The sequence below is a fragment of the Heterodontus francisci genome, chromosome 2, assembly GCF_036365525.1.
Source record: "Heterodontus francisci isolate sHetFra1 chromosome 2, sHetFra1.hap1, whole genome shotgun sequence".
In the NCBI taxonomy this organism is placed as follows: domain Eukaryota; kingdom Metazoa; phylum Chordata; class Chondrichthyes; order Heterodontiformes; family Heterodontidae; genus Heterodontus; species Heterodontus francisci.
The window spans coordinates 226,832,771-226,893,718 of record NC_090372.1 but is presented as its reverse complement, the minus strand read 5'-3'; the positions used below and the strand labels follow the sequence as shown (position 1 = coordinate 226,893,718).

The 60,948-nt window shown below is 50.3% G+C and overlaps 1 protein-coding gene across 1 annotated transcript; it reads right to left on the bottom strand.

Annotated features, from left to right (window-relative positions):
* Positions 1-18,557: 18,557 nt before the first annotated feature.
* On the bottom strand, positions 18,558-19,370 carry LOC137380488 (small ribosomal subunit protein uS3-like). The gene has a single exon (XM_068052387.1). It carries the CDS (start codon positions 19,341-19,343, stop codon positions 18,606-18,608), a length of 738 nt encoding a protein of 245 aa, XP_067908488.1. The 5' UTR covers positions 19,344-19,370; the 3' UTR covers positions 18,558-18,605.
* Between the last annotated feature and the right edge of the window lie 41,578 nt (positions 19,371-60,948).

Genomic DNA, 60,948 nt, shown 5'->3' with positions numbered 1-60,948 from the left:
TTCCCCAAACCTGTCCCTAACCCCTTCCCCAAACCTGTTCCTAACCCCTTCCTCAAACCTGTCCCTAACCCCTTCCCCAAATCTGTCCCTAACCCCTCCCCAAACCTGTCCCTAATCCCTTCCCCACACCTGTCCCTAACCCCTTCCCCAAATCTGTCCCTCACCCCTTCCCCAAACCTGTTCCTAACCCCTTCCTCAAACCTGTCCCTAACCCCTTCCCCAAATCTGTCCCTAACCCCTCCCCAAACCTGTCCCTAACCCCTTCCCCAAATCTGTTCCTAACCCCTCCCCACACCTGTCCCTCACCCCTTCCCCAAACCTGTCCCTCACCCCTTCCCCAAACCTGTCCCTAATCCCTTCCCCAAACCTGTCCCTAACCCCTTCCCCAAAACTGTTCCTAACCCCTTCCCCAAAACTGTCCCTAACCCCTTCCCCAAACCTGTCCCTAACCCCTTCCCCAAACCTGTCCCTAACCCCTCCCCCAAACCTGTCCGTAACCCCTCCCCAGACCTGTCCCTAACCCCTCCCCAGACCTGTCCCTAACCCCTTCCCCAAACCTGTCCCTAACCCCTTCCCCAAAACTGTTCCTAACCCCTTCCCCAAAACTGTCCCTAACCCCTTCCCCAAACCTGTCCCTAACCCCTTCCCCAAAACTGTTCCTAACCCCTTCACCAAAACTGTTCCTAACCCCTTCCCCAAACCTGTCCCTAACCCCTTCCCCAAAACTGTTCCTAACCCCTTCCCCAAAACTGTCCCTAACCCCTTCCCCAAAACTGTTCCTAACCCCTTCCCCAAACCAGTCCCTAACCCCTCCCCAGACCTGTCCCTAACGCTTTCCCCAAACCTGTCCCTAACCCCCTCCCCAAACCTGTCCCTAATCCCTTCCCCAAACCTGTCCCTAACCCTTTCCCCAAAACTGTTCCTAACCCCTTCCCCAAAACTGTCCCTAACCCCTCACCCAAACCTGTCCCTAACCCCTCCCCAGACCTGTCCCTAACCCCTTCCCCAAACCTGTCCCTAACCCCTTCCCCAAACCAGTCCCTAACCCCTCCCCCAAACCTGTCCGTAACCCCTCCCCAGACCTGTCCCCAACCCCTCCCCAAACCTGTCCCTAACCTCTCCCCAAACCTGTCCCTAACCCCTCCCCAAATCTGTCCCTAACCCCTTCCCCAAAACTGTCCCTAACCCCTTCCCCAAACCTGTCCCTAACCCCTTCCCCAAAATTGTTCCTAACCCCTTCCCCAAAACTGTCCCTAACCCCATCCCCAAACCTGTCCCTAACCCCTCCCCAAACCTTTCCCTAACCCCTTCCCCAAATCTGTCCCTAACCCCTTCCCCAAAACTGTCCCTAACCCCTTCCCCAAACCTGTCCCTAACCCCTTCCCCAAAACTGTCCCTAACCCCTTCCCCAAACCTGTCCCTAACCCCTTCCCCAAAACTGTTCCTAACCCCTTCCCCAAAACTGTCCCTAACCCCTTCCCCAAAACTGTTCCTAACCCCTTCCCCAAAACTGTCCCTAACCCCATCCCCAAACCTGTCCCTAACCCCTCCCCAAACCTTTCCCTAACCCCTTCCCCAAATCTGTCCCTAACCCCTTCCCCAAAACTGTCCCTAACCCCTTCCCCAAAACTGTTCCTAACCCCTTCCCCAAAACTGTCCCTAACCCCTTCCCCAAAACTGTTCCTAACCCCTTCCCCAAAACTGTCCCTAACCCCATCCCCAAACCTGTCCCTAACCCCTCCCCAAACCTTTCCCTAACCCCTTCCCCAAATCTGTCCCTAACCCCTTCCCCAAGTCTGTCCCTAAACCCTCCCCAATCCCTAAAGGTAACCCATCCACAAATCTATAGCAGATTTAATAATAACTTTCAAAAGGCTCATTGGATAAATACTCAAAAATGAAAAACTTAAAGGACTCTGGGACAAGAGGGGGGAGAATGGGACTAATTGATGTCTTCCAAAGAGCCAGCATAGACACGATGGGCCAAATGGCCTCCTACTGCGGTGTCTGATTCTATGATCCTACCTTGAAATGGATAGCATTCTTAAAGAGCAGGAAGAATGGGAACCCATGAAATAGAGTGAAGGGCGTCTGCTTTGACAGTTGATATGGGCAGGATAATTAACCTGACAGCATCTTCCATTGTGAGGATGTCGGCATCGCTGACAGGAACAGCAATTATTGCCTGAGGGCACAAACACTCCACAATGTAACCTGAGCCTAGAGTCACATGTAACCCAGACAGGAAAGGGCGGCAGCTCCCGTCCCTGAACCAGTTGGGCTTTTACAACCTTGCAGTTTTTATGGTATTCTGAAAGCTGGTTTCAGCCACACATGACCAGATTTACTGAATTAATTTCCCAAACTTACTCTGGTGGAACTTAAACTCAAATTACTAGTCAGGGTCCAGACCAGAAGATTCCTGCACCTATCAGAATGAAGGATGCTAAGTTTTTAACTTGTGACCTGATCGCAGATTTCATACCGCAGGCGATTCTGTATTCGAGCCCCACTCGCAGACTAGAACATATGATTTTAGCTGAAAATTCAATGCAGTACTGAGGGAGTGCTGCACTGTCAGAGGGTCAGTACTGAGGGAGTGCTGCACTGTCAGAGGGTCAGTACTGAGGGAGTGCTGCACTGTCAGAGGGTCAGTACTGAGGGAGTGCTGCACTGTCAGAGGGTCAGCACTGAGGGAGAGCTGCACCGTCGGAGGTTCAGTACTGAGGGAATGCTGCACAGTCGGAGCGTCAGTACTGAGGGAGTGCTGCACTGTCAGAGGGTCAGTACTGAGGGAGTGCTGCACTGTCGGAGGGTCAGTGCTGAGGGAGTGCTGCACTGTCGGATGGTCAGTACTGAGGAAGTGCTGCACAGTCGGAGGGTCAGTACTGAGGGAGAGCTGCACCGTCGGAGGTTCAGTACTGAGGGAGTGCTGCACAGTCGGAGCGTCAGTACTGAGGGAGAGCTGCACCGTCGGAGGTTCAGTACTGAGGGAATGCTGCACAGTCGTAGCGTCAGTACTGAGGGAGTGCTGCACTGTCAGAGGGTCAGTACTGAGGGAGTGCTGCACTGTCGGAGGGTCAGTGCCTAGGGAGTGCTGCACTGTCGGATGGTCAGTACTGAGGAAATGCTGCACAGTCGGAGGGTCAGTACTGAGGGAGTGCTGCACTGTCGGAGGGTCAATACTGAGGGAGAGCTGCACCGTCGGAATGTCAGTACTGAGGGAGTGAACAAAGAACAAAGAACAGTACAGTGCTGTATTTAACCCAGTCCAGACCCAGTATATAATCACTCTGTACAGTGCTGTATTTAACCCAGTCTAGACCCGGTATATAATCACTCTGTACAGTGCTGTATTTAACCCAGTCTAGACCCGGTATATAATCACTCTGTACAGTGCTGTATTTAACCCAGTCTAGACCCGGTATATAATCACTCTGTACAGTGCTGTATTTAACCCAGTCTGGACCCGGTATATAATCACTCTGTACAGTGCTGTATTTAACCCAGTCTGGACCCGGTATATAATCACTCTGTACAGTGCTGTATTTAACCCAGTCTAGACCCGGTATATAATCACTCTGTACAGTGCTGTGTTTAACCCAGTCTAGACCCGGTATATAATCACTCTGTACAGTGCTGTATTTAACCCAGTCTAGACCCGGTATATAATCACTCTGTACAGTGCTGTATTTAACCCAGTCTAGACCCGGTATATAATCACTCTGTACAGTGCTGTATTTAACCCAGTCTGGACCCGGTATATAATCACTCTGTACAGTGCTGTATTTAACCCAGTCTGGACCCGGTATATAATCACTCTGTACAGTGCTGTATTTAACCCAGTCTGGACCCGGTATATAATCACTCTGTACAGTGCTGTATTTAACCCAGTCTAGACCCGGTATATAATCACTCTGTACAGTGCTGTGTTTAACCCAGTCTAGACCCGGTATATAATCACTCTGTACAGTGCTGTATTTAACCCAGTCTAGACCCGGTATATAATCACTCTGTACAGTGCTGTGTTTAACCCAGTCTAGACCCGGTATATAATCACTCTGTACAGTGCTGTATTTAACCCAGTCTAGACCCGGTATATAATCACTCTGTACAGTGCTGTATTTAACCCAGTCTAGACCCGGTATATAATCACTCTGTACAGTGCTGTATTTAACCCAGTCTGGACCCGGTATATAATCACTCTGGATTCTCCTGTTTCTCATTAGAAAAGAACTCCCACTCCCATTTTGGGTGATGGGCAATCTCAGTCACATGCAAGTTATTGTTGACTGGTATCACCAGCAATTTGGATTCAAGCAAATAGAAAGTGGGCCAAAGTGAGGGTAACAGCAATAGTCATGACGGTTTATCGCATTCTTTTTAAGATGCTGGTAGGACAGAGTAAACAAATGGAAGGCTGCTTCACTTAGAAAAGGATTTATAGCAAGCCTACCACTGTAAACAAGAACATATAAACTTTACAATAACTTACAAATTCCAAAATCCTAAAAACGAAAGGATTTTTGTTACCCTATGAAATTCAGCAGCATCCTTTGCTAGCCAGGCACCAATGAAATGTATGACCAATAATTCTATTATGGAGGCCTTTATTGAGGACACTGAAAGAATGGCATGCTTCTTCAGGCTTGCATATATAGGTCTTTAACATCCACCAAGAAGAGCCAGAAGAGGAAATACCCCAGTACTACAGTGCAGTGTCAGCCTAGATTATGCACTCAAGTGCTGATATAGGACCGTAAATCATAAGATTACGATACTGAAACAGCAATACATACCAGAATTAAATTTAAAATATGTGAATCAATGTGATCAGTAGGATAAATACATTCATCAGTTCCCAATGTATGACATGACAGTGTACTCCAAAACTCAAAAGATAGTTCAGTACTTGAAGTGTTAAAATAACATAATGCACAAATGTTTTCCTTTAAGAGCTACTGCATCATTTAAATCTGGCATTTTTAAAAATTGTGTCAATATAAATGAATGCTAATCATTAATTCATGAAATTAAGATCCCTTCCACTTTCAACATGTATAGTGCCTGAAACCAAGTAAGATAACCTTTGCTATCAGGTCCCCAGGACCTGATATTCGAAATCGGAGAGTATTGAAAGAGGTAGCTTTGGAGATAGTGGATTCTGTCATTAACCGGGACCTACCTTCTTTGATCTTCCAAACAGGTTTCACATTTGCACATATGAAAGAAGTTAATAACCTCTTAAACTTCCAACATTTTGATCTTTTTATAGTGTTGATTGGTGCCAATCACTCTGAAAAACTTTGTAACCTGACAAATGTAACTGTTAATTTTACAATTAGATTAGGAGTTATATATAAATGGAAACTGATTTGGAAAAGTGCTTGAAACGCCCTTCTGCCGAGAACTGAGGGAGCGCTGCACTGTCGGAGGGTCAGTACTGAGGGAGTGCAGCACTGTCGGAGGGTCAGTACTGAGGGAGTGCTGCACTGTCGGAGGGTCAGTACTGAGGGAGTGCTGCACTGTCGGAGGGTCAGTACTGAGGGAGTGCTGCACTGTCGGAGGGTCAGTACTGAGGGAGTGCAGCACTGTCGGAGGGTCAGTACTGAGGGAGTGCTGCACTGTCGGAGGGTCAGTACTGAGGGAGTGCTGCACTGTCGGAGGGTCAGTACTGAGGGAGTGCTGCACTGTCGGAGGGTCAGTACTGAGGGAGTGCTGCACTGTCGGAGAGTCAGTACTGAGGGAGTGCTGCACTGTCGGAGAGTCAGTACTGAGGGAGTGCTGCACTGTCGGAGAGTCAGTACTGAGGGAGCGCTGCACTGTCGGAGGGTCAGTACTGAGGGAGTGCTGCACTGTCGGAGAGTCAGTAGTGAGGGAGTGCTGCACTGTCGGAGGGTCAGTACTGAGGGAGTGCTGCACTGTCGGAGGGTCAGTACTGAGGGAGTGCTGCACTGTCGGAGAGTCAGTACTGAGGGAGCGCTGCACTGTCGGAGGGTCAGTACTGAGGGAGTGCTGCACTGTCGGAGGGTCAGTACTGAGGGAGTGCTGCACTGTCGGAGTGTCAGTACTGAGGGAGTGCTGCACTGTCGGAGGGTCAGTACTGAGGGAGTGCTGCACTGTCGGAGAGTCAGTACTGAGGGAGTGCTGCACTGTCGGAGGGTCAGTACTGAGGGAGTGCTGCACTGTCGAGAGTCAGTACTGAGGGAGTGCTGCACTGTCGGAGAGTCAGTACTGAGGGCGTGCTGCACTGTCGGAGGGTCAGTACTGAGGGAGTGCTGCACTGTCGGAGAGTCAGTACTGAGGGAGTGCTGCACTGTCGGAGAGTCAGTACTGAGGGAGTGCTGCACTGTCGGAGAGTCAGTACTGAGGGCGTGCTGCACTGTCGGAGAGTCAGTACTGAGGGAGTGCTGCACTGTCAGAGGGTCAGTACTGAGGGAGTGCTGCACTGTCGGAGAGTCAGTACTGAGGGAGTGCTGCACTGTCGGAGGGTCAGTACTGAGGGAGTGCTGCACTGTCGGAGAGTCAGTACTGAGGGAGTGCTGCACTGTCGGAGAGTCAGTACTGAGGGAGTGCTGCACTGTCGGAGAGTCAGTACTGAGGGAGTGCTGCACTGTCGGAGGGTCAGTACTGAGGTAGTGCTGCACTGTCGGAGGGTCAGTACTGAGGGAGTGCTGCACTGTCGGAGAGTCAGTACTGAGGGAGTGCTGCACTGTCGGAGGGTCAGTACTGAGGGAGTGCTGCACTGTCGGAGGGTCAGTACAGAGGGAGCGCTGCACTGTCGGAGGGTCAGTACTGAGGGAGTGCTGCACTGTCGGAGAGTCAGTACTGAGAGAGCGCTGCACTGTCGGAGGGTCAGTACTGAGGGAGCGCTGCACTGTCGGAGAGTCAGTAGTGAGGGAGTGCTGCACTGTCGGAGGGTCAGTACTGAGGGAGTGCTGCACTGTCGGAGGGTCAGTACTGAGGGAGTGCTGCACTGTCGGAGAGTCAGTACTGAGGGAGCGCTGCACTGTCGGAGGGTCAGTACTGAGGGAGTGCTGCACTGTCGGAGGGTCAGTACTGAGGGAGTGCTGCACTGTCGGAGTGTCAGTACTGAGGGAGTGCTGCACTGTCGGAGGGTCAGTACTGAGGGAGTGCTGCACTGTCGGAGAGTCAGTACTGAGGGAGTGCTGCACTGTCGGAGGGTCAGTACTGAGGGAGTGCTGCACTGTCGGAGAGTCAGTACTGAGGGAGTGCTGCACTGTCGGAGAGTCAGTACTGAGGGCGTGCTGCGCTGTCGGAGGGTCAGTACTGAGGGAGTGCTGCACTGTCAGAGAGTCAGTACTGAGGGAGTGCTGCACTGTCGGAGAGTCAGTACTGAGGGAGTGCTGCACTGTCGGAGAGTCAGTACTGAGGGCGTGCTGCACTGTCGGAGAGTCAGTACTGAGGGAGTGCTGCACTGTCAGAGGGTCAGTACTGAGGGAGTGCTGCACTGTCGGAGAGTCAGTACTGAGGGAGTGCTGCACTGTCGGAGGGTCAGTACTGAGGGAGTGCTGCACTGTCGGAGAGTCAGTACTGAGGGAGTGCTGCACTGTCGGAGGGTCAGTACTGAGGGAGCGCTGCACTGTCGGAGAGTCAGTAGTGAGGGAGTGCTGCACTGTCGGAGGGTCAGTACTGAGGGAGTGCTGCACTGTCGGAGGGTCAGTACTGAGGGAGTGCTGCACTGTCGGAGAGTCAGTACTGAGGGAGCGCTGCACTGTCGGAGGGTCAGTACTGAGGGAGTGCTGCACTGTCGGAGGGTCAGTACTGAGGGAGTGCTGCACTGTCGGAGTGTCAGTACTGAGGGAGTGCTGCACTGTCGGAGGGTCAGTACTGAGGGAGTGCTGCACTGTCGGAGAGTCAGTACTGAGGGAGTGCTGCACTGTCGGAGGGTCAGTACTGAGGGAGTGCTGCACTGTCGAGAGTCAGTACTGAGGGAGTGCTGCACTGTCGGAGAGTCAGTACTGAGGGCGTGCTGCACTGTCGGAGGGTCAGTACTGAGGGAGTGCTGCACTGTCGGAGAGTCAGTACTGAGGGAGTGCTGCACTGTCGGAGAGTCAGTACTGAGGGAGTGCTGCACTGTCGGAGAGTCAGTACTGAGGGCGTGCTGCACTGTCGGAGAGTCAGTACTGAGGGAGTGCTGCACTGTCAGAGGGTCAGTACTGAGGGAGTGCTGCACTGTCGGAGAGTCAGTACTGAGGGAGTGCTGCACTGTCGGAGGGTCAGTACTGAGGGAGTGCTGCACTGTCGGAGAGTCAGTACTGAGGGAGTGCTGCACTGTCGGAGAGTCAGTACTGAGGGAGTGCTGCACTGTCGGAGAGTCAGTACTGAGGGAGTGCTGCACTGTCGGAGGGTCAGTACTGAGGTAGTGCTGCACTGTCGGAGGGTCAGTACTGAGGGAGTGCTGCACTGTCGGAGAGTCAGTACTGAGGGAGTGCTGCACTGTCGGAGGGTCAGTACTGAGGGAGTGCTGCACTGTCGGAGGGTCAGTACAGAGGGAGCGCTGCACTGTCGGAGGGTCAGTACTGAGGGAGTGCTGCACTGTCGGAGAGTCAGTACTGAGAGAGCGCTGCACTGTCGGAGGGTCAGTACTGAGGGAGCGCTGCACTGTCGGAGAGTCAGTAGTGAGGGAGTGCTGCACTGTCGGAGGGTCAGTACTGAGGGAGTGCTGCACTGTCGGAGGGTCAGTACTGAGGGAGTGCTGCACTGTCGGAGAGTCAGTACTGAGGGAGCGCTGCACTGTCGGAGGGTCAGTACTGAGGGAGTGCTGCACTGTCGGAGGGTCAGTACTGAGGGAGTGCTGCACTGTCGGAGTGTCAGTACTGAGGGAGTGCTGCACTGTCGGAGGGTCAGTACTGAGGGAGTGCTGCACTGTCGGAGAGTCAGTACTGAGGGAGTGCTGCACTGTCGGAGGGTCAGTACTGAGGGAGTGCTGCACTGTCGGAGAGTCAGTACTGAGGGAGTGCTGCACTGTCGGAGAGTCAGTACTGAGGGCGTGCTGCGCTGTCGGAGGGTCAGTACTGAGGGAGTGCTGCACTGTCAGAGAGTCAGTACTGAGGGAGTGCTGCACTGTCGGAGAGTCAGTACTGAGGGAGTGCTGCACTGTCGGAGAGTCAGTACTGAGGGCGTGCTGCACTGTCGGAGAGTCAGTACTGAGGGAGTGCTGCACTGTCAGAGGGTCAGTACTGAGGGAGTGCTGCACTGTCGGAGAGTCAGTACTGAGGGAGTGCTGCACTGTCGGAGGGTCAGTACTGAGGGAGTGCTGCACTGTCGGAGAGTCAGTACTGAGGGAGTGCTGCACTGTCGGAGGGTCAGTACTGAGGGAGCGCTGCACTGTCGGAGAGTCAGTAGTGAGGGAGTGCTGCACTGTCGGAGGGTCAGTACTGAGGGAGTGCTGCACTGTCGGAGGGTCAGTACTGAGGGAGTGCTGCACTGTCGGAGAGTCAGTACTGAGGGAGCGCTGCACTGTCGGAGGGTCAGTACTGAGGGAGTGCTGCACTGTCGGAGGGTCAGTACTGAGGGAGTGCTGCACTGTCGGAGTGTCAGTACTGAGGGAGTGCTGCACTGTCGGAGGGTCAGTACTGAGGGAGTGCTGCACTGTCGGAGAGTCAGTACTGAGGGAGTGCTGCACTGTCGGAGGGTCAGTACTGAGGGAGTGCTGCACTGTCGGAGAGTCAGTACTGAGGGAGTGCTGCACTGTCGGAGAGTCAGTACTGAGGGCGTGCTGCGCTGTCGGAGGGTCAGTACTGAGGGAGTGCTGCACTGTCAGAGAGTCAGTACTGAGGGAGTGCTGCACTGTCGGAGAGTCAGTACTGAGGGAGTGCTGCACTGTCGGAGAGTCAGTACTGAGGGCGTGCTGCACTGTCGGAGAGTCAGTACTGAGGGAGTGCTGCACTGTCAGAGGGTCAGTACTGAGGGAGTGCTGCACTGTCGGAGAGTCAGTACTGAGGGAGTGCTGCACTGTCGGAGGGTCAGTACTGAGGGAGTGCTGCACTGTCGGAGGGTCAGTACTGAGGGAGTGCTGCACTGTCGGAGAGTCAGTACTGAGGGAGTGCTGCACTGTCGGAGAGTCAGTACTGAGGGAGTGCTGCACTGTCGGAGGGTCAGTACTGAGGGCGTGCTGCACTGTCGGAGAGTCAGTACTGAGGGAGTGCTGCACTGTCGGAGAGTCAGTACTGAGGGAGTGCTACACTGTCGGAGGTATCATTACACTGTACCAATGAGCATATCAAAGTTCTCTTTGGTGTCCAGGTCAATATTCATCATTCATCCAATATCACAAAAACATTAATTTTCCAGTCATTATCACATTGCTGTTTGTTGAATTCTGCTCTGCACAAACTGGCCACTGTTTATCTGACATTACAATCAATGACTCCTTTTCAACATTTGCTCTTTTGCACTTTGGAACAGCCTGAAGTTATTTTCTTTCTCTCAGTAACGTTACCACCTACACCACCTGATCCAGGTTATCAAAGCAAAGAAATCCATTTCCTGACAAGAACTCGTTCCAGGAGATGTTTACTCCATCACTTCACTGATCATTTAATTGTGATCGCTGAGCAGGCTTCTCCAGTCCCTGGGACAGGACCAAGACAATTGTCTCGAGAAACAATGCAGCAACAAAATTGCCTGCTGCTATTTTTAACCCAGTCCAGACCCAGTATATAATCACTCTGTTGAGTTCTGTATCAAACCCAGTCCAGACTTGGTGTTTTTTTTATTCGTTCATGGGATGTGGGCGTCGCTGGCCAGGCCAGCATTTATTGCCCATCCTTAATTGCCCTTGAGAAGGTGGTGGTGAGCTGCCTTCTTGAACTGCTGCAGTCCATGTGGCGTAGGTAGTTCCAGGATTTTGACCCAGCGAAAGTGAAGGAACGGCGATATAGTTCCGAGTCAGGATGGTGTGTGACTTGAACGGGAACTTGCAGGTGGTGATGTTCCCATGTATTTGCTGCCCTTGTCCTTCTAGTTGGTAGAGGCCGCGGGTTTGGAAGGTGCTGTCGAAGGAGCCTTGGTGCATTGCTGCAGTGCATCTTGTAGATGGTACACACTGCTGCCACTGTGCGTCGGTGGTGGAGGGTGTGAATGTTTGTAGATGGGGTGCCAATCAAGCGGGCTGCTTTGTCCTGGATGGTGTCGAGCTTTTTGAGTGTTGTTGGAGCTGCACCCATTCAGGCAAGTGGAGAGTATTCCATCACACCCCTGACTTGTGCCTTGTAGATGGTGGACAGGCTTTGGGGAGTCAGGAGGTGAGTTACTCGCTGCAGGATTCCTAGCCTCTGACCTGCTCTTGTCGCCATGGTATTTATATGGCTACTCCAGTTCAGTTTCTGGTCAATGGTAACCCTAGGATGTTGATAGTGGGGGATTTAGCGATGGTAATGCCGTTGAATGTCAAGGGGAGATGGTTAGATTCTCTCTTGTTGGAGATGGTCATTGCCTGGCACTTTTTTTTTAGAATTAGAATATTACAGCGCAGTACAGGCCCTTCGGCCCTCGATGTTGCGCCGATCATCTGACCTACACTATTCCATTTACATCCATATGTCTATCCAATGACCACTTAAATGCCCTTAAAGTTGGCGAGTCTACTACTGTTGCAGGCAGGGCGTTCCACGCCCCTACTACTCTCTGCGTCAAGAAACTACCTCTGACATCTGTCCTATATCTTTCACCCCTCAACTTAAAGCTATGTCCCCTCGTGTTTGCCATCCTCATCCGAGGAAAAAGACTCTCACTATCCACCCTATCTAACCCTCTGATTATCTTGTATGTCTCTATTAAGTCACCTCTCCTCCTCCTTCTCTCCAACGAAAACAACCCCAAGTCCCTCAGCCTTTCCTCGTAAGACCTTCCTTCCATACCAGGCAACATCCTAGTAAATCTCCTCTGCACCCTTTCCAAAGCTTCCACATCCTTCCTATAATGCGGTGACCAGAACTGCACGCAATACTCAAGGTGCGGCCTCACCAGAGTTCTGTACAGCTGCATCATGACCTCGTGGCTCCGAAACTCGATCCCCCTACTAATAAAAGCTAACACACCATATGCCTTCTTAACAGCCCTATTAACCTGGGTAGCAACTTTCAGGGATTTATGTACCTGGATACCAAGATCTCTCTGCTCATCTACACTACCAAGAATCTTCCCATTAGCCCAGTACTCTGCATTGCTGTTACTCCTTCCAAAGTGAATCACCTCACACTTCTCCGCATTAAACTCCATTTGCCATCTCTCAGCCCAGCTCTGCAGCCTATCTATGTCCCTCTGTACCCTACAACACCCTTCGACACTATCCACAACTCCACCGACCTTCGTGTCATCCGCAAATTTACTAACCCACCCTTCTACACCCTCATCCAGGTCGTTTATAAAAATGACAAACAGCAGTGGCCCCAAAACAGAACCTTGCGGTACACCACTAGTAACTAAACTCCAGGATGAACATTTGCCATCAACCACCACCCTCTGTCTTCTTTCAGCTAGCCAATTTCTGATCCAAAGCTCTAAATCACCTTCAACCCCATACTTGCGTATTTTCTGCAATAGCCTACCGTGGGGAACCTTATCAAACGCCTTACTGAAATCCATATACACCACATCCACGGCTTTACCCTCATCCACCTGTTTGGTCACCTTCTCGAAAAACTCAATAAGGTTTGTGAGGCACGACCTACCTTTCACAAAACCGTGCTGACTATCGCAAATGAACTTATTCTTTTCAAGATGATTATAAATCCTGTCTCTTATAACCTTTTCCAACATTTTACCCACAACCGAAGTAAGGCTCACAGGTCTATAATTACCAGGGCTGTCTCTACTCCCCTTCTTGAACAAGGGGACAACATTTGCTATCCTCCAGTCCTCCGGCACTACTCCTGTCGACAATGACGACATAAAGATCAACAACAACGGCTCTGCAATCTCCTCCCTGGCTTCCCAGAGAATCCTAGGATAAATACCATCTGGCCCAGGGGACTTATCTATTTTCACTCTTTCCAAAATTGCTAACACCTCCTCCTTGTGAATCTCAATCCCATCTAGCCTAGTAGGCTGTATCTCAGTAATCTCCTCGGCAACATTTTCTTTTTCTACTGTAAATACTGACGAAAAATATTCATTTAACGCTTCCCCTATCTCCTCTGATTCCGCACACAACTTCCCACTACTATCCTTGATTGGCCCTGTTCTAACTCTTATCATTCGTTTATTCCTGATATACCTATAGAAAGCCTTAGGGTTTTCTTTGATCCTATCCGCCAATGACTTCTCGTGTCCTCTCCTTGCTCTTCTTAGCCCTCCCTTTAGATCCTTCCTGGCTAGCTTGTAACTCTCAAGCGCCCTAACTGAGCCTTCACGTCTCATCCTAACATAAGCCGCCCTCTTCCTCTTGACAAGCGCTTCAACTTCTTGAGTAAACCACGGCTCCCTCGCTCGACAACTTCCTCCCTGCCTGACAGGTACATACTTATCAAGGACACGCATTAGCTGCTCCTTGAATAAGCTCCACATTTCGTTTGTGCCCATCCCCTGCAGTTTCCTTCCCCATCCTACACATCCTAAATCTTGCCTAATCGCGTCATAATTTCCTTTCCCCCAGCTATAATTCTTGCCCTGCGGTATATACCTGTCCCTGCCCATCGCTAAGGTAAACCTAACCGAATTGTGATCACTATCGCCAAAGTGCTCACCTACATCTAAATCGAACACCTGGCCGGGTTCATTACCCAGTACCAAATCCAATGTGGCATCGCCCCTGGTTGGCCTGTCCACATACTGTGTCAGAAAACCCTCCTGCACACACTGGACAAAAACAGACCCATCTAAAGTACTCGAACTATAGTATTTCCAGTCAATATTTGGAAAGTTAAAGTCCCCCATAACCACTACCCTGTTACTCTCGCTCCTGTCGAGAATCATCTTCGCTATCCTTTCCTCTACATCTCTGGAACTATTCGGAGGTCTATAGAAAACTCCCAACAGGGTGACCTCTCCTCTCCTGTTTCTAACCTCGGCCCATACTACCTCAGTCGACGAGTCCTCAAACGTCCTTTCTGCCGCTGTAATACTTTCCTTGATTCACAATGCCACACCCCCCCCCTCTTTTACCCTCTTCTCTGTTCTTACTGAAACATCTAAATCCCGGAACCTGCAACATCCATTCCTGCCCCTGCTCTACCCATGTCTCCGAAATGGCCACAACATCAGGATCCCAGGTACCAACCCATGCTGCAAGCTCACCCACCTTATTCCGGATGCTCCTGGCGCAAATGTTACTTGCCACTTATCAGCCCAAACCTGGATATTGTCCAGGTCTTGCTGCATTTCTACACATTAATCCAACACTACTGTGATGTTCACTCTGGTGTTGGACACCCTCGAGATGCTCCCTCCTTTTGGTAGTTGTAAGTACTGTCCTGGATGCAGGCAAGTCCTTGTGTGGATATTTACAGTGGGCGCCTCCAATGTTGCCACGGTTACCAGGAGGACGGTCACCATTACTGCAACCCACCATGCTCTAGTGGTTAATCTGAAACGAAACAATTAAACAAACTGCTGCTCGCCCTCCTGTCGGCAGAGACATGATATGAGTCATGTAGTTTGACTTGAGATCATTGGGAATGGTGTTACCTGTGCGGCATTCCTGAAAAATAAAATACCAATCCCATCACTTTAAGATTTTTCCTTTTCCAATCTATCTGTTCAGGATATACCTATACCAAACCTCTGAGCTGACACATTTAGTCCAACATTTACTGTTGTCCAAACAGAAACCACTGAGAGAGTGTGTGTGATTTTATTGTCTCCTAGAATCTCTTTAAATTTCAGGTTAGAATACCAACTCAAATTAATTTAATTTAATTCATCATCTTCAGTTCATTGTTGATATCTGATCAATTTCCTGAAGCTAACAGCAATCTTGTTGCAATAAATTTTGAAAGTTATATGGTTAGTTTAAACTGCTAGAGGAAAGAGTTAACTTTCTGCTGCTCTGAAAGGGGGTGGGGCGAAAACATTCTCAGATGAATTAGTGATGATGTCACCACCCTTTTACCTACAAAGACAGAACAAGCCACGAGCTATGGAATAGTCTAAACATGTACTTTTCAAACAAACAAGAAATTTTCCAATTAGCAGTATCCAACATTAAAAATTATCCTGTTCTCACATGCATGAATTTATATCTGGATTAAAATCCCCGAGTTTATTAAAATAGAGTCAGGTTGTGATTATTCGCCAGAAATCTCAACTCGAACCTTATAACTTAAACAATTAGTTTGTTTACACCTTCCTTTTGATCCAACTCATATTCCTCTCTGTGAATTTTTTTTTAAATGTGCTGACTCCCCTTTTGCGCAACCACTCTTGAAGGAAGCAAGCAAGCACGTTAAAACTTACACACATACATTATCCACACAATTTCTGCAACACTCATTCAATTTAACAACTTAAGATGAAGGAAAGAAAACAAAGGAAATAAAATGCATCAGTGGTCTTGGTCTTTCATTTAAAGCTGCCAAACTTCAAACAGTGGCCTCTCACAGGCATGGGGGAAGGAAAGGGTGCTCTTTCAGTTTTTCACCCATAGGAACAATCAAATTGACAGTGCTGAGTATCATTGCCCATCGTTCCCCTGAAAGGAATCCTTCTCTCTCTTGCCAAAACAAAGTGTGTACTTTAACAGTTTCTCATCCATTTTATACAGCTTTCAAAACTTTAGAACGGCATTCAGGACCAGGCCATTGAAGGTTAATAAGCCATTAGTTTGGTGCCACAGACACAGCTAACACAGACAGACAAGGAAATCACATGACACTAATATAATACACAAACAGCAACTTATGCACACACAAGTTTTCTGCCTTTTTTATCTTTTCCAACAGCATTTTAATTTACTGTGGTGCTTCCAACTTAATTCCTACTAACACTTCTCTGACTCCTGTCGATGTCTGCTCAGGACGGTTCCCTAAAATGTTAAAACAACCCCAAATTATTTACTGCCGATCTTCTTTCTACATGACTGCTGCACACCATGCATCCATTCTCTTGGCCTTATCTGCCCATGACACAGAGCTACAATTCCCTTTTCCTTTTTATCCTTCATCTATTTGTTTGATCTTTATGTGAGATGACATTTTAGTTTCTTAAAAGTAACTTGCTAAATTACACTGGACTTTTTTCATCTCAAAGTTATCCCAAATTCAAATCACAGTGTTGCTCAGGTGACAGATTTTGTTCATGTTCCGTTGATTTCTTCCCAAAAGAAACATTTCTCTATATTTATAGAAACCACCTAGAATGCTTGTTTTTTCAGTTTGTCTAAATTTGACTTTTCCCTTAAACTTCAAAACATTTCTATCAGGGAAGTCAGCATTTTACATTAAACTCCAATTGTTTCCAAACTTTTAACATTTTGTAAGAGGTTCCTAACTTAAGGATTTGTTTAAATACACCACCACCTTCTCAAGGGAAATTAGGGATGGGCAATAAATGCTGGCCTAGCCAGTGACGCCCACATCCCATGAATGAATAAAAAAAAATCTATACAGGTCATTAATATAGGAGTCCACAGATGCACCAATCATCTGTGCCCACGTATTAAATTTGGCTCTTTCCAAGATTTTATTGCTACAGAGATTAAATTATTTATCAAAGGCTTTAAGTGCCTCTTCGAATTTATCGGCAACCTCACTGATCCCTTGTTGGACAATCGTGTTGTTTGCTATCACTCCTACTGGGTGCTTCAACTTTGAGAGTGCACCTCCTGTGCTATGTGGGAGCTCCAGGATGCTTCCTGTATCCTGCAGAACCATTCGTGCAGGAAGTGTCGTCAATTGCAGCAGCTTGAGCTCCGGGTTTTGGAACTTGAGCGGCAGCTGGCGACACTGCGGTGCATTCATGAGGATGAGAGCTACAGTGGATTGCATTTATAGATGTGATCATTCCACAGATTAAGAGTATGCAGGGAGAGAGGGAATGGGTGACCACCAGGCAGTCAAAAAGAAACAGGCAAATAGTGCAGGAGACCCCTGAGAACATCTCACTCTCCAACAGGTATTCAGTTCTGAATACTGAGGTAAGTGATGCTTCACCTGGGGAGTGCAGACAGAGCCAAGTCCATGGCACCATGGGTGGCACAGCTGCACAGGGGAGTACAGGGAAGACTGGAAGAGCCATAGTGATAGGTGATTCAATAGTCAGGGGAACAGGCAGGTGTTTCCGTGGCCACAGACGTGAATCCTGGATGGTGTGTTGCCTCCCTGGTGCCAGGGTCAAGGATGTCACTGCGCAGCTGCAGAGCATCCTGAAGGGGGAGGGTGAACAGCCAGCAGTCGTGGTCCACATCGGAACCAATGATATAGGGAGAAAGAGGGGTGTGGTCCTGTAGACAGAATTCAGCAAGCAGGACCTCAAAAGTAGTAATCTCCGGATTACTGCCAGTCCCATGTGCAAGTGAGTATAGAGTCATAGACTCATAGAGTGATACAGCACTGAAACAGGCCCTTCGGCCCACCGAATAGAAATAGAAGGATAAAACAGATGAATGCATGGCTGGAAGGATGGTGCAGGAGGGAGGGCTTTAGATTCCTGGGACATTGGGACCGGCTCTGGGGGAGATGGGATCTGTACAGGCCGGACGGGTTGCACCTGAACAGAGCCGGGACTGAGTTCCTTGCAGGACGTTTTGCTAGTGCTGTTGGGGAGGGTTTAAACTAGTTTGGCAGGGGGATGGGGACCTGAGGGTAGACTCAGCTGGGACAAAATCAGAAATGAAAATGGAAGGCAGAAAATTAATGGATGAGTCTGGAAGACAGAGGAAACAAAGGTCAGAAAAAAAAAAAGTTTGGCAGTGCTCAAGGGTATCTATTTCAATGTAAGGAGTATAGCAAATAAAGCAGATGAGCTGAGGGCACAGATAGACACGTGGCAGTATGATATCATAGCTATTACAGAAACATGGCTTAAGGAGGGACAGGAATGGCAGCTCAACATTCCTGGTTACAGGGTTTTCAGACATGATAGGGAGGAGGAATAAGAAAGGAGGGGGAGTGGCAATTTTGGTCAAAGAAACTATTACAGCTGTGAGGAGGGATGATATGTTGGAAGGTTCATCAAATGAGGCCATATGGATTGAGCTAAGGAACAAAAAAGGGGCAATCACACTGCGAGGAGTGTACTATAGACCCCAAAACAGTCAGAGGGATATAGAGAGCAGATATGTCGGTAAATCTTTGAGAAGGGCAAGAATAATAGGGCAGTATTAGAATTAGAATTAGAATATTACAGCGCAGTACAGGCCCTTCGGCCCTCGATGTTGTGCTGACCTGTGAAACCATCTGACCTACACTATTCCATTTTCATCCATATGTCTATCCAAAGACCACTTAAATGCCCTTAAAGTTGGCGAGTCTACTACTGTTGCAGGCAGGGTGTTCCACGCCCCTACTGCTCTCTGAGTAAAGAAACTACCTCTGACATCTGTCCTATATCTATCACCCCTCAACTTAAAGCTATGTCCCCTCGTGTTTGCCATAAAACTAATACAGAAAATTAGTAATTTCTGTCAGATGTTGACATACCAATTATGCAGTTGGAACTGGTCCAGGCTGCTGGATAACAGGCTGCTCTGGTTTGCCTCCCTTCTGTTCTGAAATGGGTGTAGTTGGCAAGATCTCATCCTTAGGCTCAACAATGCTGACGTGATCAGGCAGAGGTTTTTTGGGACCAATTTTACCACTTGGATCCCACGGCAGCATGATCTTAACCTTAATTCCCAGTACACCTTGTCTTAGCAGTACATGACGCACAGCAGTATCAACGTAGTAGTTGACTGGATCACCACTGTGGATTATCAGACCGTCAACAAACTTCATGGACTTGGCTCTCTGGCCTCGGAGTTTTCCGGAAACTACCACCTCACAGCCCTTGGCTCCACTTTCCATAATGAAGCGGAGAACACCATAGCAGGCTCTACGCACAGCCAGGCCTCCCAGCAATTTGTAGCGCAGGGACTCTGCCTGAGCAATGGTACAGAGCCCTCGAGTGGCAACCTTTTCAGCATAAAGCTCAACACTTCCCTCTGGGAAACCAAATTGCTTCTGAACAACAGCAGTCAGCTCACGGATTTGGCGACCTTTCTCACCCAGCACGTTCTGCGTCCTGGTCGCCAAAATGATGATCTCGGTCCTGGTCGGTGTGACTCGCACCTCCACACCGCTGTACCCGTCCTCGGCCAACTCGCGGGTCAGGAATTCGTTGAGTTCGGCCTTGAAGATCCCGTCCGCCACGAACTTTCGCTTCTTGGAGATCTGCGCCGCCATTTTCCTCGGCGGAGCTGCGGCGAAAAAGTAGGGGATTTTAATTATCCCAGTATTAACTGGGATAGTTTTCGTGTGAAAGGAATTGAGGGAGCAGAATTCCTGAGGTGCATTCAGGAGAACTTTCTTGCCCAGTATGTAGCAAGTCCAACAAGAGAGGGAGCAATTTTAGACTTAGTTTTAGGAAATTAAGATGGGCAGGTGGAAGGAGTAGCAGTGGGAGAGCATTTTGGTGATAGTGATCATAATTCAGTCAGTTTTAACATAATTATGGAAAAGGACAGAGATAGAACAGGAGTTAGAGTTCTCAATTGGGGCAAGGCCAATTTTACTGAACTGAGGAGTTATTTCGTGAAAGTGGACTGGAAACAGCTACTTGAAGGTAAATCAGTGTCAGAGCAGTGGGAAGCATTCAAAGGGGAGATTCAAGGGGTTCAGGATAAACATGGTCCCACAAAGAAAAAGGGTGAGACGGCCAAATCTAGAGCCCCATGGATGTCAAGGAGTCTACAGGGTAAGATAAGGCAGAAAAGGAAAGCTTATGTATGACACCGAGAACTCAATACTACAGAAAACCGAGAGGAGTATAGAAACTGGAGGGGTGAAATCAAAAAGGAAATTAGGAAAACAAAGAGAGGGCAGGAAAGAATATTGGCAAGCAAAATCAAGGTGAACCCAAAGATGTTTTATCGATACATGAAGAGTAAGAGGATAACTAAGGAGAGAGTAGGGCTCATAAAAGACCAAAAAGGGAACCTATGTGTAGGGGCAGAAGATTGTTCTTAATGAATACTTTGCGTCTGTCTTCACAAAAGAGGGGGACAATGCAGATAATGTAGTTAAAGAGGAGGAGTGTGAAATATTGGATGTGATAAACATAGGGAGAGAGGAAGTATTAATGGGATTAGTATCCTTGAATGCTGATAAACCACCAGGGCCAGATGAAATGTACCATAGGCTGTTAAAGGAAGCAAGAGAGGAAATAGCAGAGGGTCTGACCATCATTTTACAGTCCTCACTGGATACAGGTGTGGTGCCGGAGGATTGGAGAACTGCTAATGTTGTACCTCTGTTTAAAAAGGGAGCGAGGGATAGACCAAATAATTACAGACCAGTCAGTCTAACCTCAGTAGCAGGCAAATTATTGGAATCTATTCTGAGAGACAGGATAAACTGTCACTTAGAAAGGCACAGGTTAATCAAGGATAGTCAGCATGGATTTGTTAAGGGAAGATCTTGTTTGACCAACTTGATCGAATTTTTTGAAGAAGTAGCAAGGAAGATAGATGAGGGTAGTGCAGTTGATGTGGTCTACATGGATTTTAGCAAGGTTTTTGAAAAGGTCCCACATGGCAGACTGGTTAAAAAAATAAAATCCCGTGGGATCCAGGGAAATGCAGCAAGGTGGATACAAAATTGGCTCAGTGGCAGGAAACAAAGGGTAATTGTTGACAGGTGTTTTAGCGACTGGAGGGCTGTTTCCAGTGGAGTTCCGCAGGGCTCAGTACTGGGTCCCCTGCTTTTTGTGGTATATATTAACGATTTGGACATAAATGTAGGGGGCATGATCAAGAAGTTTGCAGATGGCACACAGATTGCCCGTGTGGTAGATAGCGAGGAGGATAGCTGTAGGCTGCAGGAAAATATTGATGGTCTGGTCAGATGGGCAGAAAAGTGACAAATGGAATTCAACCTGGAGAAGTGTGAGGCCACAACTTGATGTAATTGCACGTGAGAGGGTACAGAGGAGATTTACGAGGATGTTGGCAGGACTGGAAAAATGCAGCTATGAGGAAAGATTGGATAGGCTGGGGTTGTTCTCCTTGGAACAGAGAAGGCTGAGGGGAGATCTGATTGAAATGTACAAAATTTTGAGGGGCCTGGATAGAGTGAAGGTGAAGGGTCTATTCACCTTAGCAGAGAGGTCAGTGACGAGGGGGCATAGATTTAAAGTGATTGGGAGAAAAATTAGAGGGGAGATGAGAAAAAACTTTTTCACCCAGAGGGTGGTGGGGGTCTGGAACTCACTGCCTGAAAGGGTAGTTGAGGCAGAAACCCTCCACTCATTCAATAGGAGTCTGGATATGCACCTCAAGTGCTGTAATTTGCAGGGCTACGGACCAAATGCTGGAAGGTGGGATTCAAGTGGGTGGATCGTTTTACGGCTGGTACCGAAACGATGGGCCAGGTGGCCTCTTTCTGTGCCTTAAACTTTCTATGATTTTATTGTATTAATACAGGAGGGTGCTCACTCACTCCATGTTATATTTGGTATGGAGTTGAGAAACAATTCTGAACCTTAAGAAACCTTTTCTCCATACTAGCCAATTTTGGACCTGATTGGGGCCTTCTGGATTCCGGAAATTCTCAGGCGTTCCCAATTTTGGATCCGTATTGCTTCCTTTTGTTTGCTCGGCTTTGCTAGGGTATTTCCCTTTAATTTTACATTTTTCAGACTTGGCTTGAGGTGTTTGTGTTCTGTTCAGGGCTTTCCTGCTCTCCCCAACCTTTCCCATGCTTTCCGATGATTACTGCACTTTTTCTCCTTGGTGAGGCTGAGTAATGACTGCTGACTGTGCTCGCCTCTCCAGTCACTGTGTTGACTGAGATAGCATTCTGCAGCTGATTTTTTTTTTTCTCAGTGAAACGTTTAAATAAATGGTCAGTTTCACTGTCTCACCAACCCTGGATCGTCGCTCACATGAAGACTCGGACCCGACCGCTGGATGTGCTGGACGTACCAATGCAGAGCCCCACGCTGCTGTAGTGTGGTCTGAGAGGCTGCAGAGCTCTTAACAGCCTCTTCCACTAAGTAGTTTTCTTACTGTACTGGGCCATTATTTATCTTTAAATTTCTCTGTTGTTCCTTAGTGTTTCTTCCAAACATAAGGAGATCTCCTGGTCACTTTCACCATTGTCACCACGTTGCATTGTTGGGTTTGTATTAGTAATGTTATAGGGTGTTCTGGAGAAAGACTTAGACTCTGGTAAAGGTTAACAATAACTCTTTGTTGAAAATAGAGACATTTTGTTGAAGCTTTGCATCTTGCAATCATCAGGACAATTCGCAAGAATACCAATGTAAGGGAAGCAACAAATTTATACTGTATAAGAAGAGTGCTGATTGGTTGGCAAATGGTCTCTGGTAGAGGCGTTGCCATGGAGAATGCACCAGTTTACGGTGACTGACAGTTCACTGCCAAACTTTGTATGAAATTTAAACCAGGCAGCTTGACTCTGATTGGTCAAGGCATTGCCCTGAGGAATGAACCAGCGAATGGCTGTCACTTATTTTGTTTTGCTGAAACAGGTGCAATGTGTGTACATGTTCTTTCTGTCTGCAAAGAACAAAGCCCTGTGTATTAATATATGTAACTTCCAGTACGTGCAAATGTGCCACACTACGAGCCCGACTGACAATCTTAAATTGGTTGTCAGTGTAATTCTTATGGGGATTATTGAGCAAATGTTGTCCAATGGCGGAACCGCATGTAATGTTGAACACTGTGTTTTGAGTTTTGCAAGCACGGGCTGGTTGAGTACGGCCTGTACCTTGCTCGTTGTGAACAGCAGAAGGGACAAGTTGTTTGATACAATTCGCCACTCCTTGGGACTCACGGCCTGTATAACTCGCATCACACTGGCATTGAAATTCATATATCACATTATTCATTTGTGTGATAGGCAAGATGTCTTTTTGGCTTGACGGCAACATCCTGTTAGTGGTGAACATCAACGCTACACTGGCCCAGGAATAACCTGGCATTAGAGTTTGAAAAGGAAGAATGTAAAAAGACCCATGAAAAGGACAAGAAAGCAGGATTACAACAATAACAGCATTTATATAGTGCCTTTAACATTACAAAACAACCCAAAGTAGGGGCAATTATTAAACACAATTCTGCAGTAGAAAGCTTCATTTGAAAGGTCATCACCAGCATAGGTGCAATAGCTGAATGGCCTCACTGTCTGCTGTAATTTCTACAATTTGACAAATTGCGAAGCTCAGTGGTTTCTCCTGCACCAGTGAAAATGCAGCATCAGCAGTCAGGGGAGCTTAGAGAAACATCTCTCTCTGTCAGACATGCCTGGACTAGCAGAGAGGAACAGCATCCAAACTCATTTATCATTTAAAACCAGCAAACATCACGCAGGAGGCTCTGCCTTTCCCAGAGGAGGGCGGGTGACACTGGCCAGTGCAAGGAAACTGAGTGTCCCAGTGGAGAGGCTCTGCCTGTCCCAGAGGAGGGCGGGTGACACTGGGCAGTGCAAGGAAACTGAGTGTCCCAGTGGAGAGGCTCTGCCTGTCCCAGAGGAGGGCGGGTGACACTGGCCGGTGCAAGGAAACTGAGTGTCCCAGTGGAGAGGCTCTGCCTGTCCCAGAGGAGGGCGGGTGACACTGGGCAGTGCAAGGAAACTGAGTGTCCCAGTGGAGAGGCTCTGCCTGTCCCAGAGGAGGGCGGGTGACACTGGGCAGTGCAAGGAAACTGAGTGTCCAGTGGGGAGGCTCTGCCTGTCCCAGAGGAGGGCGGGTGACACTGGGCAGTGCAAGGAAACTGAGTGTCCCAGTGGGGAGGCTCTGCCTGTCCCAGAGGAGGGCGGGTGACACTGGGCAGTGCAAGGAAACTGAGTGTCCCAGTGGAGAGGCTCTGCCTGTCCCAGAGGAGGGCGGGTGACACTGGGCAGTGCAGGAGAGTAGTCACTGTCTTGGTGGGGGAGGAGGGAATTTGAGTGTCCTGGTGGGGCAGAGTGGGAGGTAACTAGTTGTCTTGGGAGGGTTGGGTTGAGACGGGAATGGCCATGGTGGGTCTGAATACACCTGATCTGCTAGAGGGTTGTGGTGGAGGTGAGGCCTAGCTGGCTGTTCTCTGTTGCCTGTACAATGCAGCAAAGGAAGAGGGTGATTGCCAGAAGTGCTGGAACGGGTGATTTTCTGGCTGCCTTCCTGAGCTGTGCATCAGCACTGGTTTACTCTCACCCCTTCCCCGCCAGTGTACCCACATAACTGGGCCAGTGCCCCCCTATTGTGGTCAGCTGACCTCACCCTGACACTAGAATACTCCAGGCCCACAGGCCCCTTCTCAATTTCCCCAGGATCCAGGATATCACCATGGTATAGTGGGAGGGGGAGATATATGATGGGATAGAGGTATAATGGGAACACAGGAACAAGAGGATGCTATTCAGCCTCTCGATCCTGTCCACTGTTCAATTAAATCATGACTGATCTGTATCTTACCTCTGTCTAGCTGCCTTGGTTCCAGATCCCTTAATCCGCTTACCCAATAAAAATCTATTGATCCCAGTTTGGACCTTTTCAATTGACTCCCCGTCTCAATAGCTTTTTTGTAGGGGGGGCGTGGGGGGAGAGTTCCAGATTTACAACGTGTATTGAATGCAGTAAAATGGCCCAGCATGTTTCACAGAAGCACTGTCATAAAATCATGGAATAGCTTCCCGCAGTAGGAGGCCATTTGGCCCATCGAGTCTGCACTGGCTCTTTTGAAGAGCAATCCAGTTAGTGTCACTCCCCTGCTCTTTCCTTCTATTCCTGCAATTTTATTCACCAAGTATTTATCCATTTCCCTTTTAAAGGTCACTATTGAATCTATATCTCCCACCCTATCCGGTAGTGTATTCTTTATTTGCTGTAGCAAAACCCTTCAAGATTTTAAATAGCTCCATCAAATTTCCTCTTAGCCTCTCTGCTTTAAGGAGAACAACCTCATCTTCTCCAGTCTATCCAGACAACTGTAATCCCTCATCCCTGGAACCATTCTAGTAAAATCTCTTCTGCACCCTCTCCAAAGCATTCACCTCTTTCCTAAAGTGTGGTGCCCAAAATTGGACGCAATATTCAAGCTGAGGCCAAATTAATGTTTTATTTCAGTTTAAAAGTATGTAAAATAAAGAGAGCAAAGAGAGTTAAACATGGGTTCCTTAGAGGCTGACACATCAGAAATCAAATGGGGAATGAGGAAATGGCTGAGATATTAAGCAAATACTTTAGGTGGAATTTTATGAGTGCCGCGGCATTCCCGACAGCGGGACCGGATGTCGTCGTAACTTCTACTCCCGCCACAATTCTCATTTCCCACACAATTTTGTATGTAAATGAGACGTGCAGTGACGGGCACGGGGGACATGTGGGATCATAGGGCAGGGGTGGCCTTTCATTGGTGGAACACGCCATCACTGCCCCAAGCACCATGATCGCCACAGATATAAAATATTCTAATCGTCATTTAGTAGTACGGAACTTGAGTATTGCTGAAAATAGAGACATGTTGTCAAAGCTTTTCATCTTGCACTCATCAGAACATCCCGCAAGAATACCAATGTAAGGGAAAACAACAATTTTATACTGTATGAGTAGAGAGTGCTGATTGGTTGACAAGTGAACTCTGATTGGTAGAGGCATTGCCATGGTGAATGCACCAGTTTATGGTGACTGACAGTTAAGTGCCAAGCTTTATTTGAAATTTAAACCAGGCAGCTTGACTCTGATTGGTCAAGGCATTGCCGTGAGGAATGAACCAGCGAATGGCTGTCACTTATTTTGTTTAGCTGAAACAAGTGCAATGTTTGTACATGTTCTTTCTGTGCTATAAAACATTCTGTGCTTTCAGCCTCATGGAGCAGTAACATTCCTTTCTTGTAAGTATCTTCAGAATAATTTAAATTAAAGCTTTTCCTTAAATTAAAATGTTTGTGCCTCCTTTAATTTATGAAAGCCACCACCAATTTCATATCATTTATTTTCCCTACAGTCAAAATGAATGACATGGCAGCCAGCAGGCAGTGTCCTGCCCCATAGTTCAGTGATGTCTCCCCGCAGGTTCTCCTCCAGACCATCGAGGAAAGGTAGGAGGTTCTCTTTCCTGCAGATGGAGTGCAAAGACCCTCCCATCTCACCAAGGTAGCCTGGATGGAGGTAGCAGAGGAGGTCATATTCTGAGAATTTCCATTTTTGTGTTAAAACTTGGGAATCTATAATTTTAAAAACTAAAAAGGGACATTAAATTATCTGGAGATTGCTGAACTTTTTTTTAAAAGGAAGGTGAACAAAAGGGTTGACCAGTAAACAACTCCTGGAAAACATGTGAGTTCAAGAAAACACAACAGCGGGTTTACCTTAAGAGCTATTTTGAGTTGTGACACACAGAATTTATGATTATCATGGGACTGAACCTGGGAACTGTTAAAAACCAGCTTCCTTTTTGGATTAAGGGAGTTGTTGGAGATCAGAAGAACAATCAGGACACTGTTACCTCTCTTTGAAGAATCCCTGCTCTTGAACAGCAAAAGCCTATATGAAGTTGTACTGTTGCCTCCTGCATTTTGAAGAAACCCTGAATATTTGCAAAAACCTTGCATCTTCAAATGAACTTTGCATCGAACATGTGAGTACTGAAACCTCTGCTGCACACCTGCTGTAAGATCTATGTGAAGCCTTCTGCATTTGATTTTCTTTGAACGCCTACCCAAACAGACTGTTCCTCAACCTCACCTGGAACGATTCCTAGTGGCAGCCAACTATTCGATTTTGGGACACCTTTCCAAAACAAAGGACTTCCTTCCATATCTTTGCAGACTAAATTCTTTTTTTTATTTCTTCTATTTCTTTGTAACTGGTTTTTGGATACATGTGTGTGTGCATGAGGGCTAGGATATAAATAATACAGGCCTTTAATATTTCAATTTGCCTATATATTTATTTCATTATTGGTTAAAACTTGGTTTATAATAAATGGATAATTTTGTTGTTTATTAAAGAAGCCTGGTTGGTGTGATTTATTCTGGGGACAAATAGAGTATCTAATTGGTTGTTTCAGTAAGTGGCAAAATGTATTGATATGTTGTGACCCGCAGAGAAGTGGGACTGAATTAACAGTGCACTCCTCCCACCTTGGTCGTAACATATTAATTGGGGGCTCTTGCTGGAATTAAACCCAACGCTGACAACGTTCACTTGTAAGTGGGGTAACAATAAGTGAAAAAGAAAAATTAAAGAAGCAGGTTTCTTGTGCAATAGGGTAAAGTCTGCACCACCGGAATGTCTGTAGCAGTTGCTGCAGCTTTTCTGGGGAAGGCGGATGTATCCCTCAGTGACCTGCGAAGCTTAACTAAGGATAAACTAAGGGCAGAGGCAGCAGAATTGGGGTTAGAATTGAAATCAGGAGCTACGAAAGCCAATTTAATCGAGGTAATGGTGCAACATTTGAAATTGGAAGAAGAAGGCAAATTAAAGGGTAGTGCAGTTGAATTAGTTAAGATTTGGTTACAGGTGAGGCAGATTGAACTTGAAAAGAAAAAAGAAATACAACAAAGAAAACTTGAGCAGGAACAGGATATAGAAAAACTTAAATTTGAGTTTGAAAAAGAAGTGACATTGAAAAAAACTTGAGTTCGAGGAAAAAGAGAGAAGCTGGAAGTAAAACAACAGAGTGGTTTTGCAGCAGTGGAGATTCTGGTCAGGGAGAATCTGAGTCCAGCCCAGCACCCAGTAAAAAGCTGCTTAAATTTATACAAGCTCTCCCTAAGTTTGAGGAAAAGGACATAGAGGCATTTTTCATTTCTTTTGGAACGATAGCCAAACAAATGAAATGGCCAAAGGAAAGCTGGACACTGCTTGTGCAAAGCAGGTTGATGTGCAGAGCTCATGATGTTTATGCCATGCTTTCTGAAGAGGATTCTGCAGATTATGAGATGGCAAAAAAGGCTATTCTCACTGCTTATGAGTTAGTCCCTGAAGCTTACCGACAGAGGTTTCAGAACCTCCAGAATTTGGCTGGGCAGACTTATATAGAATTTGAGAGGGTAAAACAAATTAATTCTGATCATTGGTTACGGGTACTAAAAATGGAAGCCATGTATGAGAACCTTAGGGAACTAATTCTCCTGGAAGAATTTAAGAAATCACTCCCTCCAAGTAGTGAGAACTCATGCAGAGAACCAGGAGGTTTCAATGGACAGACAGGCAGTGGAAATTGCTGATGATTATGATCTTGTTTATAAGCCCAAACCCTTTGTCCATCACCCCCACAAACCTGTGAAGGATAGAAGGTGGGACAGTGAAAGGAAGGCAAGTAGCCGGGGACAAGAAGGGACAGCTGGACACCCCAGGATCCTCTACTCAGGCTAGAAAAGGAGGTGCTGAGGGTGGAAGTGAGGTCTGCAAGCCTAAGTGTTATCATTATCACAAGGTGGGACATCTTCATTCAGAGTGCTGGAAGTTGTGAAGTAAACCCATGGGACTTGTTGGGGTATACAAAGTCAATGCGGAGAAAGGGGCCCTGATTGAGAGTACAGCAGATCAGACTGTAGCTTTAACTGCAGCTGTAAAGCCAAGTATAAAAACCATTGTGAGTCTAGGGGTTGTGAATAAGATACCAGAAAGTTATAGGGAATTCTTGTTGAAAAGAAAAGTAGCTCCTTATCCCGCAAGTGAGGCAGGCAAAACTAAGTTATACTTAGGGATACAGGAGCCACCCAAACTCTTTTGCTGGGGAAAGACATAAGATTTCCACAGGGGAGTGCACTGAATGCTAAAGTTTTAGTGAACGGTATTGGCAGGGAGTATATCAAGTTCACCTAAACTGTGACCTAATGTCTGGGACGGTAACTGTAAGAGTTATCCATCGTTTGCCGGTAGATTGAATTGACCTATTCCTGGGGAATGATTTGGCCGGAGTAAAAGTATTAGTTTTTCCCATAGTTACAAAGAAACCAAGTGAAGTTAAAGAAACAGAACAATTCCAGGATAAGGTTCCAGGGATTTTTCCTTCGTGTGTAATATTGTCAGAGGTAAAATTGGCACCACAGACAGATAGCCAAATATCTGAAACTTACTTTGGGGATTTGGATAATCCAAAGGAAATGTTTAATAAGTCTTCTCTGATCACGGCTCAGCTGAGGCAGACAGAGTTCCAGAAGACTATTATATTAAAGATGGGATTCTGGTGAGGAAGTGGAGACCTCCTCACAGACCTGTGTACAAAGAGTGGACGGTTGTTTGACAGATTGTGGTACCGCCAAAGTATCACCGGGAATTATTAAGGTTAGCGCATGAAATACCTATAGCAGGACATATGGGGATCCAGAAGACCAAATCATGTATAAAGTCAACATTTTTACTGGCCAGGTCTTTCCAAGGACATGGTGCAGTTTTGTAAAACATGCCATACCTGCCAGATTGTGGGAAAACCGCAACCTGCCATAAAACCAGTTATTCCCATACCAGTTTTTGGGGAACCATTTAGTAGGGTGTTGGTAGACTGTGTAGGACCCATACCAAAAACAAAAGTGGTACATCAATATATACTCACTATTATGGATATGGCTACTCGATTCCCTTGAGGACAATTACTGCTAGGGTAGTGGTAGAGAAATTCACAATTCACCGAATTCTTCACTAGATAGGGATTACCGATGGAGATTCAGTCGGATCAAGGTTCCAATTTTATGTCTAAGATATTTCAAGAAGTTATGGGTAATCTGGCTAGAACACAGCTAAAGTCCTCAGTATATCACCCACAGACACAGGGAGCTTTAGAAAGATATCATCAGACCCTCAAACCATGATCATGAATATCCCATGATTGGGATAAAGGGCTATAATTTATTTTATTTGCCACAAGAAATTCACCCAATGAGTCTACAGGTTTTAGTCTTTTTGAATTAGTTTACGAACATGAGATAAGAGATCCTCTAAAATAATCAAAGAAAAGTTTTTAGAACAGAGGGATGAATCTTCAGTACTAGATTATGTATCCGTGTTCTGGAAACGACTCACGAGAGCTTGAAATGTGGCCCAGGAACACCTGAAAGCTTCCCAAACAACTATGGAGAAAGTGGGCAGACAAGCATGCCAAGACCCGAACATTTTAACCAGGAGATGAAGTGTTCCGAAGAAGGGTCACTGACCCGAAACGTTAACTCTGCTTCTCTTTCCACAGATGCTGCCAGACCTGCTGAGTGAATCCAGCATTTCTTGTTTTTGTTGTTGATGAAGTGTTAGTATTATTACCTTTACAGGGTGAACCACTAAAATCACGGTTCAGTGGCCCATATAAAGTGGTTGTTACGACCAGGTGAGGAAGGTGTCTAGGGGTCTTTTACTGTCTGTACTTGGTCTTATTGTAATAGGGTTTTATTTTTAAACACACTGTGTTTTTAGTTCCCACTTTGTGAATCCTTGTTCACTGCTTTCCAATTATAAGGCAAAGAAATGAGCACAAGCAGGCCGTCTTAGGTTTAAAGAAGAAAAAGGAAATTTATTAAACCGTAAACTTAAATTGTAATACGGTTCACGCCCACGGATATATGACGCACCCACGCTAGCATGCACACGCGATACATACATGCAAATAAGGACATAAAAGAGCAGAAGAAAAGTAAAATGGAGAGGTTTGAGGCAATCTCTGAAGAGGGGTTTTTACTGTGCTTCGAGCTCACTGTAGGGTTCTTGATTGTAACTGGTCTTGCTTTTCATTGGGGCCCAGTATTCTTCTTAAACGTTGTTCACTGTAGGAGACTTTTCTCTCTTGGGGTTCATATGTTTTCAATGGTTTCCGAAGCTGGAGAGAGTGAGATGAGAGCAGACAGGAGAGAGATGTTCTCAGTCCAGGAGAAAACAGCTTTCTGAGTTCAAAATCGCTGTTGGAAGTACAAATTTAAAAAACTCTTTAATTTTCTCCCTAGCTCCTGAAAATCTGACCATAGGACCTCAATACCTGCTCTCTCTATGTCGTTGGTACCGATGTTGACCAAAACTTCTGGCTCACTCCTTTCCTCCTGCAAATATCCTGCACCCACTCCGTGATGTCCTTTACCTTGGCACCAGGGCTGCAACACGCCATGTGGGACTCATGATGATGGTTACAGAAATGCCTGTCTGTATCACTAACTATGGAATCTCTAAGGACGTTGTGTTAAACTTGTACAAAACTCTGGTTTGGCCTCAACTGGAATATTATGTCCAGTTCTGGGCATTACATTTTCGTAAGGATGTGAAGGCATTAGAGAAAGTGCAGGAAAGATTCATGAGACTGGTTCCATGGATGAGAAACTTCAGTTACGTGGATAGATTGGAGAAATTGGGACTGTTTTCCTTGCAGAAAGGAAGGTTGAGAGGAGATTTGATAAAAGTATTCAAAATCATGAGGGGTTTGGACCAAGTAGATGGGGAGAAATCGTTCCATTGATGGAAGGATTGAGAACAGGGGGCCACTGATTTAAGGTGGTTGGCAAATGCAGCAATAGCAACATGTGAAAAAACTTTTTAACACAGCGAGCGGTTCGGATCGGGAATGAACTGTCTAAAAGTCTGGTGGAGGTGAGTTCAATCAAGGAATTCAAGAGGGAATTAGATTTTTATCTGAAAAAGGAAGAATGGGGAGAAGGCGGAGGAGTGGCACGAGGTGAATTGCTCCTTAAGAGAGCCAGAACAGATATGATGGGCCAAATGGCCTCCTTCTGTGTTGTAACCATTCTATTATTCTATGATTTCTATGTTATGTGGCATTTTATCAAATGCCCTTTGGAACTCCATGTTCACCAAATCAACCAAATCAACCTCATCAACATTCTCTATTACCTCATCAGAAAACTCAAGCAACTCAGACAAACACGATTTGTGCTAACTGTTAATTTTGACCCGGATTGTTGTTCCGAAAAGATTCTCCATCACGGTTAAATTGATTGGCCGTAGTTAATGGGTTTATCCCTACATCCTATTTTGAACAAGGCTGTAATATTTATAATTCTCCAGCCCTCTGACACCACACTTGTATCTATGGAGGATTGGAAGATTATGGTCAGTGCATCTGCAATTTCTACTCTTAGTTCCCTCAGCTCCCTCAGATGAATCCCATCCAGTCCTGGTGACTGATCACTTTAATTAAAGACGGCCGATGTAAAACGTCCTCTTTAGCAATTTGTAGCCCATTCGGACACTCAACTACCTCCACTTTCACTATGACTTTGGTGGCATCTTCTTCCTTGAAGCTGCTCGGATAGCTGACACTCGAGAAACCCAGCTGACAACAACAACATCTTATATTTACATAGCGCCTTTAATGTATTAAAATGTCCCAAGATACTTCACAGGAGCGTTATAAAATAATGTTGACACTGAGTCACAGAAGGAGATATTAGGTCAGGAGACCAAAAGCTTGGTCAAAGAGGTAGGTTTTAAGGAGGAAAGCGAGGTGGAGAGGGGGAGAGGGGGAGAGGATTAGGGAGGGAATTCCAGAGCTTGGAGGCAGCTGAAGGCACGGCCGACAATGGTGGAGTGATTAAAATCCGGGAAACACAAGAGGCCGGAATAAGAGCAGCGAAGATATCTCAGAGTATTGTGGGCTGGAGGAGATCACAGAGAGAGGGAGGGTTGTGGGGCTGGAGGAGATTACAGAGAGAGGGAGGGTAGTGGGGCTGGAGGAGATTACAGAGAGAGGGAGGGTAGTGGGGCTGGAGAAGATTACAGAGAGAGAGAGGGTTGTGGGGCTGGAGGAGATGACAGACAGAGGGAGGGTTGTGGGGCTGGAGGAGATTACAGAGAGAGGGAGGGTAGTGGGGCTGGAGGAGATTACAGAGAGAGGGAGGGTAGTGGGGCTGGAGAAGATTACAGAGAGAGGGAGGGTTGTGGGGCTGGAGGAGATGACAGACAGAGGGAGGGTTGTGGGGCTGGAGGAGATGACAGACAGAGGGAGGGTTGTGGGGCTGGAGGAGATCACAGAGAGAGGGAGGGTTGTGGGGCTGGAGGAGATGACAGACAGAGGGAGGGTTGTGGTGCTGGAGGAGATCACAGAGAGAGGGAGGGTTGTGGGGCTGGATGAGATTACAGAGAGAGAGAGGGTTGTGGGGCTGGAGGAGATCACAGAGAGAGGGAGGGTCGTGGGGCTGGAGGAGATCACAGAGAGAGGGAGGGTTGTGCGGCTGGAGGAGAAGACAGACAGAGGGAGGGTTGTGGGGCTGGAGGAGATTACAGAGACAGGGAGGGTTGTGGGGCCGGAGGAGATGACAGAGACAGGGAGGGTTGTGGGGCTGGAGGAGATCACAGACAGAGGGAGGGTTGTGGGGCTGGAGGAGATCACAGAGAGAGGGAGGGTTATGGGGCCGGAGGAGATTACAGAGACAGGGAGGTTTGTGGGGCTGGAGGAGATGACAGAGAGAGGGAGGGTTGTGGGGCTGGAGGAGATCACAGAGAGAGGGAGGGTGGTGGGGCCGGAGGAGATTACAGAGACAGGGAGGGTCGTGGGGCTGGAGGAGATGACAGAGAGAGGGAGGGTAGTGGGGCTGGAGGAGATCACAGAGAGAAGGAGGGTTGTGGGGCTGGAGGAGATGACAGAGAGAGGGAGGGTTGTGGGGATGGAGGAGATGACAGAGAGAGGGAGGGTTGTGGGGCTGGAGGAGATGACAGAGGGAGGGTTGTGGGGCTGGAGGAGATCACAGAGAGAGGGAGGGTTGTGGAGCTGAAGGAGATCACAGAGAGAGGGAGGGTTGTGCGGCTGGAGGAGAAGACAGAGAGAGGGAGGGTCGTGGGGCTGGAGGAGATCACAGAGAGAGGGAGGGTTGTGCGGCTGGAGGAGAAGACAGAGAGAGGGAGGGTTGTGGGGCTGGAGGAGATTACAGATACAGGGAGGATTGTGGGGCTGGAGGAGATGACAGAGAGAGGGAGGGTTGTGGGACTGGAGGAGATCACAGAGACAGGGAGGGTTATGGGGCCGGAGGAGATTACAGAGACAGGGAGGTTTGTGGGGCTGGAGGAGATGACAGAGAGAGAGAGGGTAGTGGGGCTGGAGGAGATTACAGAGACAGGGAGGGTCGTGGGGCTGGAGGAGATGACAGAGAGAGGGAGGGTAGTGGGGCTGGAGGAGATCACAGACAGAAGGAGGGTTGTGGGGCTGGAGGAGATCACAGAGAGAGAGAGGGTTGTGGGGATGGAGGAGATGACCGAGAGAGGGAGGGTTGTGGGGCTGGAGGAGATCACAGAGAGAGGGAGGGTTGTGGGGCTGGAGGAGATCACTGAGAGAGGGAGGGTCTTGGGGCTGGAGGAGATCACAGAGAGAGTGAGGGTTGTGCGGCTGGAGGAGAAGACAGAGAGAGGGAGGGTTGTGCGGCTGGAGGAGAAGACAGAGACAGCGATGGTTGTGGGGCTGGAGGAGATTACAGAGACAGGGAGGGTTATGGGGCTGGAGGAGATTACAGAGACAGGGAGGGTTGTGGGGCTGGAGGAGATTACAGAGACAGGGAGGGTTGTGGGGCTGGAGGAGATTACAGAGACAGGGAGGGTTATGGGGCTGGAGGAGATTACAGAGACAGAGAGGGATGTGGGGTTGGAGGAGATTACAGAGACAGGGAGGGTTGTGAGTCTGGAGGAGATTACAGAGACAGGGAGGGTTATGGGGCTGGAGGAGATTACAGAGACAGAGAGGGATGTGGGGTTGGAGGAGATTACAGAGACAGGGAGGGTTGTGGGGCTGGAGGAGATTACGGAGACAGGGAGGGTTGTGGGGTTGGAGGAGATTACAGAGACAGGGAGGGTTGTGGGGCTGGAGGAGATTACAGAGACAGGGAGGGTTGTGGAGCTGGAGGAGATTACGGAGACAGGGCGGGTTGTGGGTTTGGAGGAGATTACAGAGACAGGGCGGGTTGTGGGTTTGGAGGAGATTACAGAGAAAGGGAGGATTGTGCGGATGGAGGAGATGACAGAGAGAGGGAGGGTTGTGGAGCTGGAGGAGATTACGGAGACAGGGCGGGTTGTGGGTTTGGAGGAGATTACAGAGACAGGGCGGGTTGTGGGTTTGGAGGAGATTACAGAGAAAGGGAGGATTGTGCGGATAGGGGAGATTACAGAGAGTGGGAGGGTGGGGGGGCAGGAGGAGATCACGGAGAGTGGGAGGGTTGTGCGGCTGGAGGAGATCACAGAGAGAGGGAGGGTTGTGGGGCTGGAGGAGATGACAGAGAGGGGGAGGGTTGTGGGGCTGGAGGAGATTACAGAGAGAGGGAGTGATGTGGGGCTGGAGGAGATCACAGAGACAGGGAGGGTAGTGGGGCTGGATGAGATTACAAAGACAGGGAGGGTTGTGGGGCTGGAGGAGATTACAGAGACAGGGAGGGTAGTGGGGCTGGATGAGATTACAGAGATTGGGAGGGTAGTGGGGCTGGAGGAGATTACAGAGAGAGGGAGGGTAGTGGGGCTGGAGGAGATTATAGAGAGAGGGAGGGTGGTGGGGCTGGTGGAGATCACAGAGAGAGGGAGGGTTGTGGGGCTGGAGGAGATCACAGAGAGAGGGAGTGATGTGGGGTTGGAGGAGATTACAAAGACAGGGAGGGTTGTGGGGCTGGAGGAGATTACAGAGACAGGGAGGGTTGTGGGGCTGGAGGAGATTACAGAGACAGGGAGGGTTGTGGGGCTGGAGGAGATTACAGAGACAGGGAGGGTAGTGGGGCTGGATGAGATTACAGAGATTGGGAGGGGAGTGGGGCTGGAGGAGATTACAGAGACAGGGAGGGTTTTGGGGCTGGAGGAGATGACAGAGGGAGGGAGGGTAGTGGGGCTGGAGGAGATTATAGAGAGAGGGAGAGTGGTGGGGCTGGTGGAGATCACAGAGAGAGGGAGGGTTGTGGGGCTGGAGGAGATGACAGAGAGAGGGAGGGTAGTGGGGCTGGAGGAGATCACAGAGAGAGGGAGGGTTGTGCGGCTGGAGGATAAGACAGAGAGAGCGATGGTTGTGGGGCTGGAGGAGATTACTGAGACAGGGAGGTTTGTGGGGATGGAGGAGATTACAGAGACAGGGAGGGTTGTGGGGCTGGAGGGGATTAGAGAGATAGGGAGGGTTGTGGGGCTGGAGGGGATTAGAGAGACAGGGAGGGTTGTGGGGCTGGAGGAGATTACAGAGACAGGGAGGGTTGTGCGGATGGAGGAGATTACAGAGACATGAGGGTTGTGAGGCTGGAGGAGATTACAGAGACAGGGAGGGTTGTGGGGCTGGAGGAGATCACAGTGACAGGGAGGGTTGTGGGGCTGGAGGAGATTACAAAGAGTGGGAGGGTAGTGGGGTTGGAGGAGATTACAGAGAGTGGGAGGGTAGTGGGGCTGGAGGAGATCACAGAGAGAGGGAGGGTTGTGGGGCTGGAGGAGATGACAGAGAGAGGGAGGGTTGTGAGGCTGGAGGAGATCACAGAGAGAGGGAGGGTTGTGGGCTGGAGGAGATGACAGAGAGAGGGAGGGTTGTGGGGCTGGAGGACATCACTGAGAGAGGGAGGGTAGTGGGGCTGTATGAGATCACAGAGAGAGGCAGGGTAGTGGGGCTGGAGGAGATCACAGAGAGAGGCAGGGTAGTGGGGCTGGAGGAGATCACAGAGAGAGGGAGGGGTGCGGGCTGGAGGAGGTCACAGAGAGATGGAGGGTGGTGGGGCTGGAGGAGATTACAGAGAGAGGGAGGGTTGTGGGGCTGGAGGAGATTACAAAGACAGGGAGGGTTGTGGGGCTGGAGGAGATCACAGAGACAGGGAGGGTTTTGAGGCTGGCGGAGATTACAGCGACTGGGAGGGTAGTGGGGCTGGAGGAGATTACAGAGACACGGAGGGTTGTGGGGCTGGAGGAGATTACAGAGACAGGGAGGGTTGTGGGGCTGGAGGAGATTACAGAGACAGGGAGGGTTGTCGGGCTGGAGGAGATTACAGAGACAGGGAGGGTTGTCGGGCTGGAGGAGATTACAGAGAGATGGAGGGTGGTGGGGCTGGAGGAGATTACAGAGAGTGGGACGGTTGTGAGTCTGGCGGAGATAACAGAGACAGGGAGGGTTGTGGAGCTGGAGGAGATTAAGGAGACAGGGAGGGATGTGAGGCTGGAGGAGATTACAGAGACAGGGAGGGTTGTGGGGTTGGAGGAGATTACAGAGAGAGGGAGGGTTGTGGGGCTGGAGGAGATGACAGAGAGAGGGAGGGTGGTGGGGCTGGAGGAGATCACAGAGAGAGGGAGGGTTGTGGGGCTGGAGGAGATCACAGAGAGAGGGAGGGTTGTGGGGCTGGAGGAGATTAAAGAGATTGGGAGGGCAGTGGGGCTGGAGGAGATCACAGAGACAGGGAGGGTTGTGGGGCTGGAGGAGATGACAGAGAGAGGGAGGGTAATGGGGCTGGAGGAGATCACAGAGAGAGGGAGGGTTGTGGGGCTGGAGGAGATCACAGAGAGAGGGAGGGTTGTGGGGCTGGAAGAGATGACAGAGAGAGGGAGGGTAGTGGGGCTGGAGGAGATCACAGAGAGAGCGATGGTTGTGGGGCTGGAGGAGATTACAGAGACAGGGACGGTTGTGGGGCTAGAGGAGATGGCAGAGAGAGCGATGGTTGTGGGGCTGGAGGAGATTACAGAGACAGGGAGGGTTGTGGGGCTGGAGGAGATTACAGAGACAGGGAGGGTTGTGCGGCTGGAGGAGATTACAGAGACAGGGAGGGTTGTGCGGCTGGAGGAGATTACAGAGAGAGGGAGGGTTGTGGGGCTGGAGGAGATCACAGTGACAGGGAGGGTTGTGGGGCTGGAGGAGATTACAGAGAGAGGGAGGGTAGTGGGGCCGGAGGAGAATGCAGAGACAGGGAGGGTTGTGCGGCTGGAGGAGATGACAGAGAGAGGGAGGGTGTGGGGCTGGAGGAGATTACAGAGAGATGGAGGGTGGTGGGGCTGGAGGAGATTACAGAGAGTGGGACGGTTGTGAGTCTGGCGGAGATAACAGAGACAGGGAGGGTTGTGGAGCTGGAGGAGATTAAGGAGACAGGGAGGGATGTGAGGCTGGAGGAGATTACAGAGACAGGGAGGGTTGTGGGGTTGGAGGAGATGACAGAGAGAGGGAGGGTTGTGGGGCTGGAGGAGATGACAGAGAGAGGGAGGGTGGTGGGGCTGGAGGAGATCACAGAGAGAGGGAGGGTTGTGGGGCTGGAGGAGATCACAGAGAGAGGGAGGGTTGTGGGGCTGGAGGAGATTAAAGAGATTGGGAGGGCAGTGGGGCTGGAGGAGATCACAGAGACAGGGAGGGTTGTGGGGCTGGAGGAGATGACAGAGAGAGGGAGGGTAATGGGGCTGGAGGAGATCACAGAGAGAGGGAGGGTTGTGGGGCTGGAGGAGATCACAGAGAGAGGGAGGGTTGTGGGGCTGGAAGAGATGACAGAGAGAGGGAGGGTAGTGGGGCTGGAGGAGATCACAGAGAGAGCGATGGTTGTGGGGCTGGAGGAGATTACAGAGACAGGGAGGGTTGTGGGGCTAGAGGAGATGGCAGAGAGAGCGATGGTTGTGGGGCTGGAGGAGATTACAGAGACAGGGAGGGTTGTGGGGCTGGAGGAGATTACAGAGACAGGGAGGGTTGTGCGGCTGGAGGAGATTACAGAGACAGGGAGGGTTGTGCGGCTGGAGGAGATTACAGAGAGAGGGAGGGTTGTGGGGCTGGAGGAGATCACAGTGACAGGGAGGGTTGTGGGGCTGGAGGAGATTACAGAGAGAGGGAGGGTAGTGGGGCCGGAGGAGAATGCAGAGACAGGGAGGGTTGTGCGGCTGGAGGAGATGACAGAGAGAGGGAGGGTGTGGGGCTGGAGGAGATCACAGAGAGACGGAGGGTTGTGGGGCCGGAGGAGAATGCAGAGACAGGGAGGGTTGTGGGGCTGGAGGAGATGACAGAGAGAGGGAGGGTAGTGGGGCTGGAGGAGAGCACAGAGAGAGGGAGGGTTGTGGGGCTGGAGGAGATCACAGAGAGAGGGAGGGTGGTGGGGCCGGAGGAGATTACAGAGACAGGGAGGGTCGTGGGGCTGGAGGAGATGACAGAGAGAGGGAGGGTAGTGGGGCTGGAGGAGATCACAGAGAGAAGGAGGGTTGTGGGGCTGGAGGAGATGACAGAGAGAGGGAGGGTTGTGGGGATGGAGGAGATGACAGAGAGAGGGAGGGTTGTGGGGCTGGAGGAGATGACAGAGGGAGGGTTGTGGGGCTGGAGGAGATCACAGAGAGAGGGAGGGTTGTGGAGCTGAAGGAGATCACAGAGAGAGGGAGGGTTGTGCGGCTGGAGGAGAAGACAGAGAGAGGGAGGGTCGTGGGGCTGGAGGAGATCACAGAGAGAGGGAGGGTTGTGCGGCTGGAGGAGAAGACAGAGAGAGGGAGGGTTGTGGGGCTGGAGGAGATTACAGATACAGGGAGGATTGTGGGGCTGGAGGAGATGACAGAGAGAGGGAGGGTTGTGGGACTGGAGGAGATCACAGAGACAGGGAGGGTTATGGGGCCGGAGGAGATTACAGAGACAGGGAGGTTTGTGGGGCTGGAGGAGATGACAGAGAGAGAGAGGGTAGTGGGGCTGGAGGAGATTACAGAGACAGGGAGGGTCGTGGGGCTGGAGGAGATGACAGAGAGAGGGAGGGTAGTGGGGCTGGAGGAGATCACAGACAGAAGGAGGGTTGTGGGGCTGGAGGAGATCACAGAGAGAGAGAGGGTTGTGGGGATGGAGGAGATGACCGAGAGAGGGAGGGTTGTGGGGCTGGAGGAGATCACAGAGAGAGGGAGGGTTGTGGGGCTGGAGGAGATCACTGAGAGAGGGAGGGTCGTGGGGCTGGAGGAGATCACAGAGAGAGGGAGGGTCTTGGGGCTGGAGGAGATCACAGAGAGAGTGAGGGTTGTGCGGCTGGAGGAGAAGACAGAGAGAGGGAGGGTTGTGCGGCTGGAGGAGAGGACAGAGAGAGCGATGGTTGTGGGGCTGGAGGAGATTACAGAGACAGGGAGGGTTATGGGGCTGGAGGAGATTACAGAGACAGGGAGGGTTGTGGGGCTGGAGGAGATTACAGAGACAGGGAGGGTTGTGGGGCTGGAGGAGATTACAGAGACAGGGAGGGTTATGGGGCTGGAGGAGATTACAGAGACAGAGAGGGATGTGGGGTTGGAGGAGATTACAGAGACAGGGAGGGTTGTGAGTCTGGAGGAGATTACAGAGACAGGGAGGGTTATGGGGCTGGAGGAGATTACAGAGACAGAGAGGGATGTGGGGTTGGAGGAGATTACAGAGACAGGGAGGGTTGTGGGGTTGGAGGAGATTACAGAGACAGGGAGGGTTGTGGGGCTGGAGGAGATTACAGAGACAGGGAGGGTTGTGGAGCTGGAGGAGATTACGGAGACAGGGCGGGTTGTGGGTTTGGAGGAGATTACAGAGACAGGGCGGGTTGTGGGTTTGGAGGAGATTACAGAGAAAGGGAGGATTGTGCGGATGGAGGAGATGACAGAGAGAGGGAGGGTTGTGGAGCTGGAGGAGATTAGAGAGATAGGGAGGGTTGTGGGGCTGGAGGGGATTAGAGAGACAGGGAGGGTAGTGGGGCTGGAGGAGATTACAGAGAGAGGGAGGGTAGTGGGGCTGGAGGAGATTATAGAGAGAGGGAGGGTGGTGGGGCTGGTGGAGATCACAGAGAGAGGGAGGGTTGTGGGGCTGGAGGAGATCACAGAGAGAGGGAGTGATGTGGGGTTGGAGGAGATTACAAAGACAGGGAGGGTTGTGGGGCTGGAGGAGATTACAGAGACAGGGAGGGTTGTGGGGCTGGAGGAGATTACAGAGACAGGGAGGGTTGTGGGGCTGGAGGAGATTACAGAGACAGGGAGGGTAGTGGGGCTGGATGAGATTACAGAGATTGGGAGGGGAGTGGGGCTGGAGGAGATTACAGAGACAGGGAGGGTTTTGGGGCTGGAGGAGATGACAGAGGGAGGGAGGGTAGTGGGGCTGGAGGAGATTATAGAGAGAGGGAGGGTGGTGGGGCTGGAGGAGATCACAGAGAGAGGGAGGGTTGTGGGGCTGGAGGAGATGACAGAGAGAGGGAGGGTAGTGGGGCTGGAGGAGATCACAGAGAGAGGGAGGGTTGTGGGGCTGGAGGAGATGACAGAGAGAGGGAGGGTAGTGGGGCTGGAGGAGATCACAGAGAGAGGGAGGGTTGTGCGGCTGGAGGATAAGACAGAGAGAGCGATGGTTGTGGGGCTGGAGGAGATTACTGAGACAGGGAGGTTTGTGGGGATGGAGGAGATTACAGAGACAGGGAGGGTTGTGGGGCTGGAGGGGATTAGAGAGATAGGGAGGGTTGTGGGGCTGGAGGGGATTAGAGAGACAGGGAGGGTTGTGGGGCTGGAGGAGATTACAGAGACAGGGAGGGTTGTGCGGATGGAGGAGATTACAGAGACATGAGGGTTGTGAGGCTGGAGGAGATTACAGAGACAGGGAGGGTTGTGGGGCTGGAGGAGATCACAGTGACAGGGAGGGTTGTGGGGCTGGAGGAGATTACAAAGAGTGGGAGGGTAGTGGGGTTGGAGGAGATTACAGAGAGTGGGAGGGTAGTGGGGCTGGAGGAGATCACAGAGAGAGGGAGGGTTGTGGGGCTGGAGGAGATTACAGAGACAGGGAGGGTTGTGAGTCTGGAGGAGATTACAGAGACAGGGAGGGTTATGGGGCTGGAGGAGATTACAGAGACAGAGAGGGATGTGGGGTTGGAGGAGATTACAGAGACAGGGAGGGTTGTGGGGCTGGAGGAGATTACGGAGACAGGGAGGGTTGTGGGGTTGGAGGAGATTACAGAGACAGGGAGGGTTGTGGGGCTGGAGGAGATTACAGAGACAGGGAGGGTTGTGGAGCTGGAGGAGATTACGGAGACAGGGCGGGTTGTGGGTTTGGAGGAGATTACAGAGACAGGGCGGGTTGTGGGTTTGGAGGAGATTACAGAGAAAGGGAGGATTGTGCGGATGGAGGAGATGACAGAGAGAGGGAGGGTTGTGGAGCTGGAGGAGATTACGGAGACAGGGCGGGTTGTGGGTTTGGAGGAGATTACAGAGACAGGGCGAGTTGTGGGTTTGGAGGAGATTACAGAGAAAGGGAAGATTGTGCGGATGGAGGAGATTACAGAGAGTGGGAGGGTGGGGGGGCAGGAGGAGATCACGGAGAGTGGGAGGGTTGTGCGGCTGGAGGAGATCACAGAGAGAGGGAGGGTTTTGGGGCTGGAGGAGATGACAGAGAGGGGGAGGGTTGTGGGGCTGGAGGAGATTACAGAGAGAGGGAGTGATGTGGGTCTGGAGGAGATCACAGAGACAGGGAGGGTAGTGGGGCTGGATGAGATTACAAAGACAGGGAGGGTTGTGGGGCTGGAGGAGATTACAGAGACAGGGAGGGTAGTGGGGCTGGATGAGATTACAGAGATTGGGAGGGTAGTGGGGCTGGAGGAGATTACAGAGAGAGGGAGGGTAGTGGGGCTGGAGGAGATTATAGAGAGAGGGAGGGTGGTGGGGCTGGTGGAGATCACAGAGAGAGGGAGGGTTGTGGGGCTGGAGGAGATCACAGAGAGAGGGAGTGATGTGGGGTTGGAGGAGATTACAAAGACAGGGAGGGTTGTGGGGCTGGAGGAGATTACAGAGACAGGGAGGGTTGTGGGGCTGGAGGAGATTACAGAGACAGGGAGGGTTGTGGGGCTGGAGGAGATTACAGAGACAGGGAGGGTAGTGGGGCTGGATGAGATTACAGAGATTGGGAGGGGAGTGGGGCTGGAGGAGATTACAGAGACAGGGAGGGTTTTGGGGCTGGAGGAGATGACAGAGGGAGGGAGGGTAGTGGGGCTGGAGGAGATTATAGAGAGAGGGAGGGTGGTGGGGCTGGTGGAGATCACAGAGAGAGGGAGGGTTGTGGGGCTGGAGGAGATTACAGAGAGAGGGAGGTTTGTGGGGCTGGAGGAGATCACAGTGACAGGGAGGGTTGTGGGGCTGGAGGAGATTACAGAGAGAGGGAGGGTAGTGGGGCCGGAGGAGAATGCAGAGACAGGGAGGGTTGTGCGGCTGGAGGAGATGACAGAGAGAGGGAGGGTGTGGGGCTGGAGGAGATCACAGAGAGACGGAGGGTTGTGGGGCCGGAGGAGAATGCAGAGACAGGGAGGGTTGTGGGGATGGAGGAGATGACAGAGAGAGGGAGGGTAGTGGGGCTGGAGGAGAGCACAGAGAGAGGGAGGGTTGTGGGGCTGGAGGAGATCACAGAGACAGGGAGGCTTCTCGGGCTGGAGGAGATTACAGAGACAGGGAGGGTTGTGAGGCTGGAGGTGATTACAGAGACAGGGAGGGTTGTGGGGCTGGAGGAGATTAGAGAGACAGGGAGGGTTGTGGGGCTGGAGGAGATTACAGAGACAGGGAGGGTTGTGCGGATGGAGGAGATTACAGTGACAGGGAGGGTTGTGAGGCTGGAGGAGATTACAGAGAGTGGGAGGGTTGTGGGGCTGGAGGAGATCACAGAGAGAGGGAGGGTTGTGGGGCTGGAGGAGATCACAGAGAGAGGGAGGGTTGTGAGGCTGGAGGAGATCACAGAGAGAGGGAGGGTTGTGGGCTGGAGGAGATGACAGAGAGAGGGAGGGTCGTGGGGCTGGAGGACATCACTGAGAGAGGTAGGGTAGTGGGGTAGGAGGAGATTACAGAGACAGGGAGGGTTTTGAGGCTGGAGGAGATTACAGAGACAGGGACGGTTGTGGGGCTGGAGGAGATTACAGAGACAGGGAGGGTGGTGGGTCTGGAGGAGATTACAGAGACAGGGAGGGTTGCGGGGCTGGAGGAGATGACAGAGACAGGGAGGGTTGTGGGGCTGGAGGAGACTACAGAGACAGGGAGGGTTGTCGGGCTGGAGGAGATTACAGAGAGAGGGAGGTGTGTGCGCCTGGAGGAGATGACAGAGAGTGGGCGGGTTGTGGGGCTGGAGGAGATTACAGAGAGAGGGAGGGTGGTGGGGCTGGAGACGATCACAGAGAGAGGGAGGGTTGTGGGGCTGGGGTAGATGACAGAGAGAAGGAGGGTCTTGGGGCTGGAGGAGATCACAGAGAGAGGGAGTGTTGAGGGGCTGGAGGAGATTACAGAGACAGGGAGGGATGTGGGGTTGGGGAAGATGACAGAGACAGGGAGGGTCTTGGGGCTGGAGGAGATCACAGAGAGAGGGAGGGTTGAGGGGCCGGAGGACATTACAGAGAGATGGAGGGTGGTGGGGCTGGAGGAGATCACAGAGAGAGGGAGGGTTGTGAGTCTGGAGGAGATTACAGAGACAGGGAGGGATGTGGGGCTGGAGGAGATTGCAGAGACAGGGAGGGTTGTGGGGCTGGAGGAGATCACAGAGACAGGGAGGGTTGTGAGTCTGGAGGAGATTACAGAGACAGGGAGGGATGTGGGGCTGGAGGAGATTACAGAGACAGGGAGGGTTGTGGGGCTGGAGGAGATTACAGAGACAGGGAGGGTTGTGAGGCTGGAGGAGAATACAGAGACAGGGAGGGTTATGGGGCTGGAGGAGATTACAGAGACAGGGAGGGTTATGGGGCTGGAGGAGATTACAGAGACAGGGAGGGTTGTGGAGCTGGAGGAGATTACAGAGACAGGGAGGGTTGTGAGGCTGCAGGAGATTACAGAGACAGGGAGGGATGTGGGGCTGGAGGAGAATACAGAGATAGGGAGGGTTATGGGGCTGGAGGAGATTACAGAGACAGGGAGGGTTATGGGGCTGGAGGAGATTACAGAGACAGGGAGGGTTGTGGAGCTGGAGGAGATTACAGAGACAGGGAGGGTTGTGAGGCTGGAGGAGATTACAGAGACAGGGAGGGATGTGGGGCTGGAGGAGATTACAGAGACAGGGAGGGTTGTGGGGCTGGAGGAGATTATAGAGACAGGGAGGGTTGTGAGGCTGGAGGAGAATACAGAGACAGGGAGGGTTATGGGGCTGGAGGAGATTACAGAGACATGGAGGGTTATGGGGCTGGAGGAGATTACAGAGACAGGGAGGGTTATGGGGCTGGAGGAGATGACAGAGACAGGGAGGGTTGTGGGGCTGGAGGAGATTACAGAGACAGGGAGGGTTGTGGGGCTGGAGGAGATTACAGAGACAGGGAGGGTTGTGGGGCTGGAGGGGATTACAGAGACAGGGAGGGTTGTGGAGCTGGAGGGGATTACAGAGAGAGGGAGGGTTGTGGGGCTGGAGGGGATTACAGAGACAGGGAGGGTTGTGGGGCTGGAGGAGATTACAGAGACAGGGAGGGTTGTGGGGCTGGAGGAGATCACAGAGAGAGGGAGGGTGGTGGGGCTGGAGGAGATCACAGAGAGAGGGAGGGTTGCGGGGCTGGAGGAGATGACGGAGAGAGGGAGGATTGTGCGGATGGAGGAGATGACAGAGAGGGGGAGGGTAGTGGAGCTGGAGGAGATCACAGAGAGAGGGAGGGTGGTGGGGCTGCAGGAGATGACAGAGAGAGGGAGGGTTGTAGGGCTGGAGGAGATCACAGAGAGAGGGAGGGTTGCGGGGCTGGAGGAGATGACAGAGAGGGGGAGGGTTGTGGGGCTGGAGGAGATTACAGAGACAGGGAGGGATGTGGGGCTGGAGGAGATTACAGAGACAGGGAGGGTTGTGGGGCTGGAGGGGATTACAGAGACAGGGAGGGTTGTGGGGCTGGAGGGGATTACAGAGAGAGGGAGGGTTGTGGGGCTGGAGGAGATGACGGAGAGAGGGAGGGTTGTGGGGCTGGAGGAGATTACAGAGACAGGGAGGGTTGTGGGGCTGGAGGGGATTACAGAGAGAGGGAGGGTTGTGGGGCTGGAGGGGATTACAGAGACAGGGAGGGTTGTGGGGCTGGAGGGGATTACAGAGAGAGGGAGGGTTGTGGGGCTGGAGGAGATGACGGAGAGAGGGAGGATTGTGCGGATGGAGGAGATGACAGAGAGGGGGAGGGTAGTGGAGCTGGAGGAGATCACAGAGAGAGGGAGGGTGGTGGGGCTGCAGGAGATGACAGAGAGAGGGAGGGTTGTAGGGCTGGAGGAGATCACAGAGAGAGGGAGGGTTGTGGGGCTGGAGGAGATCACAGAGAGTGGGAGGGTTGCGGGGCTGGAGGAGATGACAGAGAGGGGGAGGGTTGTGGGGCTGGAGGAGATCACAGAGAGAGGGAGGGTTGCGGGGCTGGAGGAGATCACAGAGAGAGGGAGTGATGTGGGGCTGGAGGAGATTACAAAGACAGGGAGGGTTGTGGGGCTGGAGGAGATTACAGAGAGAGGGAGGGTTGTGGGGCTGGAGGAGATTACGAGATTGGGAGGGTAGTGGGTCTGGAGGAGATTACAGAGATTGGGAGGGTAGTGGGGCTGGAGGAGATTACAGAGACAGGGAGGGTTGTGGGGCTGGAGGAGATGACAGAGGGAGGGAGGGTAGTGGGGCTGGAGGAGATTATAGAGAGAGGGAGGGTGGTGGGGCTGGTGGAGATCACAGAGACAGGGAGGGTTGTGGGGCTGGAGGAGATGACAGAGAGAGGGAGGGTATTGGGGCTGAAGGAGATTACAGAGACAGGGAGGTTTGTGGGGCTGGAGGAAATTACAGAGAGAGGGAGGGTTGTGGGGCTGGAGGAGATCACAGAGACAGGGAGGCTTCTCGGGCTGGAGGAGTTTACAGAGACAGGGAGGGTTGTGAGGCTGGAGGTGATTACAGAGACAGGGAGGGTTGTGGGTTTGGAGGGGATTAGAGAGACAGGGAGGGTTTGGGGCTGGAGGAGATTACAGAGACAGGGAGGGTTGTGCGGATGGAGGAGATTACAGAGACAGGGAGGGTGGTGGGTCTGGAGGAGATTACAGAGACAAGGAGGGTTGCGGGGCTGGAGGAGATGACAGAGACTGGGAGGGTAGTGGGGCTGGGGGAGATGACAGAGACACGGAGGGTTGTGGGGCTGGAGGAGATTACAGAGACAGGGAGCGTTGTGGGGCTGGAGGAGATTACAGAGACAGGGAGGGTTGTCGGGCTGGAGGAGATTACAGAGAGAGGGAGGTGTGTGCGCCTGGAGGAGATGACAGAGAGAGGGAGGGTTGTGGGGCTGGAGGGGATCACAGAGAGAGGGAGGGTGGTGGGGCTGGACACGATCACAGAGAGAGGGAGGGTTGTGGGGCTGGGGTAGATGACAGAGAGAGGGAGGGTCTTGGGGCTGGAGGAGATCACAGAGAGAGGGAGGGTTGAGGGGCTGGAGGAGATCACAGAGAGAGGGAGGGTAGTGGGGCTGGAGGAGATTACAGAGACAGGGAGGGTTGTGGGGCTGGAGGAGATGACAGAGGGAGGGAGGGTAGTGGGGCTGGAGGAGATTATAGAGAGAGGGAGGGTGGTGGGGCTGGTGGAGATCACAGAGAGAGGGAGGGTTGTGGGGCTGGAGGAGATGACAGAGAGAGGGAGGGTAGTGGGGCTGGAGGAGATCACAGAGAGAGGGAGGGTTGTGCGGCTGGAGGATAAGACAGAGAGAGCGATGGTTGTGGGGCTGGAGGAGATTACTGAGACAGGGAGGTTTGTGGGGCTGGAGGAGATCACAGAGAGAGGGAGGGTTGTGGGGCCGGAGGAGATTACAGAGACAGGGAGGGTTGTGGGGCTGGAGGAGATGACAGAGAGAGGGAGGGTATCGGGGCTGGAGGAGATTACAGAGACAGGGAGGTTTGTGGGGCTGGAGGAAATTACAGAGAGAGGGAGGGTTGTGGGGCTGGAGGAGATCACAGAGACAGGGAGGCTTCTCGGGCTGGAGGAGATTACAGAGACAGGGAGGGTTGTGAGGCTGGAGGTGATTACAGAGACAGGGAGGGTTGTGGGGCTGGAGGGGATTAGAGAGACAGGGAGGGTTGTGGGGCTGGAGGAGATTACAGAGACAGGGAGGGTTGTGCGGATGGAGGAGATTACAGAGACAGGGAGGGTTGTGAGGCTGGAGGAGATTACAGAGAGAGGGAGGGTTGTGGGGCTGGAGGAGATCACAGTGACAGGGAGGGTTGTGGGGCTGGAGGAGATTACAGAGAGAGGGAGGGTAGTGGGGTTGGAGGAGATTACAGAGAGAGGGAGGGTAGTGGGGCTGGAGGAGATCACAGAGAGAGGGAGGGTTGTGGGGCTGGAGGAGATCACAGAGAGAGGGAGGGTTGTGAGGCTGGAGGAGATCACAGAGAGAGGGAGGGTTGTGGGCTGGAGGAGATGACAGAGAGAGGGAGGGTTGTGGGGCTGGAGGACATCACTGAGAGAGGGAGGGTAGTGGGGCTGTAGGAGATCACAGAGAGAGGGAGGGTTGTGGGGCTGGAGGAGATTACAAAGACAGGGAGGGTTGTGGGGCTGGAGGAGATCACAGAGACAGGGAGGGTTGTGGGGCTGGAGGAGATTACAAAGACAGGGAGGGTTGTGGGGCTGGAGGAGATCACAGAGACAGGGAGGGTTTTGAGGCTGGAGGAGATTACAGAGACAGGGAGGGTTTTGAGGCTGGAGGAGATTACAGAGACAGGGAGGGATGTGGGGTTGGAGGAGATTACAGAGACAGGGAGGGTTGTGGGGCTGGTGGAGATTACAGAGATAGGGAGGGTTATGGGGCTGGAGGGGATTACAGAGACTGGGAGGGTTGTGGGGCTGGAGGAGATTACAGAGAGATGGAGGGTGGTGGGGCTGGAGGAGATCACAGAGAGAGGGAGGGTTGTGAGTCTGGAGGAGATTACAGAGACAGGGAGGGATGTGGGGCTGGAGGAGATTACAGAGACAGGGAGGGTTGTGGGGCTCGAGGTGATTACGGAGACAGGGAGGGTTGTGGGGCTGGAGGAGATTACAGAGACAGGGAGGGTTGTGGGGCTGGAGGAGATTACGGAGACAGGGAGTGTTGTGGGGTTGGAGGAGATTACAGAGACAGGGAGGGTTGTGGGGCTGGTGGAGATTACAGAGATAGGGAGGGTTGTGGGGCTGGAGGGGATTACAGAGACTGGGAGGGTAGTGGGGCTGGAGGAGATTACAGAGACAAGGAGGGTTGCGGGGCTGGCGGAGATTACAGAGACTGGGAGGGTTGTGGGGCTGGAGGAGATTACAGAGACAGGGAGGGTTGTGGGGCTGGAGGAGATTACAGAGACAAGGAGGGTTGCGGGGCTGGCGGAGATTACAGAGACTGGGAGGGTAGTGGGGCTGGAGGAGATTACAGAGACAGGGAGGGTTTTGAGGCTGGAGGAGATTACAGAGAGGGGGAGGGTTTTGAGGCTGGAGGAGATTACAGAGACAGGGAGGGATGTGGGGTTCGAGGAGATTACAGAGACAGGGAGGGTTGTGGGGCTGGTGGAGATTACAGAGATAGGGAGGGTTGTGGGGCTGGAGGGGATTACAGAGACTGGGAGGGTTGTGGGGCTGGAGGAGATTACAGAGACAGGGAGGGTGGTGGGGCTGGAGGAGATCACAGAGAGAGGGAGGGTTGTGAGTCTGGAAGAGATTACAGAGACAGGGAGGGATGTGGGGCTGGAGGAGATTACAGAGACAGGGAGGGTTGTGGGGCTCGTGGTGATTACGGAGACAGGGAGGGTTGTGGGGCTGGAGGAGATTACAGAGACAGGGAGGGTTGTGGGCCTGGAGGGGATTACAGAGACAGGGAGGGTTGTGGGGCTGGAGGGGATTACAGAGACAGGGAGGGTTGTGAGGCTGGAGGAGATTACAGAGACAGGGAGGGTTGTGGGGCTGGAGGAGATTACGGAGACAGGGAGTGTTGTGGGGTTGGAGGAGATTACAGAGACAGGGAGGGTTGTGGGGCTGGTGGAGATTACAGAGACAGAGAGGGTTGTGGGGCTGGAGGGGATTACAGAGACTGGGAGGGTAGTGGGGCTGGAGGAGATTACAGAGACAAGGAGGGTTGCGGGGCTGGAGGAGATAACAGAGAGAGGGAGGGTTGTGGGGCTGGAGGAGATCACAGAGAGAGGGATGGGTAGTGGTGCTGGAGGAGATGACAGAGAGAAGGAGGGGGGTGGGGCTGGAGGAGATCCCAGAGAGAAGGAGGGTTGTGGGGCTGGAGGAGATTACAGTGACAGGGACGGTTGTGGGGCTGGAGGAGATCACAGAGAGAGAGAGGGTTGTGGGGCTGGAGGAGATTACAGAGAGAAGGAGGGTTGTGGGGCTGGAGGAGATTACAGAGACAGGGACGGTTGTGGGGCTGGAGGAGATCACAGAGAGAGGGAGTGTTGTGGGGCTGGAGGAGATTACAGAGACAGGGACGGTTGTGGGGCTGGAGGAGATCACAGAGAGAGGGAGGGTTGTGGGGCTGGAGGAGATTACAGAGAGAGGGAGGGTAGTGGGGCTGGAGGAGATTACAGAGAGAGGGAGGGTTGTGGGGCTGGAGGAGATTACAGAGAGAGGGAGGGTTGTGGGGCTGGAGGAGATTACAGAGTCAGGGAGGGTACTGGGGCTGGAGGAGATTACAGAGAGAAGGAGGGTTGTGGGGCTGGAGGAGATTACAGAGACAGGGAGGGTTGTGGGGCTGGAGGAGATTACAGAGACAGGGAGGGTTGTGGGGCTGGAGGAGATTACAGAGACAGGGAGGGTTGTGGGGCTGGAGGAGATTACAGAGAGAGGGAGGGTTGTGGGGCTGGAGGAGATTACAGAGACAGGGAGGGTTGTGGGGCTGGAGGAGATTACAGAGAGAGGGAGGGTTGTGGGGCTGGAGGAGATTACAGAGAGAGGGAGGGTTGTGGGGCTGGAGGAGATTACAGAGACAGGGAGGGTTGTGGGGCTGGAGGAGATTACAGAGAGAGGGAGGGTTGTGGGGCTGGAGGGGATTACAGAGACAGGGAGGGTTGTGGGGCTGGAGGGGATTACAGAGACAGGGAGGGTTGTGGGGCTGGAGGGGATTACAGAGACAGGGAGGGTTGTGGGGCTGGAGGAGATTACAGAGACAGGGAGGGTTGTGGGGCTGGAGGAGATTACAGAGACAGGGAGGGTTGTGGGGCTGGAGGAGATTACAGAGAGAGGGAGGGTTGTGGGGCTGGAGGGGATTACAGAGACAGGGAGGGTTGTGGGGCTGGAGGGGATTACAGAGACAGGGAGGGTTGTGGGGATGGAGGAGATTACAGAGAGGGGGAGGGTTGTGGGGCTGGAGGAGATTACAGAGACAGGGAGTGTTGTGGGGCTGGAGGAGATTACAGAGACAGGGAGGGTTGTGGGGCTGGAGGAGATTACAGAGACAGGGAGGGTTGTGGGGCTGGAGGAGATTACAGAGACAGGGAGGGTTGTGGGGCTGGAGGAGATTACAGAGACAGGGAGGGTTGTGGGGCTGGAGGAGATCACAGAGACAGGGAGACATTAGACTACGAGCATAAACTAGAAAGAAATATAGAAGCAGAGAGTAAAAGCTTCTGCAAATATATAAAAAGAAGAGTGGCTGAAGTGAGCATTGGTCCCTTAAAGAATGAGACTGGGGAATTAATAATTGCAAACAAGGAAATGGAAGATGCTTTGAGCAGGTATTTCGTATCCATCCTCACAGCAGAAGATACAAAAAGCATCCCAAGAATAATCGAAAATCAGGAGGCAAAAGGGAGGGAGGAACTTAAAACAATCAGTATCACTCGAGAAAAATTACTGGGAAAACTAATGGGACTAAAGGCTGACAAGTCCCCTGGACCAGATAGCCTGTATTCAAGTGTCTTAAAAGATGTGGCTGCAGAGATAGTGGATGCATTGGTTGTAATCTTCCACAATTCCCTAGATTCTGGAAAGGTCCCAGTGGATTGGAAAACTGCAAATGTAACACCACTGTTCAAGAGAGGCAGACAGAAATCAGGAAACTATAGGTCCGTTAACCTAACATTTGTCACTGCGAAAATGCTGGAATCTGTTAAGGAAGCAGTTGCAGGACATTTAGAAAATCATAATGCAATCATTATGGGGGTGGCACAGTGGCGCAGTGGTTAGCACCGTAGCCTCACAGCTCCAGCTACCCGGGTTCAATTCTGGGTACTGCCTGTTCGGAGTTTGCAAGTTCTCCCTGTGACAGTGTGGGTTTTCGCTGGGTGCTCCAGTTTCCTCCCACAGCCAAAGACTTGCAGGTTGATTGGTAAATTGGCCATTGTAAATTGCCCCTAGTGTAGGTAGGTGGTCAGAGAATTGAGGGGATGTGATAGAGAATAGGGGATTAATGTAGGATTAGTATAAATGGGTGGTTGTTGGTCGGCACAGACTCAGTGGGCCGAAGGGCCTGTTTCAGTGCTGTATCTCTAAATAAATAAATAAATCAGACAGAGTCAACATGGTTTTGTGAAAAGGAAATCCTGGCCTTTGTACTCTATGGGGGAATTTTAATCTAAAAAAAAATCAGGTGAGTATGGGTTGGGTGTGGGATGGTGGGTGATTAAAGTCTGTGTCCTGACCCACCCACTTGCAGCTTTAACTGAGCCTAGAAGGTAGGCAGGAAACCAATCTGATCCAAGGAGGCAGGGTGGGAATTGGAAATATGATAATCAGGCTGCAAGTCTCATTGTTATTCTGTCATTCCATTTTAACTCTGGTCAGCTGGGTTTTCCGAGTGTCAGGAATCCCAGCAGCATCATGGAGGTGGGGATTTAGAGGATTTTGGAGCTGAATATCTTCACACCTATCTCCTGGATCTCGAGGCCTGCCTGAGGAGTCTCTGCAATTGCACATCCCCTCCCAACTTTCTCCCCAAGGTCTCCAATTCCTCCCCCACCATCAGGTCTTTAATCCCCCACCCTAGAGAATCAGCGGCTCACCTGACCAACCCCTCCCCATTGACCCTCTCCTTGCACCCCATCTGCTGATCTACACCCCCTCCCCCTTGCCAACCAACCTCCTTCCTCCCACTCCAGGATTGACTCCCTTTGACCTCACTCGAGCTCTCCATCACCACCAAGCCCAATTGATCACCCCTCCCCCCAACCCCTCCAAGATTCCACCCCCTCCCATTCCCCTCACCAGAACATGGACTCACCTGTTCTCGGGCCTTCAGTAACTGGGTTCAGTGACCGGCCCCTCTCTCTCTCTTTGCCCACTTTACCTGGTTGGCTCAGAGGGAAATGCTAAGGAGTAAACACATCCGAAATGACAAATCCTCAAACAAGAGAGTGACACACATCAACATTCCATTCTTCACAGTGCACAGATGAAAATTCTAGTTACAAAGCTTTCTGAAGAAGATTGTTGCAAGAATAATTATCAAACGACTGTGATAGTCATCTCAGCGTACTTTGTATTTTAAATAACCAGTTAGTAATTTGAAAATCTTTTCAATTGAATCATCTTCTGCACTTAAAGATATATTTTTAATTAATTTTACTAAAGTTAAATGTGTTAAACAATGCATAAGTATGAATTATATTAGCGATTAATATTTATTTGAAGGAAATATTGGGGTTTCTCACTTTTCATACGACAACAATATTATTACGGTAAAGTTAGGGAATAAGACCATGAAAACCTCAGCAATTCCACTGGACATTGGGACATTTAGACAAATGCTGATGAGGGTAAAATCAATCAGCTTTTGCTGATCAGGATTAATTTATTACAATGTGAACCAGATTGAACTAATTTTAACTTCTTTGTTCACATTGTGTTCATGTCATAAAATGTTATCAACTGCTTTTTATTGAAAGATTTAATCTCTGTGCAATCCTATATTTCACCATCAACAACAGATGGAGATCACACCCAGCCACTCTAATTGAGCAGCAAATCCGTAATGGGGTGTTAATACAGTGGCTGGTGTACAGAACCATTGAAAAACTTGCTCCATGAACCTTCGGGTTCCTGACCCGCTATAGGCCTTCCTGCCGCTGTGAGTGAACCCAGAGGTTAAAATTCAGACCTCGGCCTCTAGTTAGGAAGCCCATGATCCTGTATGCTTTGTTAACCTGTCCTGTCACCTCCAATGATGTGTGCACAAACGCCCCCAGGTCTCTCTGCTCCTGCACCCTCTTTAAAATCGTACCATTTAGCTTGTATTGTCTCTCCTCACTCTTCCTGCCAAAATGTATCAACACACAATTTTCTGTGTTGAATTTCATCGGCCACATGTCCTCCTATTCCACCAGTCTGTTTCTGTCTTTTTGAAGGCTATCACTATCTTCTTTATTGTTTTGTGTCATCCGCAAATTTCAGAATTGGGTCCTGTACCCCAAGTACAAGTCATTACTGTATGTCAAAAACAGCAGTGGTTCTCCTGCTGAACCCTGGGGAACTCCACTGTACACCTCCCTCTAATCTCAAAAACAGCCAATCACCACAACTCTCGGTTTTCTATCCCTTAACCAATTTTGTATCCATGCTGTTACTGCCTCTTTTATCCCCTGGGTTTCAATCTTCAAGGCTAATATATGGCGTTTCATCAACAGCCTTTTGGAAGTCCATATGCTATCATTAACTGCACTGCCCTCGTCCATCCTCTTTGTTACCTCATCAAAGAACTCAAGCAAAGTAATCTGACAAGAGTGTAACACTTACAATTCTCCAGTCCTCTGGCACACCCCTGTATCTGAGCAGGATTGGAAGATTATGGCCAGTTCCTCTGCAATTTCCATCCTTATTCCCTCTGTAGCCTTGCAGACATCTGATCTGGTTCTGGCAACTTATCAACTTGCAGTACAGCCAGCCTTTCGAGTACCTCCTCTATCAATTTTTATCTCATTCAGTATCCCAGCAACTTCCTCGTTTACCATCGTTTTGGAAAATTTCTGTTCCTTGGTAAACACCAATTCTTGATAAGAAAGGGGGGTGGAAGGTTATTGGGGGTGGGCAGGAATGTGGAGTAATCAGTTCAGCCATGAACTTATTGAATGGTGGAGCAGGCTCGAGGGGCTGAGTGGCCTACTCCTGCTCCGAATTCGTATGTTTGTATGTTCGTACGTATGTTCAAAGTATTCATTTTGTAGCTCAGCCATGCCCTCTGTCTACACCGATAGATCTCCATTTTGGTCCCTAATTGGTCCCACTACTCCTCTGACAACCCTTTTACTGTTAATATGCTTCTAGAAAACCATTAGATTCCCTTTTATGTGAGACACCCATTTACTCTCCTAGTGTCCCTTTGCCCCTTTTATTTCCTATTTCACTTTTACTCTGTAGCTTTTATATTCATCCTGATTATCAAGCTGACATTTATCATTTGCCCCTTTTTCTCCTTAATCTTACTCTCCAACTCCTTCCTCATCCAGAGGGCTCTGCTTTCAGTTGTCTTCCCTGTTCCCCATGAAGGAATTTACCTCAACTGTACCCAAACCATCTCCTTTGTAATAGATACCTGTTGCTCCATGACATTATTGCCTGCCAATCAATTAACCCGGGACACATCCCTCCTCAATTCGCTGAAATTATCCCTCCTCCAGTTAAGTATTTTATTCCGGATTGCTCCTTGTCCTTCTGCATAACTAATCTAAACCTTACGATACTGTGATCCAGTATCCAGTGAGGCAGTCACACCTCAGGTAAAAGAAGTAGGTAGATGGGTTACCGTCAGGGGAAGGAGAGGGAACCAGCAGGCAGTGCAGGGATCCCTGTGGCCGTTTCCCTCAACAACAGGTATACCATTTTGGATACTGTTGCGGGGGACGACTTACCAGGGGTAAGCAATGGGGTGCAGGTCTCTGGCACAGAGTCTGTCCCTGTTGCTCAGAAGGGAAGGGGGAAGAGGAGCAGAGCATTAGTCATTGGGGACTCCATAGTTAGGGGAACAGATAGGAGGTTCTGTGGGAACGAGAGAGACTCACGGTTGGTGTGTTGCCTCCCAGGTGCCAGGGTACGTGATGTCTCCGATCGTGTTTTTGGGATCCTTAAGGGGGAGGGGGAGCACCCCCAAGTCGTGGTCCACATAGGCACCAACGACATAGGTAGGAAGAGAGATGGGGATTTAAGGCAGAAATTCAGGGAGCTAGGGTGGAAGCTTAGAGCGAGAACAACCAGAGTTGTTATCTCTGGGTTGTTGCCTGTGCCACGTGCTAGCGAAGAGAGGAATAGGGAGAGAGAGGAGTTGAACACGTGGCTGCAGGGATGGTGTAGGAGGGAGGGTTTTGGTTTCCTGGATAATTGGGGCTCTTTCTGGGGTAGGTGGGACCTCTACAAACAGGATGGTCTTCACCTGAACCAGAGGGGTACCAATATCCTGGGGGGGAGATTTGTTAGTGCTCTTCGGGGGGGTTTAAACTAAATCAGCAGGGGAATGGGAACCTAAATTGCAGTGCCAGTGTACAGGCTGTTGAGAGTAGTGAGGTAGGGGATAAGGTTACAGGGACGCAAGAGGGCACTGGCAAGCAAGAACTTGGTTTAAAGTGTGTCTACTTCAACGCCAGGAGCATCCGGAATAAGGTGGGTGAGCTTGCAGCATGGGTTGGTACCTGGGATCCTGATGTTGTGGCCATTTCGGAGACATGGGTAGAGCAGGGGCAGGAATGGATGTTGCAGGTTCCGGGATTTAGATGTTTCAGAAAGAACAGAGAAGAGGGTAAAAGAGGGGGGGGTGTGGCATTGTTAATCAAGGAAAGTATTACAGCGGCAGAAAGGACGTTTGAGGACTCGTCTACTGAGGTAGTCTGGGCCGAGGTTAGAAACAGGAGAGGAGAGGTCACCCTGTTGGGAGTTTTCTATAGACCTCCGAATAGTTCCAGAGATGTAGAGGAAAGGATAGCGAAGATGATTCTCGACAGGAGCGAGAGTAACAGGGTAGTGGTTATGGGGGACTTTAACTTTCCAAATATTGACTGGAAATACTATAGTTCGAGTACTTTAGATGGGTCTGTTTTTGTCCAGTGTGTGCAGGAGGGTTTTCTGACACAGTATGTGGACAGGCCAACCAGGGGCGATGCCACATTGGATTTGGTACTGGGTAATGAACCCGGCCAGGTGTTCGATTTAGATGTAGGTGAGCACTTTGGCGATAGTGATCACAATTCGGTTAGGTTTACCTTAGCGATGGGCAGGGACAGGTATATACCGCAGGGCAAGAATTATAGCTGGGGGAAAGGAAATTATGACGCGATTAGGCAAGATTTAGGATGTGTAGGATGGGGAAGGAAACTGCAGGGGATGGGCACAAACGAAATGTGGAGCTTATTCAAGGAGCAGCTAATGCGTGTCCTTGATAAGTATGTACCTGTCAGGCAGGGAGGAAGTTGTCGAGCAAGGGAGCCGTGGTTTACTCAAGAAGTTGAAGCGCTTGTCAAGAGGAAGAGGGCGGCTTATGTTAGGATGAGACGTGAAGGCTCAGTTAGGGCGCTTGAGAGTTACAAGCTAGCCAGGAAGGATCTAAAGGGAGGGCTAAGAAGAGCAAGGAGAGGACACGAGAAGTCATTGGCGGATAGGATCAAAGAAAACCCTAAGGCTTTCTATAGGTATATCAGGAATAAACGAATGATAAGAGTTAGAACAGGGCCAATCAAGGATAGTAGTGGGAAGTTGTGTGCGGAATCAGAGGAGATAGGGGAAGCGTTAAATGAATATTTTTCGTCAGTATTTACAGTAGAGAAAGAAAATGTTGCCGAGGAGATTACTGAGATACAGCCTACTAGGCTAGATGGGATTGAGGTTCACAAGGAGGAGGTGTTAGCAATTTTGGAAAGAGTGAAAATAGATAAGTCCCCTGGGCCAGATGGGATTTATCCTAGGATTCTCTGGGAAGCCAGGGAGGAGATTGCAGAGCCGTTGTTGTTGATCTTTAAGTCGTCATTGTCGACAGGAGTAGTGCCGGAGGACTGGAGGATAGCAAATGTTGTCCCCTTGTTCAAGAAGGGGAGTAGAGACAGCCCTGGTAATTATAGACCTGTGAGCCTTACTTCGGTTGTGGGTAAAATGTTGGAAAAGGTTATAAGAGACAGGATTTATAATCATCTTGAAAAGAATAAGTTCATTTGCGATAGTCAGCACGGTTTTGTGAAAGGTAGGTCGTGCCTCACAAACCTTATTGAGTTTTTCGAGAAGTTGACCAAACAGGTGGATGAGGGTAAAGCCGTGGATGTGGTGTATATGGATTTCAGTAAGGCGTTTGATAAGGTTCCCCACGGTAGGCTATTGCAGAAAATACGCAAGTATGGGGTTGAAGGTGATTTAGAGCTTTGGATCAGAAATTGGCTAGCTGAAAGAAGACAGAGGGTGGTGGTTGATGGCAAATGTTCATCCTGGAGTTTAGTTACTAGTGGTGTACCGCAAGGTTCTGTTTTGGGGCCACTGCTGTTTGTCATTTTTATAAACGACCTGGATGAGGGTGTAGAAGGGTGGGTTAGTAAATTTGCGGATGACACGAAGGTCGGTGGAGTTGTGGATAGTGTCGAAGGGTGTTGTAGGGTACAGAGGGACATAGATAGGCTGCAGAGCTGGGCTGAGAGATGGCAAATGGAGTTTAATGCGGAGAAGTGTGAGGTGATTCACTTTGGAAGGAGTAACAGCAATGCAGAGTACTGGGCTAATGGGAAGATTCTTGGTAGTGTAGATGAGCAGAGAGATCTTGGTATCCAGGTACATAAATCCCTGAAAGTTGCTACCCAGGTTAATAGGGCTGTTAAGAAGGCATATGGTGTGTTAGCCTTTATTAGTAGGGGGATCGAGTTTCAGAGCCACGGGGTCATGATGCAGCTGTACAAAACTCTGGTGAGGCCGCACCTGGAGTATTGCGTGCAGTTCTGGTCACCGCATTATAGGAAGGATGTCGAAGCTTTGGAAAGGGTGCAGAGGAGATTTACTAGGATGTTGCCTGGTATGGAAGGAAGGTCTTACGAGGAAAGGCTGAGGGACTTGGGGTTGTTTTCGTTAGAGAGAAGGAGGAGGAGAGGTGACTTAATAGAGACATATAAGATAATCAGAGGGTTAGATAGGGTGGATAGTGAGAGTCTTTTTCCTCGGATGAGGATGGCAAACACGAGGGGACATAGCTTTAAGTTGAGGGGTGAAAGATATAGGACAGATGTCAGAGGTAGTTTCTTTACGCAGAGAGTAGTAGGGGCGTGGAACGCCCTGCCTGCAACAGTAGTAGACTCGCCAACTTTAAGGGCATTTAAGTGGTCATTGGATAGACATATGGATGTAAATGGAATAGTGTAGGTCAGATGATCGGCGCAACATCGAGGGCCGAAGGGCCTGTACTGCGCTGTAATATTCTAATTCTAATTCTAATTCTAATCCTCCCAAGACGGTCTCTAACTGTGATATTTCATTCTCCAGCAATGCCTCCTTCCTCATTGGGCAGGAAACATACTCATCAAGAAAATATGTCACAAACCACATAAGAAAATATTAGGACAGATAACCAACAGCTCAGTCAAAAAGTTATCATTTAAGGAGTGCCTTAAAGGAGGAGAGAGGAGTGTAGGGAAGCAATGCCAGAGCTTAGGGCCTCAGCAGCCGAAGGCACAAAGGCCAATGGTGGAGCTGTTAAAATCAGGGACATGCAAGAGACCAGATTTACACTTCCCTTTGTGTGAAGAAATGCTTCCTGACATTACCTGGCTCTAATTTTAAGGTGCTGCCCCCTTGTTCTAGACTCCCTCAAGCAGAGGAAAGAGTTTTTCTCAATCGACCCTATCAACTCTTTTAATTATCTTAAACACTTCAATTAGATCACCTCTTAATCTTTTCAACTGAGGAATACAAGTCTAATCCGTTGTCAGTATTTAACCCGAATAACCTCATGATCATTCTGGTGAATCTGGGTTGCACCCCCTCATAAGCCTTCCAGAACTGAACAGATAATTATTGATGCTGTATGGAAATGGCTCCACTCAGCACTATTATAAATCTGAGCTGATATCATGTATGGGCTGTGTGAACAAATTTGGATTATTGGGTGGAGTGGGTGTAGTCAGGACCCCAGGCAGAATCATTTGTTGGCACTGTCTCAATGCTTGTACCAACATGTCTTACAGGTATCTTTGTTTCACAAAGCTGGCATTGGGGAAATGACCTTTCTCATTGCTGATTAGGTAGTTTCACATGTTGAGAAAATGCTGAACTAGGCACGATGGGGTTGGATCAGGATGTAAATACCAAACAGTTGTTTGGCATAAATCTCAAAGTAACACAGCTTCTGGTGAAGTAGTTCCCCTCTTCCATTGGTGCAGCCTCCACTGCTCTCCATATCGATAGATGGCAGTGTGTACCAGAGTTACACTCGCCCCGAGCCAAATTGTTTCAGTACAACTGCAAGACTGGCATCGACCCGACAATGTGGAAAGTTGCCCAGGAATGTCCGGTCCACAAAAAGCAGGACAAATCCAAACAGCTGTCAGGTTTACAAATCTTATAATTTTTTTTTAATAGAAAGAATTCTAGAATCATAGAAATGATTAGGAGGAGCTGTTTCTGTTAATGTCAGGTTATTATACACATTCTAACTTGCATCAAGTCCCATTCACACATCATCCCAGAGCTCCCAGTCCAGCATCAACTCAATGTTCAAATTCTCATCCTTGTTTTCAATATTGCTCCATGGCCTCACCCCCTCCCTATCTCTGTATCCTCCTCCTGCTCCTCGCCCCCTCCCTATCACTGTATCATCTTCCTGCCCCTCGCCCCCTCCCTATCGCTGTATCCTCCTCATACCCCTCACCCCATCCCTATCTCTGTATCCTCCTCCTGCCCCTCGCCCCCTCCCTATCTCTGTATCCTCCTCCTGCCCCTCACCGCCTCCCTATCGCTGTATCCTCCTCCTACCCCTCACCCCCTCCCTATCTCTGTATCCTCCTCCTGCCCCTCACCCCCTCCCTATATCTGTATCCTCTTCCTGCCCCTCACCCCCTCCCTATCTCTGTATCCTTCTCCTGCCCCTCACCCCCTCCCAATCTCTGTATCCTCCTCCTGCCCCTCACCCCCTCCCTATCTCT

Coding starts and splice junctions, on each gene's coding strand:
- LOC137380488 (XM_068052387.1), bottom strand. CDS start 19,343: ATGGCGGCGCAGATCTCCAAGAAGCGAAAGTTCGTGGCGGACGGGATC.